This window comes from Cydia fagiglandana, chromosome 14 (genome assembly GCF_963556715.1).
Source record: "Cydia fagiglandana chromosome 14, ilCydFagi1.1, whole genome shotgun sequence".
Lineage (NCBI taxonomy): Eukaryota > Metazoa > Arthropoda > Insecta > Lepidoptera > Tortricidae > Cydia > Cydia fagiglandana.
Genome location: NC_085945.1, coordinates 14,998,179 through 15,061,351, shown reverse-complemented (window position 1 = coordinate 15,061,351; position 63,173 = coordinate 14,998,179). Strand labels below are relative to the sequence as shown.

The following is a 63,173-nucleotide window of genomic DNA, read 5'->3' as shown; positions in this document are numbered from 1 at the left end:
TTTTAATTTTTTTTAAGCTAATTGCGAAGTCTACAGCTCACAGAAAAGAGCAACTACTTTTGTTTTTAACCGCCTTAAAAATAGGAGGTTCTCAGTTTGACCTGTATGTATGTATGTTTGTCCGTGTCTTTGATGCGGTTTTCAGTGGGATTTAGAGTGGGAGAGGGAGTGGGAGTGCGAGTGCGAGTGGGTGGGAGTGGGAGTATGTCCCTATATTACGTACGCGCAGCAAGATCAACCGATCGTCATAATGAAACAAAAAAAAAAAAACGAAATAAAAAAGTAAAAAAAAAATCAATTTAAATAAACAAACATAAAAGCAAAATAACTTAATAAAATTTCTTTAAAAAAAACCGGCTAAGTGCGAGTCAGACTCGCGTTTCTAGGGTTCCGTACATAATTCCGACTCACGCTTGACTTCACATTTTTAATAGGTTTTCCTGACATCTATAGGTAAAGAACTATTTCGTATTTTTTTTTTCAAAATTTTAGACCTAGTAGTTTTGGAGATAAAGAGGGGGAATGGTCATTATTTGGCTATTTTCTTAAATAACTTCGAACCTATGTATTTCAAAATTATAAAAACCGGGCAAGTGCGAGTCGGACTCGCGCACGAAGGGTTCCGTATCATAATGCAAAAAAAAAAAAACAAAAAAAAGCGGGTACCCATCCAAGTACTGACCACTCCCGACGTTGCTTAACTTTGGTCAAAAATCACGTTGTATGGGAGCCCCATTTAAATCTTTATTTGATTTTGTTTTTAGTATTTGTTATTATAGCGGCAACAGAAATACATCATCTGTGAAAATTTCAACTGTCTAGCTATCACGGTTAGTGAGATACAGCCTGGTGACAGACTAGACGTGTGCGCCGCGCCGGCGCGCCGCCGCCGCCGGGCTTTTTGACCACGCCGCCGCCGCCGATAAATGATCGGCGTGAAATCGGCGTGACCTTGAGTGTTGTTAATTAGCTATTCCAACTATTCCAAGTTGGTTTTTGGATTAAAATATGGATTTTTTTGTATTATTTATGTTACAGTTGCCAAATATACATCACTTATTAATTATATGAAACTGAATAGCCAGTTGCAGAACCTACTTGTATTTGACACACCAATTAAAGTAACTGAGTAATCCTAAAGTATTCACCGTCAACTGTTAACGAACGAACGAACGAACACTGCTGCTAGTACTGCTTATACCTTGGACAATTAGAAGAACAAACCCCTCCATTCTCAAAGAGCTCTATATCGCCACTCATCTCTTCCCAACATGCCATGGGTGAGCCCTTAGATTCTTCGGACATATCATCCAATGCATGATGTGTGACATATGAATTTAAGCCGAATGAATGGCAATGTGATGTGAGATGGTCGAACGCTATGAAGAGGTCGGCTTGCGGCAGTCTGCACCGTGCAGTCCATACGGCTTATGACCGCACGAAATGAAGACAAATTTGAAATTACATGTGGTCGCGCGCCTCAGCAATGAGAAAACGAGAAAGAAGAAACGTCTCAGTGAGCCTGGTGCTTGTACGACAAGAAAACCATTAAAAAGAAGCCATAGCAGTCCACTATGTCTAGCAAATGTTAAGGATAAGTGGAGTTATGTTTTGTTAAAATACGTCTGTTTTTAATAGAATAAGCCATGGAAAGCTTGAGAAAACGGAGAGTTACAGATCCGATCGAAGGCCAGGGACCAGGTAACCTCTTAATGCAAGCCAGTTACTAGGGAAATCAAGTTATATAATTATACCTATCCTATATTCATTTACTAACCCTATTTTACTGACATCGTATTCAAACTATACGTAGTTCACTGACCAGCAACCTGCATTGGTCATTTTTTCAAGAAAAACAACAATTTAATGATTTTTCTTAAGAAACCTGAAAGTCAAGGTCACGCCGATTTCACGCCGAAAACACGCCGCCGCCGCCAATTTTTTGGCAAACGCCGCCGCCGATAATTTTTTAATCGGCGCACACGTCTATGACAGACAGACGTACAGACGGACGGACGGACAGCGAAGTCTTAGTAATAGGGTACCGTTTTACCCTTTGGGTACGGAACCCTAAAAACATGTCTATCATTAGGTTACTAATGTACATATGTGTACCAAATTTCAACTTAATTGGTCCAGTAGTTTCCGACAAAATAGGCTGTGACAGACGGACAGACAGACAGACGCACGAGTGATCCTACAAGGGTTCCGTTTTTCCTTTTGAGGTACTTTCAAAAACCCAACCCGCTGAAAAGCACAAAATATTTTTTATATACCCAGATCCCACCCGTATCCTTTTCCAGTCCCTATCCCGTCGTAAAGCCAATTTCTGCCAAAACGTAATTAATACCTAATAATAAGCAAATTAATAACCACCGGGGTAATTGTGTACTTAGTTTTTGAAGGCGGTGCCAAATCAAAATGCCAGTTAACCAAAATTTCAGACAACGAAGAACGCTGCACTTACTTGCATAAAAAGACATAGTTTACTCATAATTTAAATACGAATTTTCTAATAAACCGTGTCTGTGTACGGCCAAGGCGGTCGGGAGTGTCTCCCTAGCCGGACAAGGCCGCCGCGCCGCGCCGCTTCGCTGTGTGAGTAGGACACACCTATACGTATCAACGTTTTGTTTCTTCCTCACCGCGCCGCGCCGCGCCGCTTCGCTGTGCGAGTAGGACACACCTATACGTATCAACTTTTGTTTCTTCCTCGTCTCGCCGCGCCGCGCCGCGCCGCTTCGCTGTGTGAGTAGGACACACCTATACGTATCAACGTTTTGTTTCTTCCTCGCCGCGCCGCGTTCGCGTGTTGTTCGCCTACGTAAGACGCTGCGTAAGGCCTGAGTGGACGCTCGAGTTGAGCGTGCAGCGGGGTGGGGCGTGCGGCGTGCATGTTAAACAAATGCAAACGTATAGGAGCGGCCTTAGTGCACGCTACTCAAATCACTTGTGAGCCCGACGCCACGCTGCACGCCCCGCCGAACGCTCCGCTTCGAGCGTTCACTCAGGCCTTCCACTAACATTACAAAGCCAGTGTTGGGTAGATCTAGACCGCCTAGACGGACTTTACTCATACGGCTTGGGTAATACTAGTAATACCAGAGTAAACTTGAGTTTATTAACCTTCAAACAGTACCCGTAACATATATACGACCTAATTGCCTATATCTTAGGTATTAAGGTAGTGTATATGTCGCAGTCAAAAGTGTGAACTGGTCAAAAGAACTTTTAACCGACAAAAACAGGCAAAACTGCTTTTGACTGAGCATGTTGGTCAAAAGTAGTTTTACCTGAAAATCATTGGTTATAGCGGAAGCAGTTATAAAGTTGACCCAAAAATTTTTTATTAAGCTATGAGCTTCATCACATATGTTCCTTGAGTAATTCTAAGCATTTCAAGCCTGGGAGCCAATAAGAAATGTGTGTCTACTCGGATTTGTAATGGATTCAAACTTTCAACCCCTTTTTAACCCTGTTAGGGGATGAATTTTACAAAACGCTGAAATTACTTTTCCTGTCTTTTAATAATATCCCCAAATACAAAGATTCAAGTCCCGCGTTCGAAAATTTTTTTGATATCCATACAAACTTTCAACTCCTTTTTCACCACCTTAGGGGATGAATTTTCAAAAACGCTGAAATTAGTTTTCTTGTATTTTAATAATATATCGTTTTACGAAGTTTCAAATTCCTAGCTTAAAATAAAACTTGAACCCCATACAAACTTTCATCCCCTTTTTAACCCCCTTAGGGGTTGAATTTCTCAAAATCGCTTCTTATCTCTTGTACACTTTATAAATGTAATCTAGTGTGCAAATTTCAACTTTCTATCTTTTGTAGTTTCGGCTCCGCGTAGCAAAAATCTCCAACCAAATTTTTCACCTTTTTACGTTTTTCTTGTAAAATTACTATGAAATTGAAAAAACAAATATCAGCAATGAATTCTACGTCTTTGGTTTATACGAAAATGATACCAAACTTGCCCTAGTACCCACCAGGATCAGAGTAGATTTTTTTTAAAGATGACGGATGGCGGCCGTCTTTGTACCCCACCCTCCCCCCCACTTCACGCTAGAAATGCTTAGAATTACTCAAATATCAGATGTGATGAAGCTCATAGCTTAATAAAATTTTTTTGGGTCATGTATGGCAGCGTTACATGACTGACTCCAGTATTAATAGTAATTGTGACTTACTATCTGAGATAGGTAGGTTAGGGTTATTTTTTTTTGCAACGCCCAAAAACGAAACTGTTCCCAGAGATAGGTAGGTTAGGGTTATTTTTTTTTGCTACGCCCTAAAAACGAAACTGCTGCCAGAAATAGGTATGATTTTCAGGTAAAACTACTTTTGACCAAGATGCTCAGTCAAAAGCAGTTTTGCCTGTTTTTGTCGGTTAAAAGTTCTTTTGACCAATTGACACTTTTGACTGCAACATAGTGATATAATAGTCACATTTGTATCGTCTGTCATCGTAGCTCACTCTCGCACTTAGGCACTTGTTATAAAGCATAAAACGACAACAGACGATAAATGCAGTTACAGAATTTAAGGCGTATCCAGATTAGTCAATCTTTCGCCAATCTGATTAAATTGTCGATCGAATCAGGAGGTGCGGACGCAAATACCAATTTGGCTCGCCGAATTCAACCGCCGATAATGACCGATATTACCGATAAAATGAGTTGCGGACGCAAGAATATTTACCAATTTGTGAGGCCAGTATTTTCGTTCCGGGGCATTTTTTCAATTTAATTGAAAAAATTGGAGATTGACGCCAATTTCATTTCTGATCAAATCCCCGTTTCTGGTCAAAGTCCCGTCTAGCACGGTAGTAAAAACAATGATTCCCTTATTTTATATTTGAATTAATTTTATTCATCATTCATTCATTTAATTATCTGCAAACGATACCCCTAATCGTAATAAAATTACACGTGCACACATCGTATTGTACAGTTAGCTTCAGCAGTAAAGGGGCCCACAGATTACCAATTTGCTGGACAATAGAGTTACGCCAAGAAAAATCTGCAGTGAAATTGATATCTAGATCAAGAATAGTCTGCAGCGGATTTGATAGCCCACGCAGTGAAAGTGTTATTTTAAACGTCAAACTTCCATGAAATTATGACTTATAAATGACACTTGCACTGCGTGGGCTATCAAATACGCTGCAGACTTTTTTTGGTCCGACTCTAGCCTACACAGTGCAAGTGTTATTTTAAACGTCAAACTACTAGAAAATTATGACGTACAAATAAAAGCTATTAAACATTTTAAACATCACCGGCTAACATGAGGAAACAACTCGAAATCTGTATCACACTACTTTGCCATTCTTGTGGATAAAATTCCACTTTCTCATCTGTTTTTAAAGAGTAATGAGATATTTTACGAGCTGTGGAAGATAGTTTTTAACGTGATCTGTAGAACATATCTCTATTTGTAAAAGTACTGATGTGCTGTCGGAAAGTTACAAAAAATTTGAAATTTTCATGGAATAATTTCAAAAGGTTCTTTCGTATAAAAATGAAATATTCCATTTTCAAATTCCAAACTTGGTTTAATTCTTGTGAAATATTCCGGTAATTACTTAAAACTTTTACAACCTTTAGGAAACTCTCCGAAACTTGTATGTAAAAGATTAGAAGACATGATGACAGATATATTTGGCACAATGTTTTATCCGCTACTATTGATGCAGACTGTACTTATGTATTATGTATTTTGATCCTGATTAAAACGTTGCCATTACTGCTAATTACCAATTAGGAACTGATATAGTATTGATTAACATGTCTACGTGTTAATTATACCATTGCGTACGGTACGATAATCGGGCATAATAATTTGAACGAAAAGAATCACTAATTGGTGTATTAAATGAATTTATTTAAACAAAAAACGGTATTTTTCTGAACAATCAGCAGGAAATCTGCGCAGTAAGGTTAATTGTGTAAAGGATGCCTCACACCAGACCGGGCCGGGGCCGGGCCGGAGCTTCCTGCGCTTCGTATTCTATGGAAATCACCACACCGATCAGCCGTCATACGGCCCAATTAGAACTTTAAGATACGTCAGTTAATAGATCTAGAAAAGATATGGATTAGATATGTCAGCGTCAAAAGTGACGTTTTTATTTGAAGAAATGTCACTTTTGACGCTGACATATCTAATCCATATCTTTTCTAGATCTATTAACTGACGTATCTTAAAGTTCGAATTGGGCCGATAGACAATTACAAGTCGGACGCATGGGCCCGGGCGCGGCTCAGTCTAGCGCGAGTCATCCTTAATCCTATTCCGACAAAGTGGTAAAATAAAAAACCGGACTGGACTCGCCCACCGAGGGTTCCGTACTTTTTAGTATTTTTTGTTATAGCGGCTACAGAAATAGGTACATCATACTGTCTAGCTATCACGGTTCATGAGATACAGCCTAGTGACTGACTGAATGAAGCTCGCAAGCGAGTTCTCGCATCGTCTAAATGAGCCCTAGTAGGGGTACCTATTCAACAACCATTTTTTGATAAAGTAAATAAGGTGGTGATACTAGTGCTCGACATGCTAATGCCCAATAGATGACACCTTGCTGTCACCTCTATTGACAATGACTTAAGTTTCAAGATGACATGTACTGGGACCGCGTCGGGCACCAGTACCACCTTATTTTCATCATTCCCGCTCCCAAAACTCCGGGGTATATTTATAATATACATCATATATGCTGTCGCTACCTTCCTCGTTAGGTCGACATCGTTTCCAATAATCGGTTCGGTTATTAAAATACTTCCTTTGAGGCCTGCGGTCTTTAATATAGATTATCTTGTTTGATCTTTTAATGAGGGATTATCCCTTATCAAGGACCAAGTACAGTTTAAAGCCCTGAAAACGGGCCGTCTTGTATGGAAATTATTATAAGGACCTATCCCCTTTCAATGGCCTTAAGGTTCAACATCAAATATTTATTCAGCCAATTCAGCACTGAAGCACTTTTACACGACAACTTTTTACAAGCAATAAAATTAATTAAAAATACAAATTATTTGAGATGTAAGACGGGTCAGAGAAACTAATTTTCAGGAGCTCCACTCAATGATATTATATAACTATACTAGATTGGTTATACTCATACAGAAGGAGCAGAAAAAATACTTATACATGGTGTTTGGTACATCGTTTGCCAAATTAAAACGGCTGATAGGTTGAGTCATTTGCTATCTTCTCATGTCTAGAAAAATAAAATTGGCCATGTTTTTTTTTTACTACTGAGCAAGTAAAAATCTGAAATTTACGAAAAACTGGCATAGAGCTGAAAAAAAAATCGTACGCAAAAATAAAAATTTCTAAGGGCACACGGGGCCCGTACCGAGGGCCCCCATCCTCAGGGAGCCCCGAAGGACAGACAGTAACAGTATATTTAATTACCCATAACCCATAATAAATAGAAGATTTAAGATTCTTTAAAAAATGTTAGTTTAAATAAATAAATAAATAAATATTATACGACATTTTTACACAAATTGGCTAAGCCCCACGGTAAGCTCAAGATGGCTTGTGTTGTGGGTACTCAGACAACGATATTATGTAATATATAAATACTTAAATACATAGAAAACAACCATGACTCAGGAACAAATATCTGCATCATCATACAAATAAATGCCCTTACCAGGATTCGAACCCGGGACCATCGGCTTCATAGGCAGGGTCACTACCCATGACGCCAGACCGGTCGTCAAACACAAAAACACCGAGCAGCCAAGGTGTTCACAAATATCTGAACACGCCTCTATTGTCAAGGCATTAGAATGCGTGTTCAGATATTGTGAAGTGAACACCTTGGCAGCTCCGATATATCTGATGGCGACTGTACTCGACGCGGTCCCAGTACATTTGTCATATTGAAACTTAAGTCATTGTCAATAGAGGTGACAGCATGGTGTCATCTATTGGGCATTAGCATGTCGAGTACTAGTATGTTTATCTTAACTATTTAGAAATACAAAAAGTTTAAGTAATTCGCTTCCTTTACTTTCCAAAAGGGCCCCAAAATCTTATGTGCCCACAAGGGCCCCAGCATAGTTTGACGGCCCTGCCTATAACATCTTGAGTTACAATAAATCATTGGCTAATAGGGTAAGCAGGGTGCGGGAAAGGAACATTATATTGTTAAACTTTACCTACTACATGCCTGTAACACGTACGATCATTAGTCATGCCGGAAAACAATATATAATGACCCAATATCCTAGAATGATCGGGCGTCTATTGTCTAGCGCGAATATTAAACATATCGATCAAAACTTTACAGAGAACGTTGTTCAGCTAAAAATATCCTCTTGTTGAAATTCAATTTTAAGCCTTTTGAGTATAAACAAAAAATAAAATGTTTTTGAAAATAAATGAGTAATTGAGAAAATACTGCAAAGTGCATAAGAATTAAAGTAGGTCAAACTACCGTATTCGAACTTTAAGGTATTCACAAGGGACGACACGTACTAGATTCATTCTAGATACGTTATAGTTTAGATATCAACTAGTTCTCTTTTGCAGCGCAATCCGAGCAACCAATGTCACTTTTACGTTAGATAGCGTAAGATATCTATTAGATGTGAATTAGATCTCTAAGTCATATCCTGTGGAACTCGTTCAAGAGTATCTCCAGAATCGCGCAAATGTCAAATTTGACAGGTTAGATCTTAAACATATCGTTATCGTATTTTGGTGATGTGTAAAAGATATCTAATAGATGTATATTTCAAAATCCGAATCGGGCCCATAAGTGATTGGGTAGTGGGTAGATCGAGCTTCTGTATTTTTTTCTTTTATTTTCATTAACATTGTGGTAACAGACTGCTCTGCTAAATTAAAAAAATCTACGGGGCTGGATTATTTTCGTGGATTGGATAACTTTGTTTACACAAGCAGATATTAAGTAATTTAAGAACTCATCACCACAACTAGGCATTTAAAATCGACTAAAAGAATTGAAAACAAGTGTATTTCTATCGCTCGTATTTCGAAAATTAGTATTTCGCCGTTTTCCACCGATCGTTGAGGGACGAAATCGAGCGACCGAAATTCGAAAATTGGCCCCCGGTAATCACAATCGTCTTGGGCATATAAAACCGGGTAGTGGCACTGATTTTCTTCATATATCAAACAAAGGTCACCTTATGGAGATACATGAGCCCAATTACCATATTTTCTTTTCCCAAAGGTATGAAATATTATTTTTCAGAGACATTTCTTTGGCTTTTGACCTTTATCATGATGGAAAGCCTATTTAAAAAGGGATTCATCACACGGAAATACGGAATTCGGAAGTCTATAGAAAATACGTGAAGTCTATAGAAAATACGTGTGTGTACCTAAGGACTGGTTAGAGTCGGACCAAGAAAAGTCTGCAGCGGATTTGATAGCCCACGAAGTTCAAGTGTCATTTTTGCGTCATAATTTCATAGAATTATGACGCATCAATTCCGCTGCAGACTTTTCATGGTGGAGCCCAAGAGGGGATTTTTGTGTTTACTCGAGCGCGTCAGGTTAAGATATGTGTGATATCTTGGTACCCCGTGTAGTCTACCTTTACCCCTTTTAGCCATCTATGTTGAGCCCTTGGTTGGTGGGGGGTTCAACAAATTGTTAAGCAGATTGTGGATTAGGTCATCTTAGTCCAAATTAATTAATTGTGCTATTACTAAATCCGATAATTATTTGCACGCATTTCCTTAATCTGACAGTTACAATGTAAAAATTAGGCGTCAAACTTGTGTTCGTCAGATTAAGAAAATGCCTCCAAAATAGTGTTATATTAAGTTATAGAAAAAATATAGCATTAAGGTGCAGTGAGTTCAGAAAACGGAGTTTTTTAAAAGCCGTAGCTCTTTTTTGGATCACAATACGGCTGCCATACATTCAATTAGCAAACTTGAGGGCTTTTTCTAGTGAGTGGAGTGATTAGAATCCTAAGTTTTTGACTTTTGCTCGATAGAAAACGATCACGAACATAGGTCTAAAACGGACTTTAAAGATTCGTAACAATTTGTGCACAAAAGATAGAAATATGAAAACTGCTTCTATGTACGCGCAATTGTATGCTTGAACGACTACCAGGATTACTTTTTTTTTAAATTTCACATTCACTAAATAAGTTCGAAAATATGATATCAGCGGTTCCGTGCACGCAACTTCTTTGATCAGATGCCCGCTGGGCTCGGATCAAAGCACACGTATCGCGAATTTAATTAAAATGACAGTTGGTTTTCGCATTTATTTCGACATTAAGTCATATACATATACGAAAAAGTATACCAGTAGACAAATAGTATTAAAAAAAACAGGGTAAATAATTATCATCACATGGAGCTCGAGTCTCATCTTAGATTTGATTTGTTGGGGCATAATGGTTGAAAAACGCAGTAAACTATCTTAAAACAATACGATTCCAATATCATTTAAGTAATTTGCTCCTTGAAACCCGGCTTAGAATGAAAAAAGTTTGAAGACTCATACTTATTGATTGGAATTAATTTTCATTATGCTGGTATTAATATTGCATACCTATTTGACGTACTTTTGTACGTCAACGTCAATGAACTGTGATGACAATGTTGTGATCTTGTATTTATGTTAGAGAACTTTTGATCTTCAAATATTACCTATTAATACGGAACATTATGTAAATATTTCGTGTACTACTTGAAAATCGTGCAGTGGTACACCTATTTTGTTGCTGTGAGGTCCGTCTAAGATAGATGTATAATGCGGTTACGTGCTGTTCTGCAAACCTTCATGAAATCAAGAATAAATAAACGGCTATGGTCTAGCCTCAGCGAGTTTTTGCGGCTTGTGAGGCCGAGATATACATTATACATACTGGCCTACGAGGCTTACAGCCCAAAACCACTGCGGTGCCTGGTTTGTGATTGCCTATGTATCGAGTGTTATACTAATTTACTATAAAATAAAACAAAGTTTTTCGTTCAATGATATTCTGTGCATATTTAATTTTATACCTCGTCGATGACAAACAAGCATACGGCCCGTCTGATGATAAGCAATCTTCGTAGCCTTTGGATGCCTGCAACTCCATGCGCGTTGCCGAGTCTAACACTCCGCACCCCTCGTTGATAACTGGCAACCATACTCACCGGCAGGAAGGACACTATGAGTAGGGTCTAGTGCTAGTGTTATTTGGCTGCAGATTTCTGTAAGGTTGAGCTCTGCTCTAGATCTGGAATGACATCCGCTGTGCTGTGCCCTACCACACAAAGCGAGATGTCATTCTCAGTTCCCATTCCCATACCTCTCTTTGGACGTAGTTCAAGGACCATATATCTTAAATATGCCGATACCGATATGTCCATATATCTTAAATATTAACTATAGAGATTCAGAGTCTGAACATATAACCGTAAGTTTACCAAAAAAATGCCGTAATAGCTGTAGGTACAGTCAGATGCAGAGAGAAAGAATCCGCCAAAATGAAATTTCCACCCTGCCAGGACTTTATTTATTGATAAAGATAACGATATATTTATTTGCAAAAAATATAGTGATGAACATAGGTGGACAGTAATTTTGGATGCGTAGGGTAGAGCGGGGAGAAACGTAACACTATGTACTTTGACCTTAGTTTCTGGTTAACCATTATTATTTTGATGAGTTTAATGTAGTCATACTCGTATATAACGTCAGTGCATGTTCTGTACATTAACGTCTTGACTAACATTATAATTGTGTATTTTGTTTTAAAAAAATCGTCTTTTGTTACTAATGACCCCGTTGGCGTGCGATATGGTTTGCAAAACTTGGTTTTCTAATTTACTCATATTCCCCTTAAAATAGCCGCCTATACTTAAAATTCATTTGTTTATATTACATGTCCGTCTTTGGGTAGCAGACTTCCATATGTATACCAAATTTCAACTTAATTGGTCCAGTAGTTTTGGAGCAAATTGGCTGTGACAAACGGATAGACAGACGCACGAGTGATCCTATAAGGGTTCCGTTTTTTCTTTTTGAGTTACGGAACCCGACTCTCGAGCCGCGAACATTTAGAAACCAGAAATTTATTTGCTAAAAACATTGTCCTTACAAAGGTATACAAATGGAATACGCAGTGATAAAAAGTGAAATAAACTGTGTGAATCGTGTTAAATGTAATGTTTTGTCATAAAGGCTGCTTTTTCTACAATCAATTGTTTTATTTCCTAATTATACATATTTTTATACATGAAAGAAAAAATAATTGGTAATATGAGATTTGATCAAGTCCAGCATAATTCAAATAAATATAATGAAATTCATTGGTACCTATACAATCAAAAAAGCTATTTTATGCTGAATTCAATTCAATCATACATATTTTTGAGAATTGGTCAAATTTCTAGCACACGTCAAATTCGCGATGACCACCCATGGAGGCGCCGCCACTTGACGTATATTTTTCTAAATTTGCCGCACCACTCAACCTCAAGCCACCGTTAAATCTGAGGCGCCGCCATTCAACGGCTTGTTATATCTGTCCATCTCCCGGCTCCTCGCCATCATAGAGACCTAGCCAGACAATGCCACTCTAGAGGATATGCAAATATTCAGAAAATGTATGAATTTTAATACAACATAAACATCAAAGAACTAAAAGTCAAAAAACGTACTTTTGATTCGAAAAATTTTGCGTCACGTTGCGTCCTCTCACACAACCTAATAGCACGTGGCGCTCGTTTCGACTGAATGCGCTGACTGAGTGAAGGGGGCACCACTGTCTATCGCTTAATAGCAGCGGAGTGGTATTTTGTCTATTAGATAAACCTACAGAGCAATAGTTACTTTCCACCCGCAGTTACCTTTGTCCCCGCTCTCCCCTATATTTCACTTGAAGAAGCATGCAAATTTTGCTTAGTAGCTAGGTAGTATAACTAAATATATACAAATTGAAGCTAAGCTAAGGTAAGTTATATAATAATAATATCATCGGAATACACATATGATTTTAATGAAATTGTCATTGAATTGATTTGTGCCTTATCGAAAGCCCTATTAATTAGAGTAGTACCTAAATAACTTTTTTCATTTGACGACTTCTGTATTTATTCGGTTTATTTAGTTCGAGTATTTAATGAATTCGATTATTTAGTTAATTTACATTTAAGTACGTCACATGTAACATGAACAGACAAGGAGAGCAACATAAAATATATTGTTTTGTCTTCCTTCTTTCAATGGAACTTTTTTAAAGTTTCTCTTCCTCAAAGGAGGCTAGTTGTTAAGACGAAACTCAAAATACTCTCATTTGCATCTTAAAAAAAATAGGATGGGTCACTGACCTGTCCCGGTAAAGTGAGGTAGTGTGCGTGACGTGTGCTTGTGTGTGAAATGGGGTAATTTGACAGAATCTGAAAATTTTCCCCGGGCATACCTCACCTTAACGTGGACAAAAACGACCAAACCCACAAACTGTTTAAACGATTTTTTAACCCTCCACCAACCTCCCGAAATTAAAATTGTAGACGCTTTCCGGCTCGCTGGAAAAAAAATCTTAATATAACTTTTTCTTCTTCTTGTCATCTAATATTTCGATTCCAATAGGTCTGTGCGACGCTCGAGTAAACCCCGATTTAGCATCGTGGGCTCCCCTATTATCATGGACTGACTCTACCTACGTGGGTGAAGGAAAACATTTTCATTATTTTCTACACTACAGCTTTTTCCTCGTTACTAAAGGGTCGCAGAGTAATTTAGGATTTCAATAACAACGAGTAATGATGGAGTAAATTGTCCAAGGAGCCAGGTCAGAGTGTATTGACCGTGGAGTACTGACAATATCTGCAATAATGTCTGGAAAGGTTGTAGACCCCTGGAAACACGTTTTTATTATTATTTTGTCGGCTCCTTGAGTACGATTCAGATTTAAAAATCTGTTACAGATTTGATATTATTTTGATACGAACTTAAATATTGCTCACGCTGATTGGTGTATGTTGCAGAATTCTTCTTTCTTATTTTAAATTCAAAATCGTCTTGAAAAAGAAACTGACATTATTGATCTTCCGATTTTATTGATTGGTCGTGTCAAATTCTGTGTTTTTCTAATTCCTTGTAAATACTAAAACATAATTAAATATACTGAATGTCGAAGGTAAAATCTCTCATATTCAAATACAGTCCATCACCCATCCCATCAAAAAAAATCTGTTTATTTCAATTAAGAGGTTTATGTAAGGAATAAATAAACTTACTTTCGTTTGTGAGATTAAGAGGTTAGAGAGGTGATGCGACATGCAACGTTCACCCCACTTGTAACATCTGTTGACAGCGTCTATGCACCCCAAATGTCCTCCTTTATAAAACATATGGCAGAAACCATATCTCAACGGTGGAACCGTTCTCTAAGCACCATACTGGGCTGGCTGAGATGTAGGATCAGTATCGCCGTTATACGCGCCACCAGCATGTGTATCCGAGGCACACGCCACCGTTTTAAGTCGACCGCCAGGTGGCTTGGGTTCGACGACGGTGCCGCCCTTCCACACATCGATTGAAACCACTTTTCTACCCTACCCACATATGTATTACCTAACCCTTTGCCTATGTACTTATGATTGTTTTAATGTAATAAATTTTTGTTAGAGGTTAGAGAGGTACAATCAAACTCAGTTACAATCTCTATATTTGGAGATTTTTTAAACTAAGCTTAGCCTTAATTATATGTATACTTATATTGTTTTGTTTTAATTAGTGCTTAAATGCTAAAACTAGCTATATCTTACATTAATTCATGTTAATCAGTGCTTTCTTAAGTGTACTCTTTGCTTTTATCAGGATATTTTTCTAAAGTTTCTTCTACTTGTTGTTGTTTTTATCGATTTAGTGTAGGCAAAATAGTGTAGTAAACGAAGCAAGTTGTTGTATGGAGACCCATGCATTAATTTCTCAGTCGATGAAATTTTGCTTGGTTATTGTATAGTATGAGCCGAAACTAACATATAAATATCCAAAAAAAAACCACTCCTAAGTTAGGTATTTATACGTAAAAATACAAATCTGTTTATATATTGAACCGAGTAATTCCTCCGTCCAAAATTATTTTACCAAATAAGTTATTTGTATCAGTATGTGATACTAGAAAAAAATCTAAAACTTTTGTCAAACATGAGAATATTTTTTTACGATAATTCCTTTTTTGGCGCTCATTTTCATCGGAAAATTTCTCTGCCATTTTTTCCTTCTTATATGATCTTAGAATATAATTTGGCGTAGTGGGTAAGAAAATCCAAAAAGAATGCATACCCAAGTTTATGTATTTTAGAACTATAATAAACTGAGAGTGGAAAATTTCTCACCCTGATTTCTTTTTAAATATATACTAAGTAGTCACGTATATACTTAAATCCAAAATATCCAAAAGAACTGTCATCCCTTGTACACCCCGCTCCCTATACACTGCTCCCGATATGTTTAGTTTTGAATACGCTCGTTATTTTTTTGGATGTTTTTATAGTTGAATGGAAAGAAAACTGTGAACTTAATTCAATAAATAAAATGGATAGAGAAATTTTCCACAGCGAGTAAAAAGGCAATTTCTGAAAAAAAGTATAGTTACATGGTAAATTTTTTAGATTTTCAATTTGTATGTATAAATCGGCAATAAAATGGCATTCCAGTGAAAAAATTAGACTGAGCAATTTTCCGGTCAAAGCCACGCCAAAAAATTATATTTTGTTAATATTGGTATTTCTGCGGGAATTTTTTTTTATATTTCATATATTGTTGCAATACGTTACATGAACATGTCCGGAGAAGAAAGTTTAAACGGAGCAATTTTCCGTAAAAAGATATTAACGATTTAAGACTTTAGGTATTTACTTAAATACTATTATTATTATTCTTTGGAAATTTATACAATACTTTTTATTTATTGATACTTTATCATACTGTAAAGCTTTTTCTGGCTGAGGAATTACTGCGAGGTCCACTACCTTTATTTACTACACTAAAAAGAATAGATAGTATAGAGGGGTCCTGTCATTGTCAATTTTGTAGTCACGGTACATTTACTGCCATCCATCGACACACGATTAAAACTTAAAATAAAATTGAAAATGTATAAAATAATCAAAATATGTTTACGGATAAATTATTCTTAATTTTTATTGTTCCATACTGACCCATGTTCTTTCACTGATATGTGTTAAAATTGTTAAATGATAAACGGTCTAGTTACCGCCATCTAGCCGAGAATAGGCCAAAGGTAATGGCGCCATCTATTCGAGAATGACTTTTCCTTGGCCGTCCGAGGCACGTTTTTTTCTTAGACTTTATTTATCTTATACGGAGTTATATATATCTCTGGTGTAGGTATGCGAAATTAATTTGAAAGTCGTGCGTCAGATAAGAGTCAATAACCAAGACGATCGTCAAGGTCGTATCAAAACCATAACAAATTGGTGAATCAGAACCGACTTCCAGTAATGTCGCCTTTTGTGAAAAGCAAACTCGTAAATTTCGTGCCATTTAGTGTTAAGGTCGCCTCCAGAAACTCGCGAACTAAATTGACATGAGTTTGACAAATAAAATGATACCAGGAATGGCAAAGAAAAAATAGTCACGGGTATATGTCGATAAAATGATATCGATAAGTAGGTAAGTTATTGCACTTACTACCCAAGTCATAATTATAAAGGGGTCACAACCGGTTTCGATTTATATGAATGAGACGAGAAAAGTGGTTGGTTCCATTGTAAGATTGTGAAGTGATGTTACCGATCAAATCAGGAGGTGTGGATGCGAATCTGACAAATTTATATGTTAGTATGCAGGTTTGGGGGGGGGGGGGGGGGGAGTTGTTTATTTCAACTCAGTTGTCGCCATAAATTAAAAATTGTTGATTTAATTTTATACATGTGGCCGGTAGGTGACATAAATTAAATGAGAAATTAATCACATTGTACGAAATATTTCCTCATCTGATCTGGGCTGGCCTTTTTTTTTGTATTTGAGCCAAAATTACTGTTTCTATGTTATCACCAAGTTAGTTTCGATTGTAGCTGTAAGTTTTCCTAACAAATAAAACAAAATAACATATTTATTTAATTACAATATGTTTTATACAATATCCTTGTCTCTATTACTATAAAATTGCACAATTTCGAAATACCAAACAACATTTATAAAATAACTTACCAAAATTACTTAAAGATTCATTTTAACTGACCGCGCAACAGTAGCGCCGCTAGCGGTGAATTCTCGCGATATTCTCTAATTCAAACTTTTTTGAAAATATCGATATGAACAGCACTGGCCAAACTGTGGTATCATTTGTGCACATTGAGCTGTCAATTTAGTTCGCGAGATTCTGGAGGCAACTGTAGTTAATAATCTTATCATATTTACATGCAAATTTACGCTACGCCGAGCGACCGTGATGCTACTTATAAAGAATGTTATAAATATAAAAAAAATAAAGCATTCGCAGATAGATTAGCAGATAAACCGTTGTAATATGGCAATTAGCCACTTTTAGTGTTTAACAGTAACAGTTTGGTTTACTGCAACATAAACGCATATTGCTTGTGTCAGCGCAACCTAACGTGTATATATAGGCAGGCATTTAGAGAATAAACGTTCTTACGTTCTTATACTATCTCACATAAGGTGTTTGACTTCTACTCCCATCACCCGCTCGAAACAATACATAACAAATACCTCTCTTGTTATTTGACCGTGCTAGCGCATTTCTTTAAGAAAATGTAATATTATCGTCGTTTCTAATCATAAAAATCGGAAAGAGCATGCCGAGCCATGCTCAGTGTTGAGTCCCGTTGTTACCATTCTATCAGAACAGGACCCCTATTCGACAATCGACGTTTGACGTATTGTGTTGATCTCCCGTTGATGTGGGAAAAATCATAAGTTCTCGAATACGTACAATGTCAAAATTTGACATTAACAATCCACAGTTAGGGTGATAAGCGAACCAAACCGAACCACCCTTAGTTTAGAGTTGAGTTTTGGTTGTACCAAATGATATTATCCACCGTTGATGGAATCAACACTCAGTATGCAATAAAATCAACTGTTGATTTGACGTGGATGCGAAATCTGACAGTTGTACATGTCGAATTTGGCCCCAGGTTAAACGGGGACTACTAATACCTAAGTATCATGTACAATACAATCGTAAGGGAGTACCATCACAGCGCTTTGTACGCCTTACGCACTAAGAAGAAAAGACTTTTTGCAATAACCTCCAAAACGGCTGAACCATCATGTTCGCTATAGTTTTCATTGAAAATATTTATCAGATCGTTTTCGTGGGCGAGTGTAATTCGGCTATATTTCCAAAAAAAACCGGGCAAGTGCGAGTCGGACTCGCGCATGAAGGGTTCCGTACCATAATGCAAAAAAAAGCGGTCACCCATCCAAGTACTGACCACGCCCGACGTTGCTTAATTTTGGTCAAAAATCACGTTTGTTGTATGGGAGCCCCACTTAAATCTTTATTTTATAATGTTTTTAGTATTTGTTGTTATAGCGGCAACAGAAATACATCATCTGTGAAAATTTCAACTGTCTAGCTATCACGGTTCGTGAGATACAGCTTGGTGACAGACGGACGGACGGACAGCGAAGTCTTAGTAATAGGGTCCCGTTTTACCCTTTGGGTACGGAACCCTAAAAATTATAAAGATACACACGAAAGAAATGTCACATGAAGAAATTACGCAGTAATACGTGCATTTTTTAATAGAAACCATAAAAATATATATAAATATGATTCCAGGCTTGGCGCCCGAGCTGTGGTACTACTGGCAGATGTACCCGTACATATTCGGCGAGGTCACATGTCGTCTCACCAACTTCCTAAGAGCCACGTAAGTTATCGATCGAGCGAAGCGAACATCTTATTTCATTTAGGGACAAAAGTCAGCTAAGGGCACAAAAATAAAATAAACGGACAAGTTCGAATCGGACTCGCCCAGCGAGGGCTCCGTACTTTTAGTATTTGGGTCAAACAGAAATATGTGTTACGTTTTTCCTGTAGACATACACAAGAGTTAAGGGCTATAAAGGTTAATTTTCTTATTTAACCCTTATCCACGTGAAAAGGTCCTCCTTTTATTTAAAGAACTATGATAAAATCATTACTTACATGCCCACAAGCTGTTAACTATTGCCCACAGGAGAGAAAACTAGTTTGTTCGCGCGAACTGTACATTTTTCTCTTTGACCCATTTATTGTTATCGCGGCAACAGAACAGAAATATATACATACTTAATCTGTGAAAATTTCAACTGTCTAGCTATCACGGTTATTCTATGCAATAGGTTAAATACAATGATATGCAATAAAGAGTATGAGTATGAGTTCATGAGATACAGCCTGGTGACAGACAGACAGACAGTGAAGTCTTAGTAATAGGGTCCCGTTTTTACCGTTTGAGTACGGAACCCTAAAAACGAATACCACTTGCAAGGCGGTCCATATTTAAAGTATAGTCGCGAGCGAGAACGCAACTCATGCTATTATAGCAGGTGATTTTGTTTGCAGGGGCACCTGGGCTTCATCGCTAACTGTAGTAGCGTTTTCCATAGAGCGTTACGCAGCGATCTGCCATCACAGTCCCTCCCGTTCGCGGGACCGTAGGCAAGTTGCGATGGCGATACTCGCCATTTGGAGCGTCAGCGTCGCGACTGCGCTGCCAGCGATGCATGTGCACCATGTTGTGAAAAACCCCGTGGTAGTGTATCCAGGTAGGTTACGTATAGTGTTAGAAACATACCAATTCGAACTTTAAGATACGTCAATTAGGCCCACTTGCACCATTCCACTAACCCGGGGTTAACCGGTTAAACCAGGAATTGCCATGGTTAGCTATACAATTTGACACTATGTTAACAGTTTAACCGCTTAACCCCGGGTTAGTGGAATGGTGCAAGTGGGCCTTAATAGATCTAGAAACAATATGGATCAGAGGATTCAGAGGTGTCAGTGTCAAAAGACATGTTTTATTTTGAAGAAACGTCACCCTGACTACTAGACCACCCGATCACGGCGGTACTCGTCCCAATTTCATAATTATTAGTGACCCGCTTCGGTTTGCACGGATTACACAAAAACATAACAAATTATACACCTAAACCTTTCTCAAGAATTACTCTATTGATAGGTGAAACCCGCATGAAAATCCATTCAGTAGTTTTTGAGTTTATCGCGAACATACAAACGCGCAAACAGACAGACGCGGCAAAGGACTTGGTATTATAATGCCATCTATATGACATCTATTTCAATTTCAGTTTGTAACAAATCTTTTTATTCTCTGCCCTTAGTCCCAACTTTATTTGGGGTCGGGCCTTCTTGTGAGTTTGCGCCAGGCCGGTCTATCCTGGGTTGTCAACAATGGGATATGCTGAGGTTTTAGGTCCCTTTCGACAGTGTGTCACCAAGTGGCGGGCCGTCTGTCTCCGCTTCTTGATCGCTGCGTGCTATTAATGTTCAGAACTCTTTTTGCAAGCTTTTATTTAGTTTCACCTGACCGTCGTTGTCTGTGTGTAATCAAATCTTGCAAGTTAAATTTGATCCACTTCTCGGTTTCCGATTGAGCTGAAATTTTGCATACATATGTAAGTCGGGTGACAATGCAATATTATGGTATCATTGAGCTGATCTGATCATGGAGACTGGAGGTGGCCATAGGAACTCTGTGATAAAACAACGAAACCTAATTGTGTTTGGGGTTCTTAGAATTGTCTCGATGAGTAATAGGCACTGGTCCCACCGCGAGCTAGTAAGCTATGAGCTATCGGCTATAAACACGAACAAAAGATAAGCACTCCCGTGTAAATAAAAGAGACACGGCGATATTTATAGCTCACCGCTGGGCGAGTAACTATAAATATCGCCGTGTCGATGTGTTGTACCAAAAATGAAATTTTTGCCAAAAAGTTATTACGGAGTAGCTGTCGTCTCGCCTCATGGCGTGCCCTACATCTTAGCCCCTCTTTGACCTTCTTGAAATAAATCTACTTAAACTTTTTCTACTATTTGCAGGAACAGGAAAGGTTCCGTCACTCACCCAGCTGTGCCGGGTCCCTGAAGACCGCCAGTACAAATATTACAACCACCTGTACGCCACCACCTGCGCGCTGTTCTTCTTCATACCTATGGCTGTTCTCGTGTTGGTGTATATTAAAATTGCAGTGTTTATAAGGTAAACAACAACTTGCGGCAGTGGGGAAGACACTCCTGACTTCGGTCGAACTCGGCTCCGCTTGGTGCAACATTGCTCCGAGCAATTAGGGTTGGCACCACTTGACTTCCTTTTGCGTGTCCGACTACAGATAAGATAATCACTTGATTTTTGACAACCCTAAAGAGCCGAAAGGGATAGTGCCATATATATTAGAAAGGGATAGCATAATTCTACCCCGAACCGCTGTCAAACTTCGGGTTTGTAGGAAGTGTCCTTTCTGTACGGTACTACTATTAGTTCTTCTATGCTGGCGGTCTAGCATAAGTTGCGTTCTCATGCTAGCAAGTTGCGTTCTCATGCTAGCAAGTTGCAACTCATGATCATGCTAGCAAGTCGCAACTCATGATCATGCTAGCAAGTCGCAACTCATGATCATGCTAGCAAGTCGCAACTCATAATCATGCTAGCAAGTCGCAACTCATGATCATGCTAGCAAGTCGCAACTCATAATCATGTTAGCAAGTCGCAACCCATGCTAGCAAGTCTGGTATAAGATTCACAGCTAAAAATACGCTCCCATACAATCGTACTTACGCTCTCATTTTTAAAACAATAAACTGTGTTTTTGGTTTCAGATCGCATAGACAACAGGCGAGAAACAACGGCATCAGAAGCAACTGCTCTGAGGACAATAAAATATTCAAAGTTTTAGGTAACTATCGCATATATAGGGTGGAAAGATAAGTCGGGCCCTGGAGGGAAACTACCTTAAAACCTTAAGCTGGCTCATTTTACTTAAAGGAGACATTCCTTTATTTTTAAAAAGAAACAAAACTGCATTCAAAGATTTTGTAAAACTCGCTTGCCTCGCTCGGGACTCGAACCGACTAATAATTCCAAAAAATAAAAACTCGCAATTTTATTCTACTAGTCGATACAGTTAATGTTAATGATGACATTTCTCCAAGAAACATTAGGTCTTACACTCGTCTATCGTACAAAATATCCATAAAATCTAATATTTAGTACTTAAGATTTTTTTAGACAAGCCAAATTGAAGAAAAAAAGAAAAAAACTTTGAATGCAGTTTTGTTTCTTTAAAAAAATAAATGAATGTCTCCTTTAAGTAAAATGAGCCAGCTTAAGGATTTAAGGTAGTTTCCCTCCAGGGCCCGACTTATCTTTCCATCCTGTATAATAAGTATTATACATAATTATATGAGGAAATTAGGCTATGTTCAAGTTATTTTTGTAACAATCAACTCTCGTAACTAATAAAAATTGTTTTATTGTTATTTATACTAGTAATAGAGTACCCCCATCTTAAATGCCAGCAACGCACTTGCAATCACTAAGTTGCAATAATTATGTTTTTTTTTTTCAGTGGCAGTGGTGCTTGCGTTCTTCATGTGTGGCGCTCCGTACCACTACCAACGCCTAACTACAATATACAGTGAACCGGTAATACAGTCTGGGGCCTATTGCATACTAAAATACAAGCTAAAACTATTAGTGATTTTGTAAGTATGTCACTATGTAAATCACTATTTGTATTAGATTGTCGGCCCGATTCTAACTAAGATACGTCAGTATCAAATGTGCCGTTTCTTCAAACAAAAGCGTCACTTTTAACACTGACACATCTAATCCGTATCGTTTCTAGATCTATTAATTGACGTATCTTAAAGTTCTAATCGGGCAGTGTATTTTATTATGCAATCCGGCCCTGATATCTCCATTGAATTATTATTTACCTGCTAACGTATAGAACCGGCACACGTTTTTTTTACATAATCTACACCTATAGGTACATAAATCTTTGATTAGGTACATTTATAGTCATCTCAAAACCTAGAATAGGTGAGCTTCACCGCTAATGATTTAACGTTGGATAATATCGTTTAAGCGATAAGACTGCCCGTTGTAACCTTTAAGGATGACTCACGTTGAGACGGTCCGGGCCCGGGCCGATGCGTCCGACACTTCATGGCTGGCTCAGCAGCGGAGTCCGCGGCAAGGGCTAAGCACGCGAAGTATTCCGCGCTGGAATCCTCGTACGACTTTGTGCCGGTGGCTATCGAGACGGCAGGCCCGTGGGGGTCAGAGGCTCGCGCCTTTTTTAGGGAATTGGGGCGTCGTTTGCGCGAGAGAGGCTGCGATCCTCGCTCTGGGTCGTATCTGGTCCAGCAGGTTTCCATTGCAGTTCAGCGGGGGAACGCAGCGGGAATAATGGGGACCTTTGAGCCGGGTACGATTCAGGGTGGTTTATTTTAGATTATTTAATAATTTATGTATTGTGCCGTGTTTATTTGTAGTTTTAGTGATTTGGGCGGTAGGTGTCAGTTTCGACAGAAACCAGTTGAGATTTTGGACAAAATCTCTATAATTTAGATTCTGGTTACTTCAGATTACCTATAGTTCGGTTTCTGAATGAGACGGTTTCGGAAAAAAAAGTCACTTTTTTTTCAATTCAATTTCTGAGTAGGTCAGATTCTTAGCAGGTTACGGTCATTATAGTATCAAATCAGATGACCATTAAGTTTGATACGAAAAAATGAGATTATAATTCGCTGATGATAACAAGAAATAACTTAAAATGTAGTCAGTATTATGGCCGCTGCGAAAGGGGCGGCTGTAGGGCCTGGAGCCGACGGCGGCAAAGACTGCAAATGCGCCACTGGGTGTGCCATAAAAAGTATTGTATTGTAAACAGGACGAGTACCCGGAGTATCACAGGAAGGTGTTCGTGCTCACGGCGCTGTTTTACTACGTGTCGGCCACAGTCAATCCCATTCTCTACAATGCTATGAGCAAAAGGTAAGTCTGAAGACTTACCGTGAACGCTGTCTGTATTTTATCCTAGAATTTTTGGTCTAGCAAGCACGAAGCGAGGCCTGTACTCTTTTAAGGGTTCCGTACCCAAAGGGTAAAAACGAGTATAGTATTAAGTACTAAGAATCCTCTGTCCGTCTGTTTGTCTGTCTGTCAACAGGCAGTATCTCATGAACCGTGATAGCTAGACAGTTGTAATTTTGACAGATTCTGTTGCCGCTATAACAAATACTAAAAACAAAAAAAAAAATATTTAAGTAGGGCTCCCTGACAACAAACTTGATTATTTGTCGTTTTATGCGTAATGGTACGGAACCCTTCGTGCGCGAGTCCGACTCGCACTTAGCCGGTTTTTATCATAAATAAGAGGCTAACTAGCAGAATCAATACCCGCTTCAGTGACCATCAGATATATCGGAGCGTCCAATGTGTTCACATTTCACAATTAACAAGATATTAAAGTGTGTGTTTAAATATTTTTGGGAATATACTCCGAAATCTGATGGCGCCTGTATATTTCGCTTCATCGGCTTCGGATTTAAAAACTGCCCTTAATTCTCCTTATCAATATTTAACCGAGAAAAACAGAAACAAAGTCCACTGCGGCAGCCTTTTGTAAAATTCAAGAGAATTCAAATCGGTGAATCAGCAATTTCTTTGATGTTTAATAATTCACAACTGCGGAGATTCATTCCTCTCGGAATACTTCAGTATTTATTCGATTCTTTTTTTTTTTCAAGATGGAGAAATTTTGCCGTAGGTATATCTCATACCTACTTTATTATAATATTTCATTCACTGTAATAATTGGACGTATTTTGAAAACGGGAACTATTCACTGTTTTATATTAAGGTTAATGTACTTACTCATTCACTGTTTTATATTAAGGTTCGATTTTCAATGACCTACCTACACCTACTGTTATTATCTGTATTTGTTCCTAATAAAATGTTATACTTCAAGTAAAAGTATAATGCACAAAGAAAAAAATAGTTAAGTAGTTCCAAAAAACACCAAACTAAATTGACTCCCAGTGGAAATTCATTTACCTACTTAACGTTTTAAATATATTATATTACAGGTATCGAAAAGCATTCAAGGAAGTCATTACCAGGACAAGAAGACAACAAAATGTTCCAATGACTAGTGTAGCCAAGGAAACCAGCAAAAAATATAATACGACCATCGCTGATTCTTACACCGCAGTAGCTACTTAATATTCGCGAATCATCGGCCATTCTTAGAAGATAAGATAAAAATAAGATAAAGATACAATGCGCTTATAAACGCCAAATAAAGCTACACCGGCTCCAACCCTACACCTCTGCCCCGAGAAGATTTAAAACCCCCCTCAATGGAAGTATACCATAGATACAAAATTGCACCTGACTATATTTTGTAAGGCTATGATAAAAATTAACAAACGACAGACAATAATACGAACAAGACAAGCTATGATAAATACATCGAAAATATAATACTCACCTTCTTAGTCCTACAAACTTTAGGTAATGTTATGTGACCCACTAAACTTCTTTGACACATTCCCTTAGTATGTATTTTTTTGTTTAGTTATATTTTTATCTTCAAATTATTGATTATAAAATAATAGAACATTTAATATTGCACCATACATATATAAGAAGATTAAATTTCCTGTTATTTGAAGTCCACGCTAACTCAGTGGTTTCCTAAGGCGCGTCAAGGCCCTTTGATCAAAGCGTTAAACAACTTTGCCAAAATTAAGACTAATTAGTATAACTATGAACAATGCGTGGTATATGAGATAATTACCCATTAACATATGGTAAATACGTGTCTTATTACAAAGTTTACAAATGACTAGGTAGTTAGAGGTATTCTATTATCGATATCTACAGTTAGAGCATAATTATTTTCCGTCGTATTTTCACGGAAACGCACGTCTTACTATTTCAGTCATTATCGGTACAAACATTGCTGAGGTTGACAAAAGTAGCATAACATAATATACGAATGTTTCCGAGAAACTACGACGGAAAACAGTTATGCACTAGGTAGGTACGTCTGTACCGATGTCTAAGGTAGGTAGGTACCTATTTGAACTGTAAATGTATTTAAAAATCAAACAAGGTGAAGGAAATTATTTAATAAATAAAAGACAATGTTTGGCTTTGAAAGCAAATTATATTAAAAAAATAACATGTCATTATTTAATGCAATACCATTTTGTACTTACTCAAACTTTTTAATTAGATCAGAAATCATTATTACTTATAAATAATACATTCTTGAATTACAAGCGTTAAAGTAAAATGTAGGTGCGATGTTCAAAATATATAAAGTTTTAACATTATTTTCGTATACCTAAACACTAAACAATATAAGTAGGTAACTAAATATAAAAACGAATCTTAAAAAGCGTAGCATACCTAAACGTTATTAAAAGTACACTCCACTGAAATTACTTAGTTGCAAAATATTACAAATGTTCCTTTAGGTATTATATAAATGTCAGACATAAATGTTAAATCAGATGGTATCGAGCACAATTTCATACTATTTTAAGCATTAAATAACCAATGTAAACTAAATGAATAAACAGAGTTTTTTTATTCATAACTTCTTATTTGACCACTTTGAGAAGTTTCAAATGCCTACACTAAATCTAAAAATCTGGTTGAAAATACGACGAAGAATGAAAAAAAAGCATACATATGTAAGAGCTCGTTGAATGGAGGTACTGGGTATTCGATATTTTTCCGATTTTAAACATTAACTTACACTACTCATTCCGTTGGGCCTTTTTTAGGAATGGTTCTTAAATAGAAAACAGGGAAATTGTCTTCAAATAGTTAATAAGTGGTTAGGATTTCCCTGCTTCATGATGCGATGGATTTCATGATGCGATGTCTAGCTCAGCCGTATGTTTTAAAGGTGCTGGTAGACTTAAGCATTCACTTGTAAAGAATTCTCGCGAACAGAAGAATGTAGTAGCGTACCGAATCTGCTTAAAAACGGCGGAATGTCAATGTCCTGCTCGAGTGAATGCTCAAGTCTATAAGCACCTTAATCAGCAGCGCCCTATCTATTCTAGAAGCATTGGCCCCAGAGAACACGTAGTGTATTTAATTTGTCTGTATTCTTAATATAGGCGCCGTAAGTTAATGGATCCCATCCCATCTAACCTTTGCGTATTTTTCTACATGTAATTAATGTTCCCACCCTCCCACCGCAAAAATAATTAATAATTAATTGCATGTAAAAAATACGCAAGTAAGTATAACGGGTTAACACTGATTAACTATCGCGTTATCTTTTCGCGAATTAGCAAAGTAATATTTTGGTTTTTATTAATATAAATTTCCGCAAAGTAAGTAACGCCTGAATCTATTCACTATTTAACCTTAGGTACTCATTTCCTTGTGACTTGTGACACATTTGCCAAACCAGACTATAGGTACCTCTCTCCATAAACTATGAAAGCGAAAAGTAATGTTCAGTTTTTGTGTCGCAAAAATATTCACCTCATTCTTGATTTTAGCAATACATCATTATTGTGTTAACATTTCTGTAGATGATGATATGTATGTAAAGTTTAGTAAAACTTTTAAGAGAACAAGTTAGGAAAGTAGAAAGTACTTAAAAGAATTAATCGGTAAAGAAAAACGCGAAATACGAATGCTATATTACCAACTTATCGACACTCGCCTACTCTCGCAAGGAAAAAGGTTAAGAAAAATATAAGCTCAATGTGGGGAAGATCGACATATAACCTTTATTTCTGGGAAGACCGTCATAGAACTCTCGTATTTGTATACGTACGTAGCTCAGTCAGACACAGGACACAGTCAAAGCTCCCCACCCCGGCTCTACCGATCTTCTGTGTGGGAAGTATGTGTACAAACGCAAGAGTTATAAGCGATGAAAGAGCTAAAATATTTACCCCCTTATTCATAGACACGCTACAAACTTCAATTAGCTAATAATCGTGAATCTTTATCTGTCATTTTGACTTATGTAGGTACACGTAACTTTGTAAGAAAGGGATAAAACATAATTTAACTAAATCAGGCCCATAAAGTTTTATGAATAAGGGGGTTAGACGGTCTTCTCCACATTAACCTAATAAGAAGGGAAGCTTATCTTGGAAAAAATTATAACATAGTTTCAAAACTAAAATTTAGGTAGGTACGTGAATATACCTATAATTAATCCTTTGTTTGAAGTTTTTAACTTTCGATATGTGTATGATGAATAGACCAAAATGTCGTTTAGAACCCTTTACTTTTATTCTATTGTAATATTAACAGAGTATTATAATAATACATATTTACAATTCCATTTTGAATAGAATAATCATTGGACAAAATAACATAATACATAATGGAATCTAGGAATAATTGTAAATAAGGCGTAGGTAGTGTACTGTCAAGTCAAACCAGCCAACTATAGTTAACCACCCACCCACCCACTACAACTATATGGTCCGCGAATTTAAATTTTGAACTTTAAACCCTAATTAAGTATCAATACCAATGTTCTTTTTTGATTTTCTGTTTTTGAAGTGAAAACTTCTTTAGCGGCGCTGGGCACTTTTTGAGGTGGGGAAAAAATGATAAACTCGAGACAGCGTAATGCGATCACGTGACCGTAACGTTTAGATGGCATTTAAATCAAATATAGAAAAACTCAATGACATTTACATAAAAAAGGTTCTAATCTTGTTCGGGTTGAAATACGAGGATTTCACAGTTACATTCTAACTTTATATCACTCAAATATAAGTAATTCAATAAAGCTACATCTTGATGAAATCGCTAATAAAAGTGAACTCTAGTACAGGTGAATAAAACTCAAAATATCATGCCCAAATATATTTAGATGCGAGGTCTGCAAGGTAACTTTACAATTTCTATTCGAATTTTAAACAATTAACGCTACAAATTTGAATTTCGAATTTTAAACAAGCTCAACAGTGACCAGCAATTTCGGAACTAAAGTTTTTCAATAGAAAGGAGGATGGGTCAATTATACATAGTGCTGCAGACATTTTGAACTAATCATTGAGTTTTCACTTCTGTCGGCACTCCCGGAGTGCAACCCGTTGTTTTTTTCACCCATTTACTTTTTTTGCCATAAAACTACGACGTTAAAATTGAATAATAGTCACACTTAAACAAAGGACAATGGACCATAGTTCTGAGCTTTTGGACTGTATTTGGTTGGTTTAACGTCAACGGTACCTAACTGAAAAATTAAGGTACATTTTGTTAAAATTTGAATGTGATATTATGAACAAAATTAGTATGAAACCTTTACTTGCACGAACTGAACTAATTTATACTTACAATACTCGTATAGTTTACCTATGTTACTTAACCTAGTTATAGACTACTTGGCGAGTGCATTAGTCAGCATGATTAGTTTTTCCTAAAACTATTTAGCACTTTTAGACTGACAATGTGTATACACGCGCAAAGCTTAAATAAAAAATTATGGCATTAAATATGAAATCCAAAGAAACATATTAAGCCACAAAATACCTACAGACTTTTGAGTTTCTCACAGTTGAAATAGAACCATTTAATCACCTAAGCAGTGGCGTAGCTAGCATGGGTGGCACCCGGTGCGGAAATTGTGGGTGTCACCCCAAAATTCAATCAAAATTGTAAAATATATTTAAAAAGAGTAATTGTAATTTTTGTTAATTATCTCAGGATTTACTCCATCGCTTTCTTTTTACGATTTTTTATAGGTGGCACAAGTGATGTTCACGGTCGGGTGTCACCCGTAAATGGGTGACACCCGGGGCGGACCGCCCCCGCCGTCCCGGCCCTAGCTACGCCACTGATAACCTGTGGAGTTTTGACTTTAACCTTTTTCAGTGATTGATAGATATCAAATAGACACCTACTTGGCCAAGTCTTAAGTAGAGTCTGACCAAGCTAACTCTGCAATGACAACGTGTGGAAATGTCGTCATTTTTGTATTTTTTTTGTGAAAATATGACGTTTATAATGACACGTCTTCACATTGTTATGTTCAACTCGGTGCAAAAGTATAGACGGATGTCAGCGCAAGATTGTATCTCCCACCACATTCGCACTGTAGGTACTTATAATTATTATGTCACAGGAGTTAAAAATAAAAATTGAAAAGTTTAATCCACAACTTACAACCATGGTCCAAATTCAAGTATCAGTAAAATATGTATAAGTATTTCTCAAATGAAACATCATTTTCACAACTCAACAGAGTGTCTAATATAGAAAAAGCATTAGTACATATATCTAAGCTCCAAAATAAATGTAGCGAGTACAAATCAAAACGGCTCGAAATCAATGTTAACTTCCTAAGGCCCAAGGTGCTACCTACAGTACTTATCCAGTTCAATGAAATTTAAATCATATTCAATTGGAACAGAGTTGCTTTTGCTTTGTTTCGTTAAGTTTTTCCAAAGCAACTCTATTTCCTACGTAGTAGGTTCAAATTTCTGTAGCAAATTTTACATTTTTCATTTGTATGGCTGGGCCTTAGGAGGTTAAACACCGGACCATAGTTGAATTTATAGACTTTGGTTCCCTGAGTTTACGGTACTAGAGAGTAAAGAATGCTGCTAAAGAGTCTGATAATGATTAATGATTTAACCTAGTGTCTTGAAATTCAAACAAATGAAACAACAACAACAACACACAACAAAACAAACAACAAAACAACAACACACAACAAAAGAGATTCATTTATACCAGTAGGTATAACAAAACAAAAAAAACACGACAATACAAAACAACAAAAGAGATTCAGTTATATATTCGGTATACCTACATATTTATAAATAATTGTCCCTTGCTCTAGATTAGATACTATTTTGTACTTTAAACGTGTTTTTATCAACTTAAGGTGCAGTGGGTTCAGACAGCAGTTTTTGAAAAATCATATACATATTTAGTAAGCGTACAGCGTGTCACGTACGTCGGGCTACGGCCGACACTTTTAGTACCTATGAGAAAGTCGAATTTGCCCGACTTTGGAACGCGTACAGCGCGCCACGTACACATATAAAAAATATAAAAAACAAAAATATAAAAACTGAAAGCTATGTCATTTTTTGCATTTTGGAATAATTCATTAATAACTATTAGGTAAACTTAAATTACTTCCTATACTACAAATTTTTTGTCAGTTACATATCATCATTTTTATACATTTTAGAGGTATACCTACATAATAACTTATTTATTTGATTCTTAGCCCTAAAAATAAAAAAGCATTTTCATGCAAATAAATACCACAGGTCGCATCTATACTAATTCTAAAACCTACATTATACAAAATAGAGTCCGGTTAGTACGACTTCGCATATAACAACCAACCGCTTATAGCGACGTAAGTATAGGCACTTGTTTGGTTTGAGTATGAGCTACTATGAAAGTACAACCGTTTATTACGACTCGGCTTATAACGACCGACCGCTTTTATCGACGGAAATTCAAAATTGTTGGTAAGAAGCTCTCCGTTCCACGCATCCAACTCCCCTCCCCTTTTTGCCTATACGCAACAAGATGAAATTCATGAAATAGTCACGTGATTTTTCGTAATCTTGCAATCTAAATATAATTTTTAAGAAAAAAAACCGACTTCTATGGGGCCCGGTGAAAGATTATGGTAGATGGTGCACTATGTAGAAAAGGAGGTAAAACCAGTACCTACTTTCTAGTAGCATTTCGTTTCCGTAAGGGTCGTAGTTATCTAACCTAACCCACTTCTCTGATAGCAGTTCGGTTCTGTGAGGATCGCAGTTCGAACCTAATCAAACCCACTTTTCTAGTAGCATTTCGTTTCTGTAAGACTCGCAGTTCTAACCAAACCTAACCCACTTTTGTTCGGTTCTGTGAGGATCGCAGTTCAAACCTAACCTAACCCACTTAACGGCGCATGCGGTGCGGTGTACGGGAGTTTGAGCAGAAGGGGTTTGGCATCATCATACCCACATTTTATGGTAGGTAATCATAGTGGTTTATTTAGTTTAGGTATCATAGTGGTTTTCCGGGTCAAGGTCCGGGTCTCTGAGTCAGAGTCCGGGTCCGAGTCCCGGTCCAAGTCCGTGTCCGGGTCCGAGTCCGGGTCCGAGTCCGGGTCCGAGTCCGGGTCCGAGTCCGGGTCCGAGTCCGAGTCCGAGTCCGGGTCCGAACCGGATCTGGGTATGAGTCCGGGTCCCAGTCCAAGTCAAATTCGAAATTCGAAATCACCAAACATGTACTATGCGTCGTTGAAGAGTTCTGTTCTGATCATCATCAGCAGTTCCACTTCATCAAATGCGACAGTTTTTAATGTAAATGCTTGATTTTATGATGAAAATACAAAAAATTCTATACGTATGCCTTTAAGATTTGAGGAGTTCCCTCGATTCCTTATGGATCCCGTCATCAGAACTCGAGCTTGACAGAAATGTGGCTTAAAAACTAAACTTCCTTAACAAACATAACGAAGAGAACAAATCGCCAAACGTTAACTATGCGTCGTTGAAGAGTTCCGTTCTGATCATCATCAGCAGTTCCACTTCATCAAATGCGACAGTTTTTAATGAAAATGCTTGATTTTCTGATGAAAATACAAAAATCTCTATACGCATGCCTTTAAAATTTGAGGAGTTCCCTCGAGTTCTCATGGATCCCATCATCAGAACTCAAGCTTGATAAAATTGTGGCTTAAAAACTTAACTTGCTTAACAAACATAACGAAGAGGACAAATCGCCAAAGGTGAACTATGCGTCGTTGAAGAGTTCCGTTCTGATCATCATCAGCAGTTCCACTTCATCAAATGTCACGTTTTAGAATGTATATGCTTGATTTGTTGATAAAAACACAAAAATCACCATATGTATGCCTTTAAGATTTGAGGAGTTCCGTCGATTCCTCATGGATCCCATCATCAGAACTGGATTTTGACAAAAACGGGACCAATCTGTATGCATATACATACAATCAAAAAAATAATTTTCAAAATCGGTCCAGTAATGACGGAGATATGGAGTAACAAACATAAAAAAAAAAAAATAAAAAAAAAAATAAAAAAAAAAAAACATACAACCGAATTGATAACCTCCTCCTTTGGGATTTGGAAGTCGGTTAAAAACCCAATTCCCATTCTCCAATTGAGTTTAAACTTCACATACATAATTACGTAAGTTGGGTGACAACGCAATATTTTGGTAGATACCTTCGAGTTGATCTGATGATGGACACAGGAGGTGGCCATAGGAACTGTGTGATAAAACAACGTCATCTGGATTAGATCCCCAAGAATTACGACTTTTTATTTTACGGGATTCGAGTGATTTGCGGGTGACGAGTGAGTACGCGTATCTTGAAAAGTGGCTTCTTCTAAACACACAAGTCTCTCCATTTAAGACAAAGTGTTGTAATACTAACGTAAATAAATATTTTTAAAGAAATGTTTTTATTTCTTTGATTGTCGCATTAATTCTTAGCCCATGTCGCATTTTATTTTATTTATTTATTAAGTATTAATAAATACAAAATGATGTAATATTTTAATTTAAAAAATATATTAAAATTGTCAGTTCGTTTAGTACGACGTTCGGTTAGTACGACGTAATATCAGCGGTCCCTTGGGCGTCGTTATAACCGGACTCTACCTACCTACTGTAATTCTAAAAAATATTATTGCCCAATATCAAATAGAATTATTATTAAAAAGTATAAATTATAAGAAAAAATACACAAACTGTCTACTTCAATTACTTACTTCAATTCAAGGGTGGAAAGATAAGTCGGGCCCTGGACGGAGACTACCTTAAATACTTAAGCTGGCTCATTTTACTTAAAGGAGACATTCCTTTTTTAAAAGAAACAAAACTGCATTCAAAGTATTTTTCTTTTTTTCTTCAATGGCTTGTCTAAAAAAATCTTAAGTACTAAATATTAGATTTTATGGATATTTTGTACGACAGACGAGTGTTGGACCTAATGTTTCTTGGAGAAATGTTATCATTAACATTAACTGTATCGACTAGTAAAATTAAATTGCGAGTTTTTATTTTTTGGATTTTTTAGTCGGTTCGAGTCCCGGTAGAAGCAAGCGAGTTTTAGAAAATCTTTGAATGCAGTTTAGTTTCTTTTTAAAAATAAAGGAATGTCTCCTTTAAGTAAAATGAGCCAGCTTAAGGATTTAAGGTAGTTTCCCTCCAGGGCCCGACTTATCTTTCCACCCTGTATACCTACTTTTATTAGAAGCACGTCTTGTTATTTTAGACTCTAGGTACTAATAAATAAGGAGCAAATTAGAATGTCAAGCAAAAGCCAACTAGGGAATATGTATTAATGTATTTTCCCTAGACACATCTATTGTCACTGTTTAACATATCATGACCATCGAGCCCGTCGGTACATACGGCACTAAACATGTACAACGTTACCAAAAGATAAAAATCTAAGGACCTACTTATCTAAAACACAGAAACGAAAGTAGGTATGTACAGTCAACCAATCTGATTCCTAGGCCAATAAAACCATGTTATAATGAATCGATTTGTTTATCTTCTACGACCGCGGTGAGTGATGTACATAGGCATACCCACGGTGGGGCAGTTGCTGCACCCTGGTCTCTGATCATAAGCTAAGAATTTCTGTTTCAACCGTACCCTGTTACAAGTTGTAACTTACAACGTACCCACCCAGCCTCCCCTACTTCTGCCCCACCCCTTAAAAAATGCTGCGTACGTCCATGGTGATGTACAGTCGACGTCAAAGATATGTCTACACTTTTGCACCTTACTCCTTTGTAATAAGGCGAAAAGTGTAAGCATATCTTTGACGTCGACTGTATAGTATCGGTACAAATAGTACTAAGGTTAACAGTAGCATGACAAATACGAAGGTTTCCAATAAAATACGATGGTAAGTCATTTACGACTAGGTACCTAGTTAGTATTGGTATGTAGTGAAACTGACAAGATTATTTACGTTGTCACAAAAAATAAGCATTCATTTTCTTTCTTAAACATATTTTACAAAACATCAATAAAAATTAAAACTACAAACTATATAACGCTGAAACAAAACATATTATCTTCAAAATATTTATAAGCAAACGCAAAGCTTTGTTAAAATTATCAACAGTGTACAAATTGAAAAACATTGTCCACGTGTTTTGGGCCAACCTGTATACTTAACTAGTAATATAATAAAAGGGAGTTTTTTATTAAACGTATGCGATCAAGTTAAGTTTAAAAATGAAGGTTAAGTATTATGTCATATAACAATGAAATATATGTAACTATGGTAACATAATTTAGCACATAATAATTAAGTATTGCATAGTATAATAGTTTACTAAACCTATATGATGAACTGATTAGTCTTTTTTTTTCATTCGTTGGTGATTGATAATTATTTATGATCCTTCATCACTTGAGTTTTATTTTCGAATCCTTTTCAGTGCTTAGACATTCTTGAAATGCTTTAGTTATTTGGAAGTCATACAATTTTTTCGTATCATAGATATTTCGTAAACTATCTACATATCGAAATCCAAGTACCAAAAAAGGGTCTATGCAGGAATAAAAATTATAAGAGAAAGCATGAATAGGGTATTTTACTACTAGTCAAATCAGTTACTTTTTTAGAACTGTCAAAACGATTTGATAATATGGAATTTATATGAAACATTACATTGTGATATCACCGTCAACTCACCTACTTTTTATATTTCTATCCGATTTATTAAATAGAACTTGTGCTTAAAAATAACTCCCATCTGTGTTTTTCTAATAATTATCTGGTGCTTTATTTCATGCATGGTGTAAAATAATTTATTTTTCACCTCAGCAGCTCGAACAAGGGTACTTTGCTTCTTAAAAACAGTGAGCAAAATGCGATTTTGCTCACTGAGTCATTTTGTCTCACTTAGTGAGCAAAATCGCATTTTGCTCACTGAGTGAGACAAAATGTCATTCAAGTGACCTTTATAGTCAAATGTCATTTCAACATGCGGGGCCTAATACAAGTTCGATCGAAACATCTCGTGCGCTTTTGAATCCGTTACTACGCTCAAGATTCTAAATTATAGAATCTTTCGCTTGCACGGGACTCAAAATAAGCACTCGAAGAAATATCAAACTTTGATCTCTTGTTGTACAAATAACTATTAAATACAGTATAATACCCTATTATTTTATTTTTATTTGGAACAACTTTACACGTCTTCTCTTCACATTTTCTTCAAAAGGTGGCACAGGGAAATTCGTCTAAAATAAAACCACCATACCATACCAACCATACCATACCATACCATATCGAATTTGGTGATGAGAGTAAGTGGTGATAAATGTGCAAAGAACCGAAGGTCGATTTTAATTAAATTTGTAATAGTATATATTAGTATAAAATGGAAAGATTTTTGTTAGTTTGTAATTTTATGTCTAAATTTGTATAATATTTTCTCTTTTAAGTAATTTGTAATTTGCCACAGAAAAATTAACTTTTTACCTTTTATTTAATTTGCTATGATTTTGATACGACCTTGATTGGCGCGACTCACGCACGACTTTGAATTCATTCTGCATAAACCAATCGATGTGAGCGATCTTCAACATCGTATCAAAATAAAATTAGAACTGTACCAAATTATCAAATCTGAATCGGAATCAGTGTACAGCAGGCTTAGAGGATATAACCAACGGAGACGCCATGTCTAAAATTTTCGGTACAAAATAGTCTGCCGTTTTTTGCGGGGGAGGGGCACATCAAATGTATAGGTACGTCATGTCAGATAAACGTCAGTCCATACATATGGTTGACATGTGGTTGACCATTGGCCGCCTATTTTCGACAGAGGGGAACGCCTGTTAACGGCGGCTCCATACAGCAGGAGTAAAAAAAGCAAGTAAAAAAATAGCATTAAACCCTCCTTCCTCCTCCCCTCCCTCCTTTCTTCCCTGAGGGGTTCGTAACTCATAGCAGCCATGTTTTTAGTATTATCTAACATATAGGTATGCTAGTTTTAACGTAGGTATTTATTTATTTTATAAATGTCAGGGCAACGCCAATAGGATAATGATGAATGGCATTCATATTGAACATAGAGAAATAGAAATAAGAACCGTTGAGCACTGTGTGCTCAAAGTAACTTTCTACTCTGAGATTGGTTTTCAGTTTTCCTTTTAACGTCCATCTAACCTATATTTAACTGGTTTTCTAACTATGATGACGTGAATAAATGTATTTTCTTTCTTTCTTTCTTTCACTTTATATTTATTACTTACACGCATACCTATTATTAGGTACAAGTTCATCCGTGTTCATGAAAATTTACAATACAATATAATTATATTGTCTTATTTACCTGTACTACTATATTAATACCTACTTCTAGTTTTTATTTACTCGATAACACCCTTTTATGATTTGTCGTACCTAAATAACTTATTTAACATTTATTTAATTAATAAGGCTGCTTGTATATATACAATTATATTTTTTGCATTACTGGCATTGTTTTTTTTTTATTTTAGGTACTAAAAGTGGGTTCCCATATTTTGAGTTCTTATGTACACTCGTAATTCCTACGCTTTACAAATAATTTAAAAAAATGTAATTACAACCCCAATCCAATTGTTTTTGTTTATGTACATTTATTGTGAATTGTGTGAGATGTGCAATCGAGGTATAGGCTACATTCCTACTAGACAAATCAGCTTCTTTTTTAGAACTGTCAAAACGATTTGCTAATATGGAATTTATATGAAAACAAATATAGTGACGTCACGGTAAACTCACATACTTTTTAAATTTCAATCCGATTTATTATATACAAATTGTGTTTAAAAATAGCTGCTATCTATGTTTTTCTAATAATTATCTGGTTCTTTATTTCGTGCACGGTTTGAAATAATTTATTTTAAGTACAGGAAACATCCCTATTGTACAGTCAGCAGCAGAAGTTGCTAAGCGGGCGAGGTGTTCAATTACCTTGACGCGGTCTTATTCTCTTAACTATAAAGGCGCGTCAAGATGATTTTGAACACTTCGCCCGCTTAGCAACTTCTGCTGCCTTCAGTTCTTAACTGAGCCCACTAACAGCTATGTGGATATACCATTTTAGGTTTCAATGTTTCATTTCAGCTTATTTTTAAACGAGAATTATTTTTTCCATCTGTTGTCATTGCCATGTTATACAAGACGGCAATATGTCTGCCATTGTTGGTCAATGAATGTCATAAAATACCAATTTTCATCATGCGAATGAAACTTTTAAGATTTTTTTTACAAAATAAGTTATTGTAAGGTTTAAAAGCATTAATTTGGCGTTTGAAATATAAGAATTATGAGTATCAACAAAATCAAGCGAAAGCAATTTTATTCATAGATATTTTTGTTCAAATGTAAGCAATATCTCAAAGATCTTGACAAAGAATTAACATTTTACAAGAGATGGAATAACTTTTATCAGCTCTCCTTTTTTTCGTAGATTGGTACTAGTATACTCAAATGCGAACTAAAAGTTATATTAACTAACAACGCGTTTATTGAGAAAAAAAATGAATTGTCTGAATCGTCTGACGGCAAATAATGCAAATATCTTGCCTTTACCCACTAAGCGCCACTTGCACCATCCCACTAACCCGGGGTTAACCGGTTAAACCGGTAATCCAGTTTCCATTTGTACTGGTAACCATGGTAACTCCTGGTTTAACCGGTTAACCCCGGGTTAGTGGGATGGTGCAAATGGGCCTAAAGGGTTAACGGTTGAAATAGGAGGGGTCTGGCGCTGTGTGGTCACTTGAATTACCAAACATCGACTTTTGACAATCAGTCACCGAATAATGCACGGAGCCGTGCAGCACCGACTACATCAGCTGTCAAATTGGAAGCACGAGCTTCTCTTAGACTTAAGACACATATCAACCTAAAATTAATAATATGTCGGTTGTTAGAAAATATTAATATAAGGGCCAGTTGCACCAACCACATTTGACAGACTGATCAACGTCAGCCGGCGCGCCCCAGCGCTTTACTATGAAACTTTCCATACATAAAAATTTAGCGAACTCTTTAACGATATGAACAGTTTGGTGCAACCGACCCTAAGTCCAACAAATATAACTTTAATAAACGGGTCAGTCATCGAATCGTTTTTTGCATAAAAGAGTGTTTTTGACTGCAGAAATATTTTAAAAACAAGAAAAAGAAGAAAAGGGAAGAAATCTTTCAAAATAGCCAAAGGTTTTCAGCCAGTGTGTTGGTGATTCGACGTCAAAGATATGTTTACACTTTCGCACCTTACTCCTCCTTTATGATAAGGAGAAAAATGTAAACATAATATTTAACGTCGACTGTACTTGCCAGTGATGACATCAATCGTGGTCAACTGGTCAAGACAAAAGGTCTAAATATCAATAAAAATACAATAAAAAAAAATGTAAAAAAAAATTTGTAAAAATGGCAATGGAGGAAGGTATTTTGGAAGCTTATCTTCAACAATTATTTTAAGTTGAATAATGTTTTTAAAACATTACAAAAAACGTTGTTTTTCAAGTAGTAGTTACTTGAAAAAAATATTAACATTTATATGGCGATTATTATTTCTTATCTTATCGTAGTATCGAAATGGCAAATGCTTACTAAAAATTACAAGGCGATTTCTAATTACCTATAACTCTGTTTTCAACTTCCGTAGCTTATCGCTATACTTATTTAATATAATAATTGAATATATCCGATAATCTAAATACGGATAATTTTTATAGCATTTAATGTGGAAGTTCTTAACATCTTTATAGTACACCATAAGGATTTAATTACTGTCACAAACTAAGAGCTCTAACTTACGATCTTAATCGTATTCTTAGGCCCACTTGCACCATTCCACTAACCCGGGGTTAAGCGGTTAAACTAGTAACCTAGTGTCAAATTGTATGGCTAACTATGGCAACTCCTGGTTTAACCGGGTTGGTGGAATGGTGCAAGTGGGCCTTAGTATTCCTATATTATATCTACTTATAGCACTTACATAATACTTTTGTTATTTTGTAATCGCTTACGATATTTGATTTCAGAAATACGCCGTTAGGTACGCCGTTAGTAGAATTTATATTTACATGGCTTTGACTTACTACGAGAAATAATGTAATAAATAAGTACTTCATATCTTACTTATTATCTAACACTGCATAGGGACTTGAGAGAAGCTTAACATACTTAATTAGTAAATGTATATTAATATTAATTAAGTATATAATTTTACTTATATGCATAGGCATAACATATATAGATATGTTATAAGTATAACTATTTCAGGGTGTAACACAAACGACGAACCGTCGAAGTTATACTTTGTCTTAGTCTGTACTGTAAGTATAAAAAGGTAGGTAAAAATTATTTCAACGTGTTTTTTTTGTATGTGGCAGGTTCTCCGATTTAATCTATTGTGTATTTAATTTTTGTTTTGTTGTTTTCTATTTTGTTGTGTCTACTTACGTTCCATACTTTTGTACTTCGGGCCAAAAAAAATACCTAATTATTTTTAATCAGATTGTTTTTGACAGTTTTGTTTTCATACATAGGAATACTTAGCATCTGTTGCTCATTACCAGACAGAACTTTTCGTGGTTGCTTTTCGTTAAGTTTCAATGAATAGGTTATATAAATAGGTAATAAATTAAATAAAACAAAATAATGAATAAATACAAAACCAATATAATATATATTGAAAATAGCTTTACACTGTTCCGCTGACTGCATCCGATATCCAAAGCGAACGCAGCCTAAACGGACCAGTGTAAATGTACCCTTACTTCCCTTAACTATATTTACACTTAGCTATGTAATGCAAGAGTCTACCGTAAAAATCGAATATCGATATTTCGTTATCTACCTCTATCACGCGAATATGCAATAAGAGTGAAAGAGAGGAAGATAACGGAAATTATATTTTTGCGGTAGGCCCCCAGTTTCTCAATAGTTAAGTACAAGTTCTCATTATTAAAGTAAATCTTTATAACAGAACTTTTAATTTAACAATTGAATCTACTGTCAAACATGCAGTTATTATAGTACTTAACTAATACTTAACACTAAACTCTTAATTCTACTGAGGTGGATTTTCATAGGTTGTATGAAGTATTCCTTTTTTTGGCTAAAATATAACATTGTATTGAAGTATCCCCTACAATGCAATATCATAGTGTTAGGCAAACCTCCACTTAGGATTGCCTCCCCACGATTTTAGTTTTTGTTGTTTTCTTTGTAAAAATACTTTTCAAATATAAAAATTTGAAAACGACAACAATGAAGCTATATAATTTTTCACAAAAATAGATAATGCGATCGGAAGGCGGAATGCCGACAAAACTTATTAAAAATGAATTAAAAAGAAACTATTTTTTTAACTCATATAGCAACCATTATAATTATTTCATAGGACAAAGATATATGGTATAGGTGCCTACAGCTGTCATTTTGCTTTTGTTAGCATGAACTGAATCGCCAAAGGAAATATAATGTTTATATGTATATTTTGTAATAACAGATATTTTTTTATACAACAGATCATCTTTTCAATATTTTTAACTTCAATGTGTAAAATTAACTTGCGTCTTCTGTTAAGGAAAAAAATATTTTAGGCAGGATTTGTGTTGCAGATTTTAACAATAACCGTCTTAAATCTGCTAACAACTATGTAACAGGTAAATTATCCCTGTACCGATTGCCGATGAAAAAGATAATACCTAAGTGGTTAAATATTCAAGTTAAATGGTTCGTTCGTATTGATTATAGAATTTATAAAAAATACAGTTTTTTAGCATTTATCACTGACAGTCCTCATTCTGTTTATATTGTAAGGCGACTTTTAATACCATAATAGACCTTGATTCATAAGTTAATTTCAATTTAAGTGACAGTGAATAGAGTTTAAAGAATAAGATTATAAATGTAACTCCAAAATATTTAACAAAATTTATATACTGATTTATACATTTTTCAAGTATCTATAATTGAAGGAACTGTCATTAATAAAGCAAATGTTAAGATCTATTGAAGAATTTAAGAATAAACTCAAATTAAACACAAATTAAAACTAATAATTGAACGAAGGAAGTACACTGCAAATTAACTTTCATAATAATAATAAAATTATAGAAACCTTAAATCAAAAGTAACTATTATAAATTAATATAGAAAAAGCAATAACAGTAGCTTTGCCAAACGAACAATTCTTAAAGCAATAAATTAAATATACATCGAAAACTAAATATACGTAAACTTTAGAATGAATGTATTTTTTAATCAAGCAAAACATATAAATATATTTTTCTTTACCTTTTCCTTTGCTGTCTTTTCTTTCAATGTATGACTTAATCACATAAAGTAAACATAAGTTAATGTATTAATTAGCTTAATTAAAAAAGTAAGAATATTCGATGCAAAACTCAAATATGATGTGTATCAAAACAACTACTTTATCACTCTGTTGACGAGTATACCACCTAGATATTTTTGGTAAATAATATATACTATGTATTAGGTTTATGCTATGTTACTAGTGACAATACTCAACAAAAGATCTGGCTTCAATTATACAAGCAGTACAATTACATTTTTATTTATTGGATAAAGGATTTGACCACAATCTCACCTGATGATAAGTGCCGATGTGGTCTAGGATGCTTACCTAAGAGATGTCTATTCACTCTCGAGTTGAAAAAAAATTAGGTTGGATGGTTCTCAAATATATACCCATAGGTCAAATAACTATAATGTGGTTTCATGAATAAAATTAATAAAGACACATTGAGATTAAATACTAACTTTACACACTTCCTAGAAAAGACGAGATCCTTTGCCCGAAATATTGACACATGAGTTTGTTTGAAATGTTCAATCTTAATTATTTTTTAACATGCAAAAAATATATGTATATGTATTTTAAAAGAAACTACACGAGATTAGTACTGAATTCTCAACAAATATCGGTCTAAGTATAAGCAAATTACAACGATTATAAAATTAATTTTGTTGAGATTTTAAATAGATATGTATGTATATAAAAATATTAAATTATGATAAAATAATCAACCAGTAAAACTCATGTTCTAATATTTCATTAAGCAAATAAATTAAGCAAAGATTGAAAATATCAAACGACATTAACATTATATTTAATTAAAATATAGGTATTAAACTTAAATCGCATTAAAATAATTCTGGCACAATTTAATTACGTTATTCCTATTAAATTCGTTAAAAATAATGAAAACCACGTAATTTTCCATCGATTCAAAAGATAAGCTTAATCCTAACACATAACCGTAACTAATTGATTAACATTGACGTATACATAATAAATAAGTAAATGATCCCGGAAACTAGCAAATAACAAAACTCAACATAAGCAATTCATAGATTCACAATAAACATAAAAACACAAAACTAAAACTTAAATCAACAAACTATTTCTGCGACTATTCATAATAATATATAACCCTCGAAAAATATGTGCGTCACATCAAAACCTTAACAAAAATGTTAACTTACGCCTAGAGCTTTCGATTTTGCGGAGTTTAAAGGAACTTCGAAGAATACCGGTCTTCTTTTTTATTTGACAACTAAGAATACTAGGATTATACTTTTTTAGGCTTTTTGAAGACTATGCTTATAATTGGAAAGGGTGAGCTATTTTGCCTTATAAAATGACGTAAGACATGTCAAATTATAAGATAAATAACTCACCCTGTCGGACCTCTGCTTATATGTAATAGAGGATAGAACTAGTTTTGATTAGTTACTTTTTGGAAATATCAAAACTAACCGTCAGTATGATATTCTTTGACTATAAATATATAATAGAATACCAATATATCTTTAATTTATAGTTAGTTTTAATGATGTTGTAAAGTACGGGTTTACAATTGTAATAAACGGTCTATCTGGCACTTCAAAACATAGAATACCTAAAATAGGTTTATTTCTGTGTAGTTCCAAGTTTCTGTTAATGTCTTATTATTTAAAATAGTTATTTTGATTACAGTCCTATCGGGTATTAAATTTGTTTAGTCTTAGATGAGTATAATTACTGAATTTGAAAATAACTAAACCAATTTTTTATTAATAAGGCATATTCTGGCTTCAAAATCATAAATAATACATTAAATTTATTGTATGTGTTAGGTACTCCGCAAAATCAAAAGTATATGTATATGGAATATCATTATTGTATACTTGATCTGAAAATACACAACTCTTTCAATTCCCTGCTTTTCTGTCCCTTACATGATACATTTTAAGTTTTTTAAAAACTGTCCTAAAAATAATAGTGTCATACACTCAGTTTTTTAAATATAAACAGTAACATTGCAAAATAATGGTGTAAATAAATTTTAAGTTGATAAAATTATAAGGATCTAGTTGATTAATAAGTTCATTTAGGATCCTAATATTTTAAATAATTGGTCAACGTTTTTGCAAACATATCGAATCTACTCCTTAAAAACACACAAATTAGAATCCAAATATTTTACATGAAGAGTCAATCTTTAAATTTTTTAATTTGAACATAGTAAGAACATAGAAGGAAACGTAAATTGGAAGAGTTATTGAGGATCCAAACGAAGAGCCGAAATCTTGAAAATCTGATGAAGGATCCAACGAAGATTTTTGATAGTCTCCGAAGGTTTGTTAAAAAGAGATTTTTGGTAGATTTTACCTCGTTTCCTCCAAGGGGGAGATAGCAGGGAACCCCGGCAGGCCTAGAACGGTTTCTCCTCCTGTTTCACTACGCCTAGCTCTTGGAGCATCGCCTCCAGACCCTCGGGCATACGGCCCTGGTCCAGCTCTTGGTTCCATTTGTAATACTGAAATATTAAAATACTTCGGTTTTAATCCGCTTATAATTAATTGTAATACGAGTAATGTTAATTTTGCTTATTAATTAAAAACCAAACAACTAAAACTGTCTAGTTTTGATCAAAACTTATATAAAATATAGTTTTATATTACTCTTAATGTTCAGAAGTTATGAATAACAGTTTTTATCTGCATTAAAATTGTTTAGATCTATTAATTTATTTAAATAAAAATAGCAACTTATTCATTTTATTGAACTGTCACAAAAATTATAACATAATACTTAGTAAAATACCTCCCCACAATTATAATATTTATGTTTAAAAGTTATCTTAGAATTGCTGGTGTATCATAAATCAGCAGCCAACCCGCAGTCATATCGGTCAATCTATTTTAGACATAATTGAGAATATTTATATATAAAAATAAAACATACAAACAAACAAATGGCTTATCACCCTAAATGTCGCCGTTTCTCCTGAATTCACATTCACAATAGGCACTTCCACTGACAGTGACACTTGACATAATTTCAATTTTCGTAGCGCTTTTGATCGTCGACAGTCTTGTACATTGTAGGTCTTTGATACCACATTTATAATTAGGGCTCATTTAGACGATGCGAGAACTCGCATGCGCGTTTTGATAGGTCGGTTGAATTGGACGTAACCAAAAGTCCGCAATGTAACTAAAATCGCATGCGAGTTCGCGCGAGACCTTACTCTACAGGGTGTTACTGACCATGGGGCTTTAAATTCAGGGCTGATTCTACTCGCTAAACTGAGCTACTTTTATTATGGCACCAACCCCGGAACCCCGAATTTTTTTTTCACTTTTTCATACATTTTGGCTGATCAGATGTCGACGTTTTCTATGGAAAAGCCAAAAAAATTTCCCCGATTTTAAGGTTGGTCCCATAGTAAAAGTAACTCAGTTTAGCGGGTAAAATCAAGCCCTGAAATTAAAGCCCCATGGTCAGACACATAGTATATTGATCGTACCTTGTCGAGCTCCTCCCTGAGTGCGAGCACGGAGCGCTCCCTGTCAGCCACCAGCTCCTCCAAGTACTGGGTTGAATTGGACGTAACCAAAAGTCCGCAATGTAACTAAAATCGCATGCGAGTTAGCGCGAGCCCTTACTCCATATTGATCGTACCTTGTCGAGCTCCTTCCTGAGTGCGAGCACGGAGCGCTCCCTGTCAGCCACCAGCTCCTCCAAGTACTGGGTTGAATTGGACGTAACCAAAAGCCCGTAATGTAACTAAAATCGCATGCGAGTTCGCGCGAGCCCTTACTCCATATTGATCGTACCTTGTCGAGCTCCTTCCTGAGTGCGAGCACGGAGCGCTCCCTGTCAGCCACCAGCTCCTCCAAGTACTGGGTTGAATTGGACGTAACCAAAAGTCCACAATGTAACTAAAATCGCATGCGAGTTCGCGCGAGCCCTTACTCCGTATTGATCGTACCTTGTCGAGCTCCTTCCTGAGTGCGAGCACGGAGCGCTCCCTATCAGCCACCAGCTCCTCCAAGTACTGGGTTGAATTGGACGTAACCAAAAGTCCGCAATGTAACTAAAATCGCATGCGAGTTCGCGCGAGCCCTTACTCCATATTGATCGTACCTTGTCGAGCTCCTTCCTGAGTGCGAGCACGGAGCGCTCCCTGTCAGCCACCAGCTCCTCCAAGTACTGGTACCGGAGCTTCTTCCTGGCGCGACACTCGCGCGCTGACTGCCTACTGCGCTCTGGAAAGGGCCGGTTAAAAATATAGCGCTTGCACGGTTTTGCGGCTACGTCAGAAGTTACTAATTCTACAATTGTTGATACTTAGAGTCTATTAATTATACTTAAGAAAAGATTCACACGAGATCTCAGAAGACATGTTTCTAAAATCGATAATTCTGATTTTTTTTATAATTAACAAATTATAGTATGAATTTCATATAGGTATTATAGTCGCGCCGAGCGACCCGTATACGCAGACCCAGCAAACATTTTAAGTATTTTTTCCTAGGCTCGAAGAAGATTTTACCAATTTAAGTAAAAATTACGTCCTAAGTCACCAATAATTTTACGTATTGTACACTTTAACTTTCAATTCAAAATATAGGGGCAATAAAACGTAAATTTCACTTCATAAATACACCATGAAGTCAGGGACTTACGGGTTGAAAATAAGGCAACATTTACCAGCTGGTAAATGTTGCGACGCGGATACCGGATGTTACTGACCATACACCCAATTGCCTTGACCTTCTGCTGACAACTGATCCAGACAGGCACTCGGTTTCGGTCTCAGCTCCGCTAGGATCGTCCGATCACTGTCTAGTGAAATCCGTGTCGATCCACTCTCCTCCTGATCTCTGCCCTAGGGGCACGAGGAGAGTATGGCGATACGAGTCAGCGGACTGGGATGAGATGCGGCATTTCTTTGCGTCTTTCCCCTGGCGGCAGGTCTGTTTTTCTTCGGGTGACCCCTCGTGTTCTGCTGAGGCTGTTGCGGATGTGATTCGGCAGGGAATGGAATATTTCATTCCGTTCTCCGACCTATCGCTCGATCACAAGACCCGAGCATGGTACAATTCGGACTGTGCTCGAGCCGAGGCCCTTAAGCAGTCTGCATACCAGGCTTGGGTATTAGCCCGCGATACCAAAGCTGGAGCACAGAGGGTTCGCGCGAGGAAAAAAGCCTTTAACTCAGCTGCCAAGTCCTGCAAACGGGTGCTTCGAAAGGCTCGATTCGACCACGTCAGTCGAATAGGGGCCAAACTCGCCTCCTACCCTCCTGGTAGCAAGCGGTTCTGGTCCCTGTCGAAAGCGGTCGAATCCAACTTCTGCCGACCCACATTGCCACCTCTGCAGAAACCTGATGGGACACTGGCCCACTCCGCAACAGAGAAAGCAAACTTGTTTGCTTCTCTGTTTGCGAGCAATTCACGTCTAGACGCAGGCTCAAAACTTCCACCTACGCTACCTCAATGCAGTTCCTCTATGCAGAGAATTGCTATTCATCAAAAAGAGGTACGCCGAGCTCTGCAGAATCTTGACGTGAATAAGGCCAGTGGACCAGACGGTATACCTGCACGTGTACTAAAGCAGTGTGCGCCTGAGTTGTCTTCTGTACTGACACGCCTGTACCGCCTCTCTCTCCAAACAAGAACGGTGCCGAAATCCTGGAAGCTTGCAAACGTGCAGCCAGTACCCAAGAAGGGTAGTCGTGCTGATCCCTGCAATTACCGACCAATCGCCATTACCTCCATGCTCTGTAAAGTCATGGAAAGGGTACTTAACGGCAAGCTGCTGGCATACCTCGAAGCAAATGATCTGCTCAGTGACCGTCAATATGGCTTTCGCCGAGGTCGGTCTACTGGGGATCTTTTAGCGTATGTCACGCACTGCTGCGGCGAGGCCATCGAGAGGAACGGTGAAGCGCTTGCTGTTTCACTGGACATCTCGAAGGCCTTTGACAGGGTTTGGCACGCAAGTCTCCTTAGCAAGCTTCCTGCATACGGCATCCCTGCTGACTTTTGTAGCTGGCTATCTGATTTCTTGAGTGAACGGTCGATCAGAGTAGTTATTGATGGCTGCTCTTCAGACCTCATGGCCATTGACGCCGGTGTTCCTCAGGGGTCTGTTCTCTCCGCAACCCTTTTCCTGCTCCACATTAACGACATGCTGCAACCCAGCATTGTAGGTTATGCAGATGACAGTACGGTTGTTGAGAGATATTTGGCTAGTGCAGGGGACAGCAGGGAGGATATACGTTCACAGAGAGAGGCCATGGTTGAGCGAATGAACTTGACCCTTAGTCTCGTTTCCCAGTGGGGTGATGACAATCTGGTCACGTTCAATGCCTCCAAAACGCAGACGTGTCTATTTTCCGCAAAACGAAGTCCATTCGACCTGACTCCTTCTTTCCGGGGTGCATCTGTACCTATTGCCGACAGCCTGGAACTCCTCGGCATGGAGCTGAGTTCAGTCCTCAGCTTCGGCAGCTTCATTGAGTCTAAAGCACAAACTGCGGCCAGAAAGCTGGGCGTCCTAAATAAGGTGAAGCGATACTTCACACCTGGACAGCTTCTAACACTTTACAAAGCTCAAGTCCGGTCGTGTATGGAGTATTGCAGCCACCTGTGGGATGGCTCAGCTAAATACCAACTCGCCGCTTTGGACTCAGTGGAGCGCAGAGCCAGGAGGATGATTGGCGACAAGAAGCTAACGGCTAAGCTTCAGTCTTTGGCCCATCGGCGGAAAGTCGCCAGCCTGTCGGTATTCTACAGGTTGCACTTCGGGGAGTGTGCCCAAGAGCTACACGAGCTTATTCCACCGTCCCCATTCTACCATCGGACTTTTAGACGCACGGCCGGTTTCCATCCTTACTTGGTAGATATTCCACCAATTCGCACGAAGCGCTTTGCTTCTACTTTCCTTATGCGCACTGCCAAGGAATGGAATTCCTTGCCGGCGTCTATATTTCCGTGTTCTTATAACCCGGCAACCTTCAAATCAAGAGTGAACAGGCACCTTCTGGGCGAGCTCGCTCCATCGTAGGCCACGTCTACGCCTCGGCTAGTCTGTGGCCATGAGTAAGCCCATTCATAATAAAAAAAAAAAAAGGCGAAATATTTGGTAAAATTAACCTTGAACCCTGACCAATAGGCCAAATCTACTAATAAGGCGTTTTAGGTGTATTTGCGACGTAATTATTCCTTATACGGGGACTATGAAGTCACGGACTTAATGGTTGAAAATAAGTCGAATTATTAGGTAAAATTAACTTCGAACCCTGACCAATAGGTCAAACGTACTAATAAGGCATTTTAGGTGTATATGCGACGTAATTATTTCTTATACGGAGACCATGAAGTCAGGGACTTATTGGTTGAAAATCGGTCGAAATATTAGGTAAAATTAACTTCGAACCCTGACCAATAGGTCAAATCTACTAATAAGGCGTTTTAGGTGTATTTGCGACGTAATTATTCCTTATACGGGGACTATGAAGTCACGGACTTAATGGTTGAAAATAAGTCCAATTATTAGGTAAAATTAACTTCGAACCCTGACCAATAGGTCAAACGTACTAATAAGGCATTTTAGGTGTATATGCGACGTAATTATTTCTTATACGGGGACCATGAAGTCAGGGACTTAATGGTTAAAAAAAAGTCAAAATATCAGGTAAAATTAACTTCAAAGTTTGACCAATAGGTCAAATATACTAATAAGACATTTTAGGTGTATTTGCGACGTAATTATTTCTTATACGGAGACCTTTAGGTCGTCGATTTTATGTCGATTTAGCTACTAATTTTAGGTAAATGTTACTTAAAATAGATACCAAATTGCGACCATATAGTTAAAAACACTTGTAAAGTACTATCAATACCATAAGGTTGTGCCTCCATTTTCTTTCATTATAACGAGATGCTAAAATAAATTGCATAATTTGAGTTGTTTTATATCTTGAATGGTGCCATCACACGGTACTTCATTGTGCTTATATTCAAAATAAAACAATATTTTTGATCGAGTCAATACATTCACACACACAAATATTCAATTACAACACTCAATTACAAGCAAATATATGCATTTTGAGTTTATAAAATGTTGAAAACTTAAATATTTCAAAAGCCCATCGATAGTTTTGTATGTAAACCTAACATACTGCACGAAAAAATTTTCTGCGCACTAGGTTTCACCGTTCTTCATCTGCGTAATCGGCCTAAATTATTTTACATGACTTAGTGGCCGCCATTATCATTGCACAACTTTGAGTTGTTTTCTTGTTAGACATTTTGTTTCTGAGTGAAAAGAATATATAAGCATAATGTTTGTGTCTCTTTTTCTCTTCATCGCGTCTCATCTAAATATTGCCTCGTAGAGTAATTATATGGATAAAAATATGTCACCATCACGTCTAAAGGTGGTAAAGATTACCAAATTAGTACATTTCAACTACGCGGCACGTCATGGCGACGTCGAATCCACGTCGGAAACATGACCTAGTGTTGACCTAATGGTTGTAATCACTAATTTACCGTCAATAAATACGTCGCCGGCACGTGCGTTTTTTCCCCATTTATGTCGACTCGACGTGCCGACGACGTCGATTCGACGTGCCTCATTTTCGTCCCCTAAATTGTGCGACCTAAAATAGGTGCCTTTTTCGGAATATTGACCAAAAATGTTTGCTGGGAGTCTGACTCCTGTTAGAGGGAGATAGATATTCGCCCAGCTTAGCTTTCATATCCAGTTTGTTTGCGACCCTGAGTGACCCAAAAAGTGCTGGAAAAGGACGTTCTAGTTGTAGAAAGACGTGGCCGCGTAGCATCCGAGAATGGACGGGAATTGGAAAAGATGACCCATTTCAGCTTAGCCAAAGATCGGGAAAAATGTGCGGAGCTTACTGCCAACCTTCCCCAGCTGTAGTAGGCACTAGAACATATTTTACGTAGTCGAATGCTGATAGTGATCCTGCGGCGCTCCTCTACAAGGTGTAGTTGGCATTCGTTGGTGGTTTTAAACGGTAGTCCTATTACTTGTTAGTCCGTCATCGCTCCTGGTTCCCCCGGGCCAGGTGGCATGCGTAAACGCATTTCCCCAACGTGAAAAAAAAGGCACTAGAACATAAAAAGAGAGAGATAGTTACCCAGCTTGGCTTTCATGTCCTGCTTGTCCAGTTGCGCCTTCCTGCCAGGCCGCCGGCCGCGCTTCCCGCTCTCGCGGCGCTCCGTCTCCGGACCCGACGCGCCGAGCGACCCGTATACGCCGTCTATGGACTCCTGTTGGCAAAACGTCTATGGTTAGATTTTAGACTATCATGTGTAATAAAAAAACTCGTTAAGCGCGTCTTTAAGGCCTGTGCACACTGGATGCGTGTGCGCAGACGTGTGTGTGCGCGTTGTAATATCCTGATCCTTATGAGAGACGGCACATCGCTTGCGTGACGTGTGGTGCGTGTGTCCATGATTTTAGCACACGCGCACGTTTACGTCTACGCACACGCAGCCCGTGTGATTTGGCCTTCATGAGTGCCGAACTTCATGACTTAATTTTTTTTGAAGTTACCCCCGAAACATTTCAGTTAATTTCACACTTATCTCAATACCCAATATGAGTTCAGACAAGAATGAGAATTTTGAGGTAATAAATACAGTTGACAGTTTATTTCCGTTGCCCTCCTAATGGATGTAGGTTAAAAACAAAAATACTAATTATGTCCAGCCAGTTTGTTCTCCTGAAAACACAGTGCAGTACCAATTGAATACTCTCTGGCCCTGAAAGTAATGTCCTCAGTCAGATAACGCGACAAACACGTTAGGTCGTTGACCCTAAAACCTTATTGGAACTTGCACAAGATAAGCGGTGCAACGATTATTGCGCCTTAACGTAAGCGCAGTATGGTTGAAATTGCAATGAGGTAAGGTGTTTGCTTTTTAATTTGTTCGTTTAGCGCTGATAGCTTAAGTACTTAGGGTTTGACTGCAATGGGTTTTTAATCCCTGAAAATATATTTTTTCGATGTGTTTGTTGGTAATTTTCAAATATCGGAAAACTCATTTACTTTTCCTTTGAGGCTTTTACCGTTTAGGAAATTTTCCCGTTTTTCCGTTTTTGTTTTTTATCTTCACGCCGACGTTGCATTTGCATATCCCATACAAATTGCAGTCGGGTTGCAGTCCGCCTGTATCGGCCCTTAGGTACGCCACAATTTTTGAACTTTTATACTTAAAAACCCTGTTGCGCTTGCATCTAAGATTTTTTAAGAAATAAATAAGCTGCATTCGGGGTAGATACTCTGTAGCCGGGGTAGGTACCATCAGTAGGCACTGATGGTCGATACTATTAAATTAAATAAATCCTAAGGTGCGAAATACCATGAAGGTTAATTAGGTAAAAGGGAACTAACTGGTCGCTGGTCAATAGCTACGTAATAGGTTAGTAGGTAAGTATCTATTCAATAATACCTATCTACATTTCTTTTGAACGAAAAACGTTAAGTTTGAAACGGAACTGCGACGAAATTTCGCTTCGCAGTTACAGCTGCAGGTACTACTGCATATAGGTACCTATACCTATAGGTACTGTGACAATGTTGTAAATGCATACGACGAATATTAATAAACCATACAAATCGATGAAATGCACCGGGATTCTGTAACTGCGCATGCCTACGCCCTGCAATATGCAATTGCCATGACCTATCTTACTAGATATAATGTCCTAACACCTAATAACCATTCAAATACATTTAGTCACATTGTAGTTACGCAAATACGCAGTTGTTTGTATCGCGGTTAGCAACACAACACCGGCACGCGCGAACTGCGTCGTACGTTGCGTTGCTCATTTGCGACGTAGTAAATCTAACCTTAAAACAAAACCGCTTTCTAAACCAAAAGCTAGTTTAAACTTGTATTTAAATACGCAATATTATATAATCTTTTATTTGACACCAGTTTTTATTCAAGAAACTAGTTAAAATCAGATTAAAACTTACGTTTTTGCCAGTGGATCGCCCGCCGTGTCCGCTCCTCCTACCGTTCGAACGCACACTGACTGCGCCGCTCGGTCTGCGCAGAACGCGTCGCGTTCTTTATTTAAAAACAAAACTTTTCGTTGGATAACCAGCCAGCATTAAAAACTGCAACGCAATAGATTACCTTTTTCGAGTGACCTTAACGCTCGAACGAATACTGGCTGAATGACTGCGTTTTCCTGAGTGAGTTTACTTTATGAATGCATCGGCGTAAAAAATTTACTGCGTTTTACTTAACTGCGCATATAATGTCCTAGGTCGTTAAAAGAATTAGTAAATTGAGACGCAAATGTCTAAATCCTACATGACAAAATTTAAATGCTACGTCGTACTATGTTCATAGGTGAATATGGAATTGGAAAGGGCTAAATATAACTATTGCAGCGTGATGTAATAATACTAACTGCTAACCCTAACTCGCATGAATCTTTGACCTTCATACATTCCCGAATTCGCTGTGCAAGATAATAATTCGATGTTAACGAGGACGAAAACATATACCTAAAACGATACTGCCATGAAGAATCAAATAGAATTAATCTATGTTAGTTTGTATTTGTCGTATCTATCTACTATCTAATCTGGAAAAGTAACAATTTAGAAACACCTTTCCTAAACTGCGCAGTTAAGAGATTCTTTCTAACTTTCCACATAGAATTCAAACAGGTATCGGTTTTTTCATGTAGCATGTAGGTATGTAAAGCCCCATTTAAGCGGTTAAGAACTTGCATGCAATTTTCGTTACATTGCGATATTCGGTTGATCGACTGAATTCATTGTAAGTACCTCTGTAGTTAGTGTACAATGTACAGAAATATACCTATACCGAATATTGCTTGTCGAAGTCCGTAGAGGTACGAGAGAAAGTTACGAGATGTGAAATAGAGTAATTTAGGTAAAGACTAAGCGCCTATATTACGACACGCGGACGCAACGCAAGCGATTTGACATATGACATTTATTTTCATACACTACAACCCGCAGCGAGCTGGAGCTATGCTTTGGTAGTTAGACCAAGAAAAGTCTGCAACGATTTGATAGCACTCGTAGTGCAAGTGTTATTAAACGGCAAAATTTTATTAAATTATGACGTAGTTATAAATAACACTTGCACTGCGTAGCAATTTTGATAGATACATCAAAATTGTTGCAGACTTATCTTGGTCTACCTCTAACAAATGACCTTTAACTTTTGTGCATTAGTCACAAAAATATAAGCAGTTTGATAATGATAAGAAATCGCAATCCACACGGGATTTGCGTGATTTGTTATCTGTACCGCGTAAACGCCTAAAGAGTTGTTGTGGGGGTATCGTCTTGGGTCGTCCCATTAGTTGTTCGTCAAGTTCTTAAATTAGTCCTATTCTGCTTTCGTCACTCATTCTACATTCTTCAAAATCGTCGGTGGCTTTCAATGTAGAATGAGTGACGAAAGCAGAATAGGACTAATTTAAGAACTTGACGAAAAACGAATGGGACGACCCAAGACGATACCGTTGTGGGCACGTCCGAACCTTTACAGTTTCTTCATACATTTTGTAAGTATTACAAACTTATTACAAAGTATTTTGCATTTGTATTCCAACGCAGAGGGCAAACTAGGGCTTAGGTATCGAGATTGGTCCGGCTTCGTTACGAAACTTACGAAGTTTTCTTTTACCGAAAAGCAGCAGGTAGCTAAGTCAAAACAAAATTTCGTGCCTACATAAATTCTAACAATCTCATCGGTACAGTCACGTCTAAAAATATCGATACGGACAAGTGCCAAATATATTATTAATATATGGGCAATAAGGTCGTGTATATGTCGGCGGCCGATCGTAAGATCAGGCAGATCGTAATGTTCCTGTGTAATGTTTTGACGATAGTCACATTAAACCAATATATAGGTAGGATAGGTTCGTTAGGTTGCTTCAGATGCCCGAAGGGCAAACTGCCCAGAAATAGGGCTCCGTCGACTCAGGGAACGAGTCAAAGATTTTCACGTTTCACGATATGCCTAGGAATTTCACGATATGCCTGATCTTACGATCGGCCGCCAACATATACATATTGCGAGCCGGATTTCGAACTGACGATCTTCGGGTTGCAAGTTGCGCTCAATAGAGTGGAAAGTATTCCATCTGTCCAATTTCTTTAACCATTAAGAAAAAATTGAGACAAAATACCTACATATTGGACAAAGAAATTGGACAGGTTTTGGACCTTACCGATTTTGGGCTACCAACTGAAAATGTTTTCGTAGCGCTACGCTCGTAGCCGATCCCAGTGTTTTCACGCTTTGTAGAGCAAAGCGACTACGAACAGAGAACCGAGCCGACCGCAGAGCGGGTACCCGGCACTCAATCTGCCGTATTCGAACTTCAAGATATTCACAAGAGACGACACGTACTAGATCCATTCTAGATACGTTATAGTTTAGATATCAACTAGTTCTCTTTTGCAGCGCAATTCGGCAACCAATGTCACTTTTACGTTAGATAGAGTTAAGATCTCTAAGTCTAAGTCATATCCTGTGGAAATCGTTCAAGAGTATTATCGTATCTCTATCGTATGTCTATTTCAAAATCCGAATCGGGCCCAATATCTCACCTCTACTCAAGAATTTCAACGTTTGTAAGTAAAGTAGTATCGATATCAGTTATTTATTTATAAATGTAAACATTCAAGTATTTATCAAACGTAAATAGAAATACGAGTGTTTGGCTGGGTAGATACAGTCAGCACCAGCAGCAGAACTTGCTAAGCGGGCGAGGTGTTCAAAATTACCTAGGGGCCGATTATTGAATTTCGACCGCTCGATTTCGTGTATTTCGTGCAATAATATCTCCACTACTAGGCATTTAAATTCTACTAATAGAATTGAAAACGAGTGATCAATACTACTATACTCCGAATTTCGATCGCTCGTATTTCAAAAATTAGCATTTCGCCGTTTTCCACTGAATTTCGAGTGAAAAAATCGAGCGATCGAATTTCAAAAATGGCCCCCCTCTTATATTCTCTTAAAAATAAAGTCGCGTCAAGATCATTTTGAACTAGAGATGCGCAAAACGCTTGACTGATTGTGAGTTGAAAAGATTGATTCATATCTTTTGCTCGCGGTGATATCACTCATTTCGCTCACTTCGCTCAGTGGATCTGTAGACTATAATTATTGTTCAAGAGTAGAGGTAAATGAATCAATCAGATCAGAATCAGAGCGCGCAAGGAACACTGAGATAGATGAGCGACTTCTTCTTCCTGGCGTTATCCCGGCATTTTGCCACGACTCATGGGAGCCCCCAGGCTCCTGGGGTCCGCTTGACAACTAATCCCATGATTTGACGTAGGCACTAGTTTTTACGAAAGCGCCTGCCATCTGACCTTCCAACCCAGAGGGGAAACTAGGTCTTATTGGGATTAGTCCGGTTTCCTCACGATGTTTTCCTTCACCGAAAAGCGACTGGCAAATATCAAATGATATTTCGTACATAAGTTCCGAAAAACTCATTGGTACGAGCAGGGCCGGATCAACCCTAAGTCAAAGTAGGCAACTGCCTAGGGGCCCCGCCTCGGCTTGGGGGCCCCGCCTCGGCTAAGGGGCCCCGGCGGCTCAGCGCGCACCATATAAAATTTTGTTCCATAGGCTCAAAATTCATGAGTAAATTTTTTATTCTTATAATAATGAATATACTTTGTTGTTGTTTTTTTTTCGATCCATTCTTTAAATTAATAAAATACTGTAATAAAATTGAAACAATACGTAAAGGTTTAAGAGGCTCATTCTGCGTGGGTACCTGTTGTCAAGTTGTAATATAATAGAGGTTTTCAGGAAAAATGGTTCGAAAAAAAATTTCGAACAACCAACAACTTTTGGGTTATTTGGACTCAGAATCACGAGGACTAGATTGATTAAAACAAAGAAAAAGAAAGAAGACGACAGTGTCCTCAGTTTTTCAAAGGAATGCTCGACCTTCAGCCTCAATAAATTGAGGCCATTGGTTTATTGTGTTCCATATCTCCTCTACTTCAGCTTAGCCTTTGACGTCGCTGCGCCAAGCTCGGCCTGCGGTCTCACTTTTTAATACAAAGGACATTGCACAGTGTTTCGTCTAGAACAAGCTAGGTGGACAAAAGTCGTTATCAAATTATCTCTAATGAGTCATTAGATATGATAAACAACATGTTGAAACCCCCAAACCCATTAATAGATTATGTCTAACTTTCTAATTTTATGAGCCATAGGGTGCAGAAGTCAGCTAATGAGGTAAGTGCAATTGCACAATTTAATCAGTTGCAATTTTGTGATGCGTTCAACGACATCTCTTACAAGTAAAACGTTATTTTATGAAAAGGTTTGGTGATAGATCTTATAACTGAAGGTAAGCACTTTATATTTTTCATAAAAACATGTTCATATCAGTTGTAATAATGCTCGTATAGAGCAATAAATATGCACTTAAAAACGTGGTGAGATTTTCTTCATTTTAGAACTTTGATAGACTAGCAAATACTTGACACCGCTTGACACCGGTCTAGATTTTTGATATTATTTACTTGCATAATTCTATTTTATGATGGTGTATATTTCATTTTGCATAAATTTGCATAACATTTTTTTTTCATTTTTTTTGCAGAACACGTTCTCTCTATTTTAAGGAAGGGGTTTTTGAAGAATGGACAAATAAGGGGAAAAACGACTAAAATTTCCACCTTTATCAGTTTATATTGGTAAAATATGAGTTACGAGATTTCAAAGAAGAGTCTGAGAGACGGTTAAAAAATATTTTAACCAGTTATTCATCAAAACTGAATACCAAGTGGAATAGTGCGTCAAGATAGAATAGGTGGAATAGTGTGTGAAGCAATTTGTGAAAAAGTTTAAAAGTGGTATGGATGGCCAAAATATAGAATTACGAGTGTACATAACTAGACCAAGTGCATCAACGTCGTCTGAAAATGTTAATCCTGCAGGAAGACCCAAATTAAACTTCAAAAGTTCCCCTTTTAAAACGGAAAAAACGCTGAGTTAAAGATCTGGTACAATTACGTACCTATTTTTTAACTGCTGCCGAAATCCCGATTGATTCGTGATCGGCAGCAAATAAAACACGGCAAAAATGTTAAAAAATATTAGAGAAAGTCCACATAAGCCAACGTAGTCTTGTTCTTACGACAGCAGTAGGTACTTCAATGAATTCTAGGCAGCTAAGTGTTAATGAGGCATTAGCATATTATATTGAGTCAAAATCGACAAATACAAACTTACAAGCAGACTAAAATGTGGTCAATGAAGGCTGATTATCATAAATATTCATCATATGATTATTTGCCCAATGCAAAAGGTACAAGCGTGTTATTTCCTTCAGAAGAACTTTAAAAAACTTACGCAAAACAAGGAAAACAATTATTATTCTGATATAATACATGAGTTAGAACAGATTATAAGTTATTAATAATTAACAGATTAATTATTAATAATAAGTTAAGTTTTAATTAATTTTCTATATTACATTTTTATTTTTTTGTATATTTTAAAGTAAATACTATGAAAATAATGTATCTAATGAACTGTAAAATTTTGTTTATTATTGTGTTAATAATTTATTTGCAAAAAAATATATAATTAATTTAAATATATATTTTATTTTAATTTTTTTACTTTTTTTCATGGTATTTTAAAATTTTTAGTAAATTATATTTAATTAAGCAATACTAACCATAATACTACCCAAAAACACAAAAAAATAATTTTGTCCACCTAGCTTGTTCTAGACGAAACACTGTGCATTGGTTCGTGTCTGTGCTGAACTATTATCCTGAAGCCTGGTGAAGCACGCCTTTGACTTCGCATGAAAGCTCGCCTCACTGGGGCACTTCGGACTTTCAGTGCCAGATGAAGATCGATACCCGGCCTTTTAGCACGGTTTCACAATTTGCGATATTGTCAAAAAATATCTGCATGTTAGCTTGACTGGTGAATTAATAGAGGTACCTAGACCAAGAAAAGTCTACAATGATTTTGATAGCATACGCAGTGCAAGTGTTATTTATACGTCATAATTTCATAGAAGTTTTGTCAATATTGTTGCAGGCTTATCTTGGTCTAACTCTAGTAATTTAAGTAATTTTAATATATGGATTTTTTTTATTATTAGGTTGATTCTAATCACGTGGCTCGGCGTTTGGTCTTATGGTCGGACAATGGCTGTTCAGCCTCTCAAAATATTAACTGTTATGAAAATCAACTTTGTGGCACTAGAAGCTTAGCTTTTAGCCTCGCTTAAAATTGGCCATTAGAGGTAGATAAGAAAGTGACGCTGAAGCTCTCATCTTTGGTATTCCACTGGGAATTGGCCTTAAGCCTAAAGGGCTCTCCCTACACTTGACGCGACGCGGAATCGGCAAAAACCGATAGAATGAAGCTTTATGTCCACGCAATAAGAGCGAAAAAGACATCGTTCGATTTGGATCGGCTCGGCCGACGCCTGAAGATTGAAATTAAAAACGCAAACTTTTAGTTTCCTGTACTGAATGTGCTGTGTGCAGAATTGACTGTAGGGGGCCCGAGCTTCGCACTGCCTAGGGGCCCCGACATGCTTAATCCGGCCCTGGGTACGAGCCGGGGTTTGAACCCGCGACCTCCGGATTGAAAGTCGCACGCTCTTACCGCTAGGCCACCAAATGAGCGACTGAGCGAGATAAATCATCACTATCATCAGTGAGTTGAAGAGCGAGCGAGTTTAATCAAAAGATATAGTTCATTTAAATCACTCACTCCTGAACGACACATGTCTATTTTGAACACCTCGCCAGTTTAGCAACTTCTGTTGCAGACTGTACGATAAACACCCGTGAAGTCTCATATACATATAAACAATTAAACATACTTATCGCTAACCTGCCTATGAAATACTGTGCCTATAAAATACAGATGGCTATGTAACGTGGTAATGATCTGAAAACTGGCCTGAAGCCGACTGAAAGGTTGCAGAACTGCGTTATGAAAAGTCTGAAACTCATTCAAACTATTCAAAGTGGACTCCGATTTTATTCGTATTTTTAGGCAAAAATTAAATTTGTTTAAAATATGACAGTTTTAATTAAACAGAGTAGGAACAGCGAGTATCGCCCACATAGTTAACTGTACATAAGTCGACCTTATGCCTTTCGTAATAAGGTCCACCGATGTACAGTTAGGAGTGTTGCTGTTTGTACATAAGTACCTACCGCACCCATCCGTAACGTTCTTCCCCCAAAAATTAACTTCCACAATTAATAGATGACGTCATGTCTACGATGAGTCGTATAATTTGTGCGTACTTAATTAACAAAGTAGGCAACACTTGCAAAAATGTTTCAGTAATTAGAGAAGTTTTGCTCTTTTATTCATGTAAAATACAAAATTCAAAAAATATAATGACTACAGAAAATATATAAGTAAGTAAGCAGAAGTAGCTAGGCACCTTCCCATATATACATCGCGGTATAAATAAATAAAAAATCTAAGTTAGATTGGTATTCCCGTGTCCAATGTTAGTGCGTCTCACAAATGTGAAACGCAATACACATCGGACAAAGAAATTGGATAGGTGAAATACCGCCCAAATATAAAAACAAAAATATATAAATGAAGCGAATTAATCGGACCTTAGGCTTTGCTACTGTACTTAGTCGTTAATAATTCAGCGTCATTTACATAGAATAACGTAGAATTGTCTGAAAAATCAATACTCGCCATCCCAATACCTGGACCTAACGACATAGGTATTCTAGAATTAAAATATGAATATTATAATACACGAAAAACACAAGTTTATTACAATTTCATGAGAGTTACTTACCGCTAGGACATGTCCAATCTTTCTCGGCACCAAGGAAGCCCGTTTTGATATTAAAACTTTTTTAACAACGAGACCCGCCTTGCTGCGCATTTTCAGGGATTCAAGTGCATTTTTTTTTCAAAATCCACATGCAGCCTTCGGCGACAGCGCCATCTATTAAACCACCTCGAAACTACTAAAGCTAACTACGTGCGTCAATTCTCAATAGTTTACGTAAAGCGCGCTAGATGGCTTCATAAACAAAATGGCGAAGTTTAATTTTAGTTTTATTTAAATTCAGTAGTATCAAATTGCGTATGTAGGTCGAAGCGTTATCTAGAAACTGATATGAGCTATATTAATTTGCACTTTAGTACTCCCAAAGTCTTAAAGTTCATATTTTGTATGTTACGTGAAGTTGATTGTCATGCATTGTTAATATTTATGACCAATCTTGTATGGAGCTAACACGTGTAGTGTATCTATAAATAACTATACGTATACATTGTGTTTGTGTGTTATCGCAAATAAGTTCGACATTATGAAAGCATAATATCGACGCTTAAGAATTAATACTGTCTAAGTAACAAATAATTTAAAATTTAGACAATTATGGCATGCTATTCGTTAATGTTATTCTGCACCTAACTGCATTAAAAGGTAAACAACGTCAAAAATATTAGTTAGACAGTATTGATTCTTAAGCATTGATATACCTAACAAATTTTTGTACCCAGCTGTAATGAACTTGGGTGAACACAGTTAATGTTAAAACATGTTTCAAATTTGATAATGATGTTTTACTTTCAAGCATCAAACATCAATAAAAAAAATATCGTGTGATGCGCCTAATTCACAGAAAATTCTGAAGTTATATAAAAAATACAAAATTGGTTTTAAAAATGTGTGTAAAAGTTAGTTTAATATATTAAGTTGATGCATTTCAAATTTTAGTAAGCAGACATGTGTCGAAGGTCCCACTTTATCCCATTATTTGAAGCGTAACATAAATAAATAATTTGAGAGTAGCAAACTTGATTTCCTATAACAGATTTGATGTATATTTAAATAGTCTAACTTGGTAGATTTAGATAAATACATTTTTATTTACTTCCTTGGATTTAAAAGGTTTGCTAGTCTTATTGGATTCTAATTTGAATATATTTAGGCACCCAATTTAGTCAATCTTGAAGTCAGATAAAATAAAAATATAAGAATGAAACCTTCAAAATCGGCCACGAAAGACCTTCATTTTGTTGTGCAATAACACCTTGCTATAAACCAGTTAATCAAAGCCCAGAGTCAACAATAACAAAAATAAACCAGGAAGCAAATCATAACCTATTCGAATTAAACATTTGATTCTGCGCAAAACCGAGATAAATTAACACATGACTCCGATAAGCCGTCCCAGATAACACAATTTGGTCTAATTCGAACAACAAAGGGCAAAACACTCACGTTTTGAGATTCCTCTTCCAGCACTGCCATAGTTTCAAAATCGATGTTCATTTTGTACTCTCACAGGTATTGCTTAGTATACGAAAAAAAGTGATTGATTGATGCAAAAGCCTCAAGATTAATGAGAATAATTCAAAATGTTTTACCGAAGTAATGTTTACAAACTAGCAAGGTCATTTGACATATTTTGGTAAATAGACGTTTACGTCACTATGACATCACAAATGTATTGATTTTTTTGTTTAATTACAGTGAGTAAATTTGATTAGAATTTCATTAACGATAAAATTTAATTCATATAAATTATAAATGATTATAGGAAAGTATAGCCAAAAACATGTTAAAATAATAATTTCACTGTATATTTGCAAGACTTGTGGATAAAGTCTAAAGTCCAATTAAATTAAATACAAGAAACCTTTTCAAACGACACTAAACTTTATTATGAATAGAATATAATTTATAATCATTGCTCATG

The 63,173-nt window shown here is 36.9% G+C and overlaps 2 protein-coding genes across 2 annotated transcripts; one reads left to right on the top strand and one right to left on the bottom strand.

Moving 5' to 3' along the window:
* Positions 1–18,783: 18,783 nt before the first annotated feature.
* Positions 18,784–25,356, top strand: LOC134670458 (neuropeptides capa receptor-like). The gene is made up of 7 exons (XM_063528284.1): positions 18,784–18,884; positions 19,562–19,764; positions 21,065–21,224; positions 21,842–21,918; positions 22,591–22,667; positions 23,920–24,023; positions 25,121–25,356. The coding sequence occupies exons 1-7, from the start codon at positions 18,784–18,786 to the stop codon at positions 25,254–25,256; spliced, it is 858 nt and encodes a 285-aa protein (XP_063384354.1). The 3' UTR covers positions 25,257–25,356.
* Positions 25,357–40,720: 15,364 nt separating this feature from the next.
* On the bottom strand, positions 40,721–62,896 carry LOC134670935 (REPTOR-binding partner). Its single transcript, XM_063528769.1, has 4 exons — positions 62,696–62,896; positions 51,540–51,672; positions 46,508–46,629; positions 40,721–44,894 (listed from the first exon to the last, which is right to left on the bottom strand). The coding sequence occupies exons 1-4, from the start codon at positions 62,744–62,746 to the stop codon at positions 44,790–44,792; spliced, it is 411 nt and encodes a 136-aa protein (XP_063384839.1). The 5' UTR covers positions 62,747–62,896; the 3' UTR covers positions 40,721–44,789.
* Positions 62,897–63,173: the final 277 nt, after the last annotated feature.

Excerpts from the sequence above, each read along its gene's own strand:
- LOC134670458 (XM_063528284.1), top strand. The coding sequence starts at position 18,784 with ATGATTCCAGGCTTGGCGCCCGAGCTGTGGTACTACTGGCAGATGTAC. Across the intron at positions 18,885-19,561 it reads ACCAACTTCCTAAGAGCCAC|GGGCACCTGGGCTTCATCGC; the intron begins GTAAGTTATCGA and ends TTTTGTTTGCAG. Across the intron at positions 21,919-22,590 it reads TAAAATATTCAAAGTTTTAG|TGGCAGTGGTGCTTGCGTTC; the intron begins GTAACTATCGCA and ends TTTTTTTTTCAG.
- LOC134670935 (XM_063528769.1), bottom strand. The coding sequence starts at position 62,746 with ATGAACATCGATTTTGAAACTATGGCAGTGCTGGAAGAGGAATCTCAA. Across the intron at positions 46,630-51,539 it reads GGACATGAAAGCCAAGCTGG|AGCGCAGTAGGCAGTCAGCG; the intron begins GTAACTATCTCT and ends GGCCCTTTCCAG. Across the intron at positions 44,895-46,507 it reads TCAGGAAGGAGCTCGACAAG|TATTACAAATGGAACCAAGA; the intron begins GTACGATCAATA and ends TTAATATTTCAG.